At 41.3% G+C, this 72,089-nt stretch overlaps 2 protein-coding genes and 1 pseudogene across 2 annotated transcripts; all 3 read right to left on the bottom strand.

Annotated features, from left to right (window-relative positions):
- Positions 1 to 30,497: 30,497 nt before the first annotated feature.
- LOC133748714 (vomeronasal type-1 receptor 4-like) lies at positions 30,498 to 31,424 on the bottom strand. Its single transcript, XM_062177646.1, has one exon. It carries the CDS (start codon positions 31,422 to 31,424, stop codon positions 30,498 to 30,500), a length of 927 nt encoding a protein of 308 aa, XP_062033630.1.
- A 17,438-nt stretch (positions 31,425 to 48,862) lies between these two features.
- LOC133748713 (vomeronasal type-1 receptor 4-like) lies at positions 48,863 to 49,795 on the bottom strand (annotated as a pseudogene).
- A 9,632-nt stretch (positions 49,796 to 59,427) lies between these two features.
- LOC133748712 (vomeronasal type-1 receptor 4-like) lies at positions 59,428 to 60,342 on the bottom strand. Its single transcript, XM_062177645.1, has one exon. The coding sequence runs from the start codon at positions 60,340 to 60,342 to the stop codon at positions 59,428 to 59,430; it is 915 nt and encodes a 304-aa protein (XP_062033629.1).
- Between the last annotated feature and the right edge of the window lie 11,747 nt (positions 60,343 to 72,089).

Raw genomic sequence — 72,089 nt, 5'->3', positions numbered from 1 at the left:
CATTCTTTATCCCTGTTTACCTTTCTTATCTCCAATAGATACAGGAAGCTGAAGAGAATAATATCCATAGACATACAGAAGTTAATGTGGGCTGGCGCTGTAGCTCAGTATGTTAAGCCTCCGCCTATGACACTGACGTGCTCTATGGCTGCTGGTTCATGTCCCGGCTACTCCTCTTCCAATCCAGCTCCCTGCTAATATGCCTGGGAAAGCAACAGAAGATGGCCCAAATGATTGGGCCCCTGTACTCATGTGGGAGATCCAGAAGAAGCTCCTGACTTCATATCAGCCCAGCTCTGCCTTTATGGCCATTTCGGTAATGAACCAATGGGTGGAAGGTCTCCCTCTCTCTTTCTCTTCCACACTCTGTTACTGTGCCTCTCAAATAAGTAATTCTTAAAAAATAATTTAATGAGCCCTCATAAGTGAAACCTTGATTTAACGAGCAGATTTTTAAATTCCCTTACCAGATAAGCCATATTGCCTCCTCAATTCAACAAACTTGAATGGTTACCATGGTTTTATATCTCTATATTTTCCTTTTTAATTTTTTTTTCTTTTTAATTTTTAGTCGTGTTGGTTGATTTTGTAATTAATGAGAAAATGCCACATAAATTCAAATTTTTCCTTTAGTTTTTAGTGGAAAGAAATCCATGATTTTCCCCAGGTCTACTGCCTAATTACCCCCAACTTCCAAGTCATTATTTGAAGACATGGTTTCGGGAGGCTACGAGCTGTTGGTTGGGACCCTTTGCTCAGTGATGGACAGAGGTGCCAGGGTTCCCCGCCTGTTTTATGTCTTGAGATTTTTTAATGCCCAAATCTGGCATGATAACATTCCTATTTTACAAATATTAAATAACAGCAAACATCCAATATTTAATAAAATCATAATACTTTATATAAACATATTTACAAATCTGTTAATACACTAATATCATGAACTACAGTATATGTTATTTCTTAGGTATCATACTTGTCTTATTAAGAAAGAATTAAAAATAGCATTATGAAATTTAAAATTTCAGTCGTCTTTTGCTTTTCCCTTATCATCAACCTTAACAGAAATTAATGGAGGCAGCATTTTATGGGTATATCAACAATTTCATTTAAAACTTTTAATTTTCACTTATAATTCAGTAATATATATGAATTTCTTTCATTGGACATTACTATGTGGCTATACTACATTTTCACTTAGCCAGAGGGACATTCCAGCTGTAACTAGGTTGGCATCTATTTTTTTATACATCACTTTCCTGAGGTATGTTTCACATGAAGAATGCTTTTTAAACTTTGATAATTTTGAACTTTTTAAATGGACTCATATCGAATTTTACATATCACTAGAATGCTGTATATATATAGTATATACAGTTTAATGAGATTGGCCTAGATGTGCACCTGTGAAGCCATCAACCTATCCTTCACCCCCAAAGTTCCTTCCAGTCTCTTTATTTGTTGTTATTATCCCTGTATTTGTGCAAGGGCAGCTCACAGAAGTTCTACCCACTTATTAATGACTTTAGTGTGGAATACCACATTGTTGGCCACGGTCACTGTGTTGGATGGCAGAATACCAGGTCTTCTTCATCTTGCATATTAAATGTCTAGACATTTAATAATGTGATGGATCCCTGCCATTTTCCTCACTCCACAGATCCTGACAACCACCACTGTACTCGCCACTTTTTGAATTTATTATTTAGGTTCTTCTCGTAAGTAAGTGGGATCATGTAGGATTGTCCATGCATTTCTGGCTATTTTATTTTCACAGAGTCTTTCATATCCATTCACATTGTAAATTCCAAGATTTCCCTCTTTTTAAAGTAAAAATAATATTCTACTGTGTTATACATCTCACTCTATCAATTCACTTGAAAATGGGTATTCTGTGTCTTGGATATTGTGAAAATGCAGTCATGAGCATGAGTGCTGATTAAGGCTTCAAATCCTCATTTCATTTCCTTTTCCTGTGTACCCAGAAGTGGGATTACTGGCTCATCTGATAATTCCTTTTTTCTAATTTTTAAGGAGCTACTGTGCTTTTTCCATAATGTTTCATCCAGTTAACATTCCCACAACTATGTACAGTAATTCATTTTTTTCAAATTCTCCCTAGTAATTATCTTTGCTTTCTTCTTTCTCTCTCTCTTGCTCTCTTGTTCTCACTCAGTAACAGCTGTCCTGTAAAATCTGTGGTCATGTCTCAATTGTGGTTTCAATTTCCATGTCCCTGATGATTATTAATATTGAGCACCTTTTCATAAACATGTTGGTCATTTGAATATCGTCTTGAAAAAATGTTCAGGTTCTTTGCTCATTTTTGAAGCAAGATATTTGTTATTTTACCATTGAGTTGTAGATATTTTTTATATGTTTTGGACTTTAAAATATAATCCTAAAATTTGCATATATTTCCTTCAATTCCATAGTTCATATTATTTTTTGTTGTGCTGAAACTTTCTAATTGATATTTTGTTATTGCAATTTTCATTTATTTTCTGTGCTTATGATATCAAATCCACACACAAAAAATAATCATTGGCTAGACCAGTGTCACAGCTTTTCTCAAGTTTTCATCTAAGAATTTTAGGTTTTGTTGTGAGGTAGCAGATCTAAGTTCTTGTCTCTGACACTAGAAGGAATTCTAACTTAAGACTTAAGTGTTTATCAAGAGAGGCAATATTTTGTTTGAACTTTGGAGAAGTCATGCATCAGGTATGCAATGGGAGTAGGAGGGTCAGCCGTGGGAACTGTATGACAGTGAGCATGTAAAGAGCTAGGGGGCGCCACAGGCTGCAGCCTGCAGTCATGTTCATTAGTTTAAGCTGCCTCCTGTTCTCTGCAGTGATTCTGCATGAGCTTCGCTTTTCCACTACATGGAAAGGGGTGAGAGCTGAACAGTACAGGAGCGGCTACAGGGAGGGGCTGGTGACCTCAGCTCCTCCTCATTAGCTGCCTCTCTGCCAACATTAATTTGAGGTGTTAAATTTAAGTCTCTAATTCACTTTGAGCTGGTGTAGTTATAGTGTGTTACGGGTACAGTTCATCATTTTACATGCACATCTTTAGTTTTCTCAGCACCCTTTATTGAAGGGACTCTCTTTACCCAATTGTGCACGCTTGGTACTGTTGTTGAAATGAATGGATCACAAATGATGGGTTTCTTTCAGATTCCTGATTAAGTTCCTACAAAGTGTGTATGTGTGACTTTCCCAGTACCCTACTGTTTGCATACCCTGGCTTTCTATTACATGTTAATTCAAGGAGTGTAGGACTTCTAGGTTTGTTCTTTCTCAATATTGTTTTGGCTCTTCATGATTTTTGTTGTCCTAATAAATGTTAGGATTTTTGTTTGCTTCTGTAAAACATATCATTGGGATTTGAACATGGATTGAATTGAGTCTATAGATTATGTGGTGATATGTTCATTTAAAAGCATTAGTTTTTCAAATCCTGGAATTTTAGAGTATCTTTCCATTTATGTATGTCTGCTTTAATTCTTTTCGTTAGTGTTTTCTGGTTTTCTGTGGAAGTGTGGAGATTGTCTTACTCCAGTTCTTTAAACCCTTCTCCTCACCATGTGATCCACTGACTCCCAGGAGCCCCTGGGAAGTTAAAAAATACATGGGTCAGCTCAATAGACTAATCTTCCACCTGCGACGCTGGCACACCAGGTTCTAGTTCCGGTCGGGGTGCAGGATTATGTCCCAGTTGCTCCTCTTCCAGTCCAGCTCTTTGCTGTGGCCCAAGAGTGCAGTGGAGGATGGCCCAAGTCCTTGGGCCCTGCACCTGCATGGAAGACCAGGAGAAGCACCTGGCTCCTGGCTTCGGATCAGCTTGGTATGCTGGCTGCAGCTTGCTGGCCATAGTGGCCATTTGGGGGGTGAACCAATGGAAAAAAGGAAGACCTTTCTCTTTGTCTCTCTCTCTCTTTCTCTCACTGTCCACTGTGCCTGTCAAAAAATACAGAAATTCAGGCTCTACCTCCACCAGGAAAGATCATATTCTACATATCACAAAATTCCCTGGTCAGTTCTTTACACACTGGAATTTCACAAACACTTGCTTAGAACATTAGTAAAGAAGTATCTTTCAAATGTTGTCACTGCAAAAATAAAAAGCATGTGAGGTGATGGGTTTGTTCATTACTTGGATGTAATCATTTCACAACATAAGCGTTTAGTCAAATATCACATTGTACCCAATAAATTTATAACATACACAAGTATTGTTTGTCAATAAGTAGTTAAAATTGAAATATATACAAATTATATCATTTTCACTAATGTCAATTTTGTTGCTACTAATTTATTTTCATATCTTTCTATGTATAAAATAATTTTTCAATATCAAAACACAAGTTATCAGTTTAATGTTGAATTTATAGCCTGAGATATTTCTTTCCATTAAAATAAGGATATTTATAAACATATACATGGAGATTTTCCTAATTCCAATGGGATAACACTAAATTTCTTAATATACACAAATGATTAAAGTGAACCAAATATATTTCTGGGAAATCTTTTGAAATGCCAGGCTGTGAAATTAGTTATCAGAGCAGAGGTTTCTAAGTGGTGGCTTAGTTCAATGAGTTGCCATGATAGAATACCATTCACTGTGTGACTTAAATAGAAGACATATATTTCTCACAGTTCTGGCTGGAGGAAGCTCTAAGACCAAGTGCTGACATGGTCGCTTTTGTCAGAAGTCACTTTTCCTGGCTTGTAAATGGTCACCGTCTTGCTGTGTGCTCACCTGACCTCCTCTCTATGTAGTCACAGAGGTGAGAGTAGGGAGAGAACGCTCTTGTCCTTGTCCCACAAGGATGTTGATCCTAAGACCCCTGTTCTTATAACCTCATGTAATCCAAGTAACTGCTCAAACAATCCATTTCCAAAAGCAGTCACAGTGGAGTCAGGGCTTTAGCCTGTATGGAAGGTTTGTCCAGTGGACATGTATGGTATGAGTACGACATGGAGGTTAAAAGTGGAGAGGCCAGAGAACAATGGAGATACTGAGTTGGACCAGATAAGTGGTCATATCATGTGGACCAGATGGCAGAGGCCATGAGTCTCTCTCTCTCTCTCAGATGTCAATTCCTTTTCATTCTAGAATCCTTTTAAAGCATTCCATTGCCCTGTGATGCAGGTCTGGAACCCTGAGCAAGCATCCCCAGTGACTGGCTGCACCTAGCAACAGTGTGATTCAGACAGTGGGGTCGGCCTCCTCTTTTGGAGGGGCTCAGGCAAGGCTGTCACATGGCTGAGTTCCTGATTCCATGCAGCATTGACTCCAATTTCTATTTCCTGTGGTGTGTGGGGCCCATCTCCCTGCAGTTTTCCATCTATGAGGAAGTGATTTTTAACACTATTTGAGCAAACATAATTCTGGTCCAAGAACTGTGGATCCAGGTCACAGCATATGCTGACCTGAAATAGGTTTGATCAACTATATAGTCAGAGGGTAGGGTCTCCACACAGGCTACCTTCACTGTAAACAGCATCCTCAAGTTTAATGAACCCCTACACCACACTCACTTAAATCAGCTGGGGATCCCCATGAAAACCTCATATTTGCTCATTGGCAAGGACTCAAAAAGCTTGTGGAAATCTATCATGGTCATGGTTTATTATGGACAAAGAATACAGAACACATAGAACAGAGTCTGGGAGGCATCCAAGCAAGGCAATTTTAGATGTTCTCTTCCTTTTGGGTTATGGACACTCTCACTGCCTCCTAGCTGTGATGTGTGACAATACACATAGAAATTTGGCAACCAGGGAAGCTCACCTGAACTTCAGGTATTGTCCTATTGATGGACATTTAGTCTCTTTCCCTCCTGGGGATTCAGAGTACACTTTTAGACTACAGAGGACAGAACTGATATGACATGCCCCCAAATCCCCATCTCAAGCCACATTGTTAAATTATCTAGTGTTTTAAATCTCCAGAAACTGAGAATGAGATTAGGCAGACATTCTGGGTAAAATTAGCTAAGTTAGTGAACCACTGCCCCATGGCTACATAAGCTTCTGTTTGTATTAGGATTGTCAAAGATCCTACTGGATCAGGTACAAGCCCATACCCAATACTGGGTCCCTGCATTGAATGAGGCTTGTCCCACAAGGCATAGACTTGTATCTTTCTCCCCAACCACATTTCTGATTTTCAATCCCTGTTGCTTAATCCATCTTTCATGTTGTTGTCTTCATGTACTACTGCACTGATTGTGCTTTGGATACATATTAAATGCTCATACTGAGTGATAACCATGGAGCTGTTGGCCCAGAGAAGGAGCTCTAAACAAAACAATGACAGAAGAATATGATTGCTGCCTACAGTGGTTGTGTGAAGTAAGCATGATAGTAGACATAACCAATGTTACTTGTGATATTTTGTTACTCAACTTGCCAGTCACATACACAGATGTCAAACACAGGCATCACATTATGGACCTGGCAGATGGCATTCGTGGTACCCATGTATGTGGGAGTTTTCATGTTCTCATCACCTGGAGTTGCTTGGACTGATTGTGATGGCCTAGAAGATGATCAGCAGGCAGGAGATGCCAGTGAACAACCCCCCAACACTCTGTGTTCCAAAGTTCTTAACCTACAAGTAGCCACTGTTGGGGGACTCCTCCAGGGGCAATGACTAAGCACCTGGCTACAGTCAGATTCTTGAGAATCGAGTTCTGTAGACCTAAGCTTATACCCTGTGATATAGAAATATGGATAATGGCAAAGAAGAGAGAAATTCCCCAGAATCTCTATGAGATTTTGTGAGAAGTAGGTTATCCCCATGGACACATCCCTGGTGACCATCTTGCCAGCTGCTGATGCATGATGCTTGTTTTCTGAGCCCAGGAACCTTGCAGAGAGACGTGGCCTGAGCTGCATGGGCCACATGAACTGAAACACAGCATCTTCCCCTTAGTCTCCACTTAGAAACATTTACTGCAAAGCTTCTCTGGTTCCCAGGTATCCCAAAGTAGACTGTGGCCCTTCAATGAGCAGTTACAGAACAGGAATTACTGACATGAAAGCACAACATGCCTACGTCTTATGTCTTTTAAAACTGTGAGAGGGGCTGGTGCTGTGGTATAGTGGGAAAAGCCTCCACCTATGGTGCCATGTTCCCATATGGGTGCATGTTCATGTCCCAGCTACCCCACTTCCATTACAGCTCTCTGCTATGGCCTGGGAAATGGTGGAAGTTGGCCCAAGTGCTTGGGTCCGTACACACATGTGGGAGATCCAGAAGAAGTTCCTGGCTCCTGGCTTCAAATTGGTGCAGCTCAGGCAGATGTGGTCATTTGGGAAGTGAACCAGCAGATGGAAGACCCCTGTATCCATTTCTCCCTCTCTCTGTAACTCTGACTCTCAAATAAATAAATAAAATCTTTAAAAAAAACCTCTGTGAGATATGCAGCACTATTTTCACTGTAAAGGAAGGGGTCCCTTGGGTATACTAAGGTGTTGAGTTGATTTTTCTAAGTTTCACCCTTTCTTGAGTAAAGTGGGGAATTGAATCTCTCAGCACTGGTCAGATTAAGCTACAGAGTATTCTTAAAATGATGCTGGAGTTATTTGAGAGGTAGAGTTATAGACAGTGAGAGGGAGAGACAGAGAAAGGTCTTCCATCTGTTGGTTCACTCCCCAAATGGCCACAACAGCCAGAGCAGGGCTAATCTGAATCCAGGAGCCAGGTGCTTCTTCTGAGTCTCCCAGGCTGGTGTAGGGGCCCAAGGACTTGGGCCATTTTCTCCTGCCTTTCCCATCATAGCATAGAGCTGTATTGAAGGGGAGCAGCTGGGATTTGAACTGGCACCCACATGGGATGTTTGAGCCACAGGCAGAGGATTAACTTAATGTACCACAATGCCAGCCCCCCAAGTTGTTTTAAACAACAGAGAAATGCCTTTGCACTGAACAGCAACAGACCAGGATCTGCTTTTATACCCATATTGAAATTGCATCTATGATGAGAATCACTGAACATTATACTGTGCCCTAAAATACAGAACTCTAAGCAGTATGTGACAAAACGTTGTAGGAAAGAATCTCAATGTTATGTCTTTTAAATCATATACTTAGATTTGATTAATACTTGACTCAAGTAGAAATACTGCAGTTAAGGCAAGATTTGTAAATAAGTAATATATAAGGCATAAGGAAAAGATAGTATGTAAGGTGTTCAATTTTGTGTGTTTTAAAAGTGATTTGAAGAGTTTGGGATTGATAAGAAAATATGTTTATACCAGAGAATATATCACAAGAAGCTCTTTGCCTGACAGCTGCTGTCTGAAGCTCAATGTTTAATGTTACCACTTCTTCATATGCTATGTCCCCACCTTTTACATAGAAAACAGTCTCCGTGACATCAGGAGACCCTGGATGTTTTCCTAATAATTAAGCAGTTCCAGTATTGCAGGACGCATTTCCACACAGTAAGTGCCTTCTGGACACTCAATCTCTGCGCAGCATCACATCAGGTCATTCTCTGGATTCACCTGTCCCTGGCTAGCATTGTGATGTCACAGTGTGCCTCCAGTCACCCTGAGAATGTTCTGTGATTCTCACAGGAGACTGAGGACAGAGCAACTTTGGTACTAATGTCCTAAGCACATCGCACATGGGGTTTCATTATCACTTGAATGAAACACCCACAATCAGTGTCACTTGGTTCACCCTGCAATACATAACGGCCATTAGTGACTCTACAGGGTTATGACCTTTTCTCTCTAGTGGCTCAGCTCATGCCTCATAATTATTCTTTCTTTAAAAAAAATATTCATTAGAAAAGCAGAGTGATAGAGACTGGGTGAGAGACAAAGAGATCCAGAGAGATAGAGATAGAGAAAGAATCTTCCATCTACTGGTTCCCGCCCCAAATGTCTACCACAGCCAGAGCTGGGCCAAGTAAAAGCCAGGACCCAGGAACTCCATCCAGGTACCCTGTGAGAGTGGTAGGGACCCAAGAAACTTTGCCATCCTCAGGTAACTCAGCTGTATTGGAAATAGAGGAGATGGACCTCAAACTGGCACTCTCACATGGGATGTGGGAGACCCAAGTGATGGCCCAACCCACTGCACCAAAATGCCCTTCCCAGTATTTTCTGTTTTGAGGTAAAATACAATACACATTTGATGGAGCTGAGTAATAAGTAACATAATTCCCATAATTCCTGTTGCACAGGATCAACCTTTCTTTCTTTTTTTTTTTTTTTTGACAGGCAGAGTGGACAGTGAGAGAGAGACAGAGAGAAAGGTCTTCCTTTGCCGTTGGTTCACCCTCCAATGGCCACCATGGCTGGCATGCTGTGGCCAGCACACCACGCTGATCCGAGGGCAGGAGCCAGGTGCTTCTCCTGGTCTCCCATGCGGGTGCAGGGCCCAAGCACTGGGGCCATCCTCCACTGCACTCCCTGGCCACAGCAGAGAGCTGGCCTGGAAGAGGGGCAACCGGGACAGAATCTGGTGCCCCGACCGGGACTAGAACCCAGTGTGCTGGCGCTGCAAGGCAGAGGATTAGCCTGTTGAGCCACGGCGCCAGCTCAACCTCTCTTTCTAAGAATAAGTACTCACACTGGTCTCGAGAGTTTCTTCTAATGTGGAGGAAGGCACGTATACATATCTAGTTAAAATTGTCCATTTATTTTGCATAGGAATTCTATTTTTATGGCTCCTCTGTGGTACTTTAACCAGTTGACCCCTACATATTATGAAAAGCTTCTAATCTTAGACATAATGATTTAGTACAAGCTTTTAGTACAGATTTAAAACCCTGATGTAAGAATTCTGTTGATGATATATTGGTTATTTTCAAAATCTCATTTCTATTCACAATGATGCACTGATTGTCTTCAACCAAGCCAGTGGGCAGGAGAATGTGATGTGTGACTGCTCACTGCAGGGACTGCATTTACCCTTAGGGCAGATACTGGCACAGGGCCATCCCCAGTCCTCCATTACATAGAGGCTGCAGCAAGGTTACACTGTGCCCCGGGCAGGGGTGTGGAGAATGCGAGGGTGCAGCAGGGGTGAGCTAGGAAACAATGGATATGTTTATGTCAATGACTGTGGTGCTGTGTTCATGGGTGTGTGTTTCTCTCCAAATTTGTCTAGTCCTATTGCTGAGTGTGTGCAACATTCTTTGTGTTTGTTCAATTTTAATGTATAAACTTAAGAAGTTAAAAAGAGTAAAAATTGAAAAGCTTTCATTATGTCAAACATTCCTTCAGCATGATTGTTTTGCATAACAAGTAAAACTGCCTGCAGTGCCAGCATCCCATATGGACTCTGGTACAAATCCTCCCTGTTCCAATTCAGATCTAGCTCCAGGCCATCACCTGGGAAAACAATGGAAGAAGGCCCGAGTATTTGGGGACCTGAAACCATGTGGAAGAATCAGAAGCAGCTCCTGGCTCCTGGCTTTGGTCTGGTCCAGCTCTGGCTATGGCAGCCATTTGGGGAGTGCATATGCAGACAAAAGATCTTGCTCTGTCTCTCCCTCCTTCTCTGTAGCTCTGACTTTCAAATAAATAAATCTTTTTTTTTTTTTTAAAAAGGCCAAAGCAGAAAGCTGGATTGGAATCGGAGCAGCCGGGACTCAAATTGGCACCCACATGGGATGCCAGCAATGCAGGAGGTGGCTTTATCTGCTACTCCATAGCACCAGCCCCAATAAATAAATCTTTCAAAAAATTTTAGAAAAAGGAAATAGATGTCACCATAATTACATCAGTAATGTTCCCTTTGCTGGGTAATGTTATATATGATAGAAGTAACACCCATGGGAAACTATGCAGAGTTCTAGAAAACTAGGTATTTTATCTAAGAAAAAAAAAATTTATTTAAAATTTTCTCTCTCCATAAACTATTATCACCTTTATTTTTTGTAGGATTGCTAATTAGGAAAAAGATAATTAAAATTTTAAATTCTATGATGCTATGCTTGATTCTGTTCATAAAGAAATTATTGTTTACTTAATATCAAAATCTGGTGTTTTTATCATGTCAGATTTGGGGCAGAAAAAAAAACTGGTCATTTGTACTGAAAATGCTTGATGTAACTGATCTCCTTCATAATATCTGATTTCAAAGTACTCTGTCCCCTTGCAGATCTGGTCACAGAACTCCTCTCCTGCAGGTTTTCGAGGCTTCTACTCTGGAAGCTGAGTTTCCCCTCCACCAAATGCCATGCTATTTGTTGCCCCAGGTGGGATTTCTTCATGCTTTTCTATATTTGGGTGCCCACCTGAAGTGTTGCCCCTGCTTTATGGGCCTTCTGTTACATTCCCCTAACTTTCTAATCTGAGAAATCCATTATGTTCAGGTGACACCCATGACTTCTCCATAATCTCCACATATTCTTGGTGGATCCAGGAATGTTAATAGCTTTTCCATAATACTTGAATTGCTGTGTCATTACACAGTGATTCATTTTAATTGTTAATCAATTTACTGCTTATGTTGGAGTAGAAATCCAGGCTGTGTTGTTTACCACACTCTGGTACTGAGGATGCTTCAGAAATGTGCTTCCACTCCCAGAGGGCTTAAGGAATAAAGAACTCAGCACTGTTAGGGCAGGTGTATGGTCTATTGGCTAAGGGCCAGGTAAGAAGCAATATTCAGATGCTTAAATAAATGGGTTGGATACTCAACTCTGCCCCAGTCTCAGCTGATACTGATGCAGATCTTGGAGGCAGTGTGAAGGCTGAAGTGATTGGGTTCTGCCACCCACACGAGAGACCTCCGTTAAGTCTCTGGCTCCCAGCTTTGAGCACTGATGAGGGTTGATGACAGCCATTAGGGGAGTGAATCATAGGTTGACAAGCTCCCTCTATGTCTTCTAATCAAGTTATAAAATAATTAATTTCAAAAAGTAGTGTGAATCTATCATTGTAAACATACATACACTTTATACACTCATGAAAGCAGAGGATTGTATATTCCTGGTGCAGGCACAGGGCAGCCTGGGCACTCTGGAGTCATGAAAATGTAGGGGCTCACAACTGGGAAACTCCCAGAAATGAATGCAGAGACATTCAATATCCACAAACCAGGATTGTTTAAGACAGTCAAGCAACTGTGAAAGATGGAGGAGAGAGTCCACAAAGACACAAAGGTGCTCACCAGGACGAGGATGCTGTGGGTGGCTCTGGACACTGGAGAGGACCTGGAGGTGATGTTGGTCCCATGGATGTATTGGACCTGCTGCTTGAGCGTGCACAGGGTGATAACCATGGAGCTGCTGGCCCACAGCATGAGTGCCACAAAGAGAGTATTTTGGAAAATGCTAGTGCTGCCTAAAGGAACTCTGTGAATTTGCTGTGACTCACAGAATAGCAGTAGGCATAATCAGTGTTCTTTGTGATGTTTTTGTCACTCCTACTGCCTGTCACATACACAGGCACCATGACATTTAGTATCAGGTTCAGCATCCAGCAGAGGATATTGCAGGACCCAATGTACTTGGGAGCTTTTGCTTTGAGCTTGGCTCACCTGGAGTTCCCGGGACTGATGGTGATGGCCTGGGAGATACTCAAGAAGCAGGTGGTGCCATTGGACACATCAGTGCCCACTCTATGCACATAGGACACAAGCTTGCACCCAATATCACTGAGGAAATGCTTCATGCCCAAAGCTGCCATGGTTTGGAGGGGGACTCCTTTTGAGAGAATGGCTAAGCAGTTGACTACAGTCAGGTATTTGATAATGAAGTCTGTGGACCTAAACTTCCATCCTGTGAAATAGAGACAGAGATAATGGGAAAGAAGAGACAGATTCCCCAGGATTCCAGTGGAGGTTTGTGCTAAGTAGATGATCCCCATTGTCAAATCTCTGGTGACCATTGTGTCAGCTCCTAATGACTGATTGATTACTGTGTCTGTGAGCCTGAGATTCCCATATGGGACCATGATACACAAACCATGTGTATTAATGTCAGCTGAAGTCCAGCATTCTCTGTGCACATTATTCTCTTCTTGCATCAGTTCACACTTAGAGATAACTGCTTAATATTTTTGTGAACATGTTTCCAAAGAATTTAATATATAATCTTTATGGTTACATACACAATGCTAGTTACAGGCATGAAAAGACATGCTGTAATACCTGTATTCTTCATAATTCCATGAGAAGGCAGCAGGATTCAGAACCCGATTATAGCATAATTTTCTAGGATCTTTCTCCTTGAAAAGTTCTACTTACATAGTTCAAAATTAGTTGTATATTGGAAAGACAATAGAAACACTATTTGGCATTTATGCCAGGAAAAATGACACTGAACTACTGAAAATATATTGTACTCTATATCATGGGATATTAACACCAGTCTGTCATGAAATCAAGGAGAAACTAAATATTACTTTTTTCATGTAATATACTTGTGACTTTTAAAAGTAAAGGAAGGTATTTTTCATAAGTCAAAATTTTTGAAAGTTATTGAAGTATAAGTAATGTGTGCCACAAGCAAGCAATCTCTAGTACTAAATCTTGCATACTTTATAGCTTGAAATTGTAGAAGTGACAGTTTAGAAGAGAATATTTTCAACCCAGAGCAAATGTCAGTAGGTATAATGTAACCTGAAAGTTGGCATTTGAAACTCATCACTATAGTATAACATTGCTTTTTCCTTAAAAAAAAAGTCTGCCCTTATGTGAATAAAAAAAAAAAAAAACTCACTATAGTCTGGGAGCAAAGGTGTTTTCCATAGGAAATAATCACTGTTTCCATTGAGCAATTCATACAACAGAGTTAGAAAAAGCATGTCTATTGCAGCAGCTGCCACTTAGGCCCACTTTGTCGGCCCAGAATTGAAAGAATCATGTAGGTTTCACTTATCTAGGTCACAGGTATTTGCAGTTCTACAGGTGCATCACTAGGAATTATGAAATTCTAGTCTGTGACTCCCACGGTGGGCTGAACACCAGATTTATTTTGGAACTGCTGTCCCTAAGTCCATTTGGACAGAAGATTTCAGGACTTTTGATTAAACACCAAGAATCAATACCATTGTGGATGTCACCGAATTACTTTAGGAGCCATCAGGGATCAGAGTAGGATGTAGGAGCCATGTCCCTGTCCTAGCTCAGTACACGTCTCAGAATCCTTCCTGCTTCCTGTGAGGCTGGGGCACCGGGCCAGGTGCAAATGCAGGGGAATCTGCGTTGTCATCTGATCACTCACCCAGACTCCTGATATGCCTCCTTACCTGAAGCCTCGCTGTCTCACTGACATAGAAAACCTCCAGTTTCTCTCCACTGCCTGGAGAGTCCTCGGCCTGAAGGTCACCACAGTCAGCATTGGTTGGCTGGAGGCAGCTGGAGCCCTAGAAATGGTGGCGCCTGTGACCTCACCTCCCTGCAGAGCTGCAATTATCTTTTCACCTGCAGCTGCACTGAAAGTAAAGTTAGGACTGAGGAGACTTCTGAGAACATTTTCCCTCTTGCTAATTATCAAATACGGTTACAACCTGTAGTTATTGCCTCCACAGAGGCTGCTGAAGTCTTTTTTAAAGTGGCTCTTCCTGTGCTCAGCTCCCTGGAGCAGACAGGGTCTGTCCTGGAGGGAGCAGGAGATCCTGAGTCTGACATGGGAGGGACTGACAGCAAAGCTCCTGTGTCTCCCTGGATTCATGAAGATTTCTTTCTACTCCAGTTTGAGTTCTTCCCCAGACTTCAGACCCCTAAGCACAGCAATGGGGAGAATGCTCCTGAGAAAGGTTCTCAGATACACAGGTGCAGTGGAGAAGTGATGAGCGTAGCTTACATGAGAAGACACTGGGTTTGTCTGACACCCACAGACAGTCTGTTTGGAACCACAGTAGTTACCAGTATTTTCCTTTCTTTCTAGTCTCCAGTAAATACAGGAATCTGAAGAGAATAACATCCATAGACATTCACAAGTACCTGAGCACCCACCAGAGAAGCTATGATGTAGCAGGCATGTTTCATGTTTCCCTTAACTACCACATCATCCATGTTACCTCCTCCATTCAGCACATTGGAATGTGTATCACAGTTTCCTCTCCCCATGTTTTTCTTGTGCATAATTGTTGACAGTCTTGGCTGATTGTGTGGTTAATAACAAAAGGTAACATATAAGTTCTAATTTATGTGTTTGTTTTTAGAAGAAAATACCCACTCTTTTTTTCCTATGCTGTTATCTAATAGCTCACAATTCCCAAGTGAGACATTGGATCCGTGACCCCGTGTTTTTCTATGTGGTAACTGTGTCTAGGTCCTTACCTCTGACATAGGAATGAATTTAAAGATGATATATAGGTACAGGTCAGCAGAAAAGCAAGATTAATGGGCATGAGGAGTGAGAGAACACACTCCAGCATACTCTAGAGTGGCCTGCACTCCTCAGGGTTGAGGTCCAGTCCTTGACAGGTGGCAGTGTCTGTGGCCATGTGTAACTGAATAGTCACTAGGGCTGGAGTCTCAGGGCAGGGCTTCAGGACTCCCCAGTTGCTTGCCCTGGAATTGCCCTGGCTTAGCCGAGGATTGCAGTAGCATTGTTACCCGTGTAATTTATGATAACAACTGTATAAAGAGCTAAGAGTCATCACAGGTTGGATGCTGCAGGCATGCTGGTGCCAGTGCCTGTTCTGAGACTTGGTTTAGCAGGAGCTGTGCTTTACCATGGCCAGGGCTGGGGAGGAGCTGGGCATTGCATGCAGGACTGCAGGGAGGGCCTGATGACCCCAGCTCCTCCTTGCTTGCTGCCTCCCTGCCTGTATGGGTTTCAGGTTTTATATTTATACCTTTAATTCATTTTCACTTGGTTTTGCTGTAGTGTATCTTATGAGTACAGCTGCATTATTTTACATGTGGATCTACAGTTTTCTCAGCACCACTTATTGATGGGATTCCTTTTTCCACTTTGTATTCTCAGGACCCTTGTTGAAAATTAATGGATCATTACTTCTCAGCCTTTTGTCTAAGATTAAGAGAAAATTAATGGATCATGTATGATGGATTTCTCTCAGGGCCCCTATTCTGTGTCTGTGTCTGCTTTTCCCAGTACCCTACTGTTTGAATACTGTTACTTTGTAATATAATTCAAAACCAGAGAGTATGAGACTTTCAGATTTATGTCTTTCTCAATATCATTTTGTCTCTGCAGGCTCTTTTGTTGTCATACATTAATTTTAGAATTTATATTTTATGGTAATAAGTACCACTGGATTATGATTGAGGTAGAAGTGACTCTGTAGATCACATGCTAGCATGTTCATTTAAAAATATCAGTTCTGGAAAACAGGATACACTTTCATTTATGTGTGTCTGCTTTCATTTTACGGTCAGTGTTTTCTTGCTCTCAGCATTATAGTGGATTTTTATTACTCTGATTCTTTGAGCCTTGCTGCATCCTGTGTGGTCAGCTGACCTGCAGAAGCCCTTGAAAACTGAATGAATTAGAAATCAGCCTCCACTCCCACCCTGCCAGGTCATAGTCTACAGGTAACAAGATCCCTAGATCACTCCTTCATACATTGAGGATTCCTGAACACTGCTCTGAAGCAATAGTAATGGAGTAGCTTTTAAATGCTTACATTGCAATATACAGTGAGGATGCCAGGTGATATGTTTGTTAATTGGATGATATGCTAATTCCACAGTGTCAGCATATATGAAAATGCTGTGCTGGGGGCTGACATTGTGAGGCAGTGGATTAAGCCACCACTTGGAATGACAGCAGCCCATTTCAGAACATCTATTCCAGTTCTAGGTGTTCTGCTTTTGATCCAGATTCCTGCTAATGCACCTGAGAAGGCAGTGGGCAATGGTCCAGATACTTGGGCCCCTGCAACCCATGTGAGAAGCCATATGAGAGTTTCTGGCTCCTGGCTTTATCCTGGCTCAGACCTGGCAGTGTGGCCATTTGGTGAGTGGACCAGGAATGAGGAACTCAACTTCCTTTAGTTTTCTCCCTCACTCTGTTGCTCTGCTTTTGAAGTAACCAACTGAAAAAGTAATTTTAAAAAATCATATTATGGCCGGCGCCGTGGCTTAACAGGCTAATCCTCTGCCTAGTGGCGCCGGCACACCGGGTTCTAGTCCCGGTTGGGGCGCCGGATTCTATCCCTGTTGCCCCTCTTCCAGGCCAGCTCTCTGATATGGCCCGGGAGTGCAGTGGAGGATGGCCCAAGTGCTTGGGCCCTGCACCCGCATGGGAGACCAGGAGAAGCACCTGGATCCTGGCTTCGGATCAGCGAGATGCGCGGGCCGCAGCAGCCATTGGAGGCAAAAAGGAAGACCTTTGTCTCTGTCTCTCTCTCTCTCACTATCCACTCTGCCTGTCAAAAAAAAATCATATTATACTCCATAAAGATAATTCCTTTAATAAGTATTTGTCAAAAACTTAAATTTGATGTACATACATTAAATTTTATCCTTTTTTCTCTAATGTCAATTCTCTTACTTACTTGTTTTCATCTCTATGTATACAATAGATTTTTATCATCAGAACTCAATTTATTATCTAATAATTTAATGTATATCCTAGAATATTTCTTTAATATAAATATATATATAATTAATAATATTTCTCTGATTCCAACTGAGATGACGTTAAAATTCATAACATACACAAATGAATAAAGCCATTCTCACATATATCTGAGATTGTTTTGAGAAGTAGATTGTGGAATTCAAATTATCAGAGCAGAGGTTTCTAAAAGGTTGTCTTAATGTCACAGAGCTGCCATGACACAATACCATTTACAGGAGACATAAATAGACACCGACACATTTTCATTGTTCTGGATGCTGAGAGATTGGAGACCAATGTGCCTGCATGGCAGGTTATATCAGGAGTGTCTTGTGTTGATTTGTGAATGATTCCATCCTGCTGGGTGCTCTCCTGATCTTTGTGTATTGCACATACAGGTGGGAGTGGGGGAGACGCCTCTCTTAGGGTCTCACAGGGGGTTAATCCTGAGAGCCCCATTCTCATCACCTCATGTAACTTAAATTACCTCTCAGAGGACCCCCACCTCCAAACACAATCAGAATGGAGTTAGGGCTTCAGCATGTGTGGAATGTTTGTCCAATGGACTTGCATGGTCTGAGGAGTATGTGAGGGTTGGAGACAGGGAGGTCAGAGGATGGAGGAGAGGCCATGGAGGGCCTGATGGGATGACTTATCAGGTAGAACAGATGGTGGAGCCTCTAGTGGCTGGCACCATGCTATAGTGGGTTAAGCCTATGCCTGCCACACCAGCATGCTTGTGTGTGGTGGTTCAGTTCCCTGCTGCTCCTTTTCCAATACAACTCCCTGCTAATGCTCATGGGAAAGCTGTAGAACATGGCTCAAGTGCTTGGGCCCCTGCATGCATGTGGAAGACCTAGAAGAAGCTCCTGACTCCTGGCTTCAGATCAACCCAGCCTCACCTATTGTGGCCATTTCAGGAGTGAACATGCAGATGGAAGAACTTACTGTCTCTGTCTCTCCCTCTCTCTGTAACTCAGCCTCTCAAATAAATAAAATATTTTTAAAATTGGTAAAACAAAATAGTATGAAAAAGAATAGTGTTAATGGAATCTGACTTAAAAATACCTGAACTAAATTGATTTTTTCACACAGTGGTCCTTGGCCCATCTCTTAAGTGGGTTTGTTTTGTTGTTGTGGAGTTCTTGATCTCCTTGTAGATTCTGGTTATTAATCCTTTATCGGTTGCAAAGTTTGCAAATATTTTTCCCATTCTGTCATTTGCCTCTTCACTTTCCTGACTGTTTCTTTTGCAGTACAGAAACTTCTCAATTTGATGCAATCCCAAGTGTTAATTTTGGCTTTGACTGCCTGTGCCTCTGGGGTCTTTTCCAAGAAGTTTTTGTCTGTGCCTATAACTTGAAGAATTTCTCCAATGTTCTCTAATAATTTGATGGTGTCGGATCATAGATTTAGGTCTTTAATCCATGTTGAGTGGATTTTTGTGTAAACTGTAAGGTAGGGGTGTTACTTCTTCCTTCTGCATATGGAAATCCAGTTTTCCCAGCACCATTTATTGAATAGACTGTCCTTACTCCAGGAATTGATTTTAGATCCTTGATCAAATATAAGTTGGCTGTAGATGTTTGGATTGATTTCTGGTGTTTCTATTCTGTTCCATTGGTCTAGCCATCTGTTTCTGTACCAGTGCCATGCTGTTTTGAATTTTTAAAAAGCAATGGCTGTCAACACGACTCAATATGCTAATCCTCCTCCTGCAGCACCGGCACCCCAGGTTCTAGTCCCAGTCAGGGTGCCGGATTCTGTCCCGGTTGCACCTCTTCCAGTCCACATGGGAGACCAGGAGAAGCAGCTGCCTCCTGGCTTTGGATCAGCGTGGTGCACTGGCTGCAGCGGCCAATGGGGGGTGAGCCAATGGAAAAGAAAGACCTTTCTCTCTGTCTCTCTCACTGTCTACTCTGCCTGTCAAAAAAAAAAGAAAGAAAGAAAAGAAAAGCAAGTTGTAGAGGATGTTTTCTATAGTATATGGTTTGTGTGAACTTTAAAAACCAGTGAAAGGGTAATCCTTCAGGCTACTTAAACTATATAATAATTCCTGTATTCCTAATAATTCCACTTGAAGGCAACAGTGTTCATTTCATTGGAAATAATAGGATGATCCAGGCTTGTGATCTGTCCAAAATCTAACTCTTCTAGTCTGCAAAGAGAAGAGTTGAACCGGTTAGGCTTGTTCACAAGCAGCTAAGTTAATCACAGTGTTATTCCAACACCACTACTTAGCTTAGCTTTTTAAAATGACATGCATGTACATGTACTTATGTTCATGTATTGCCAATTTATAACAGACAAGCGGTTCTTTGATCATGTTGCTTTAAATGCTTACTTTTATGCATAAATAATTACTCCATAAGGCAACATGAGCAATGTAGAAACACTTAGGTGTTTTATTAAGCTGTAGCTATCCTTATTGGAGTATAATTTGTAGGGTCTTTCTACTGAAAAAGTTGTACTTAAGTAATTCAAAATTGGCTGTACTGTGTCTAGTTCAGATCTCACAGTTTGAGTTTCCCACTTCTAAAAATATCCCAAGAATGTTCATGTTCTTCTTTATTGCTGCTGAAATCAAGTATAGACAGAAATAGGAATTGTGGACCCTGGCCGATTCTGCATGAGCAGCCGAGGCATCCTGGGCACACTTCCTTCTGTGCATGGCTGCAGCTCGACCAGTTGACCTTATAATGTTCTCAACTCTGCTAAGCTCTATGTGATTTGGGAGTGCTTGACCCTTCCTGCATCTGCTGGCTAGAGAATGAACAATGATGCACGTGCAATCAGGTTCTTTCCATTGCACTTTCACCTTTGAACCCCTTTCTCAGGATGGCAGTGGAAGACTCTTACCCTTGCCATCATTTCATGAGAACATTTACTGTATGTCCTAGTCTTTTGTTATCCTTCTACAGGCTCACAAAGCATCTTTCTTTCCTCTTCCAGTCATGCATCTCTCAGCATTTCACAATCAGAAAAAGCGTCTGAACTGGGAGAAGTCTAAAACTGAACATTATCTGCCAGTTGGATAAATGTATCCCTATATAAAGACAATATTACCATATACCAAAGATGTTTGTTTAAGAAAGATCTGTGAAAAAGAGAGTTTGGAACAGAAGCTCATAAAAGATGCAGGGTCCATAGATATGCACGAGGAGCTGTCTCTCAACTGGATAAACCCCCTCACACATGAAACATGTAGGAATGATTGAGCCTCTGAGCAAAAGGGCCCTTTCCAGATTCCAGACACCAGGTCCTCATTTCATGGAGCTGCGGGATTGCTGCAGTCTGCAGTCTGCAGTCAGCAGAATGGATGCACGGATGATTCCAAGTAGTTGTGGAAAAGCCAGCTCCAAGGATGATGTGTGGTAACCAGCGTGCAGTAATGAGAGGTGGGAGTAAAAGAAAGCATAAGACATTTCCTGAATAAAACATAATTTATTGGAACACTTCAATATGTTGTTAACCACAACATGGCAAAATGCATCTGAATAGATCCCTGACATTTTAAAGGTGAGTAATGGGATTTGTAGACATGGTTAGAGGAGAATATCTCTGAGGTCTTAGCTTAGGAAAAGATTTCTGACATTGAAGAAAAACATTCAGTGTACAGGTGGCAATGAAAGGTCATTCCATTGAAATGAAGACAGGATCTTGTTCAGAACAGAGGAAAACAACCAGGAAAGTCCCTGATCCAGGATGTAGAAAATCCTCCTGCAAATATGCAAGGACCCAGACAATTCAGTGACAAAAACAACCTAAAAGACTCTTTGAACAAAAGGCTAAACATGTGCCAATATATTGGGACTTCCTTAATAATTAAGGAAACACATGGAAATGACTGAAACCAGTAAGAAAATAAAAATGAAAATTGGCGATTACTAATTTTGAGTAGTATGTGGACAAACCAAGAAGCTCATATGTGGCTAATGAGTGTGAAAATCATGGAAATTATGAAAGGAATTGATAAAATAAACTTTTGGGAAATTATTTAATTGGTTCTAATAAAGCATAATATATATTAATCTATGGTATAAGAGTCCCATTATAATGTATGTACACAAAAGATATTTGAACCTGTTCACCAATGTGAACATGTCTTCATTTGCACATTTCCATCTGAACAGTGATCCTGACAGCCCCACCCTGAAAACCACTCACACAGCATTGACGAAATTTTTGCTTGGTATTAACACAATGGAATTCCTACAGCAATGTTAACATATAACCCACAATGACATGCAGCAATACTGATAAATTCCAAAACAACATAGAAATGAAAAATCCTTATAAAGAATAAATTCTGTATTACATCTTTTATATAAAGAAAAAAGAAAAACAGCCAAACACACAGAATTTCATCCACGCTCTTAGACATCAGAATAACGTGTGAAATAAGGCTTCGGGGGTTGAGACACTGATTGAATTCTGTGTTGTAGTGAGTATTGTGGGTAGAGATGGGCTCACTCCATGAAATTTCACATGTCACCTGTGCATGTGATGGTAAAATAATTTTAGTACATTTCAAAAGTAGAAATGGGAGCAAACTAATGAATTAGTGTTGAATTGCCATTCTGTTATCCAGGAGGAGCAATATGCATTAGTATGTGTACCGCTATTAGTTTTAAAATGCTTGATTAAATACATAGGCTAAAAACTAAGAAATATTGAAAATACAATGTCAAAACTAAAAGAGGTGCAATGTACAATTATTTAAATATTAACATAATTTATATATTTAATACAGAAAATTAAGGACATAGATGATGTGCAATGAACAGCACTTTATGAATTGGAAAACTCAATCCAAATTGCATCCATTTTCATATTAAGGATAAATAGAAGTAATTACTCTTGTTCAAACTAGACCAAATTTACAGATATACTGAACTGCGTATTATTTGAAAAGATCTATATGAAACATATCGATCATATTGAAAACAGAAAAAAACCACATTGTATGTAAATTTTAAAAGAATATACAACCACCAAGAGAAAGGAGCAAAATAGAGTTATTATTAAAAGAAATCCAGACAGATTTTATTACATTCAGTAGTTAATAGTTTTTTTTATATATATAGCAATCCTATTTCTCAAACCTTATGAAGAGGAGAATGGAGGGTGTTTTATCCTCCTCGTCTGCATGTGGCAAACAAATTTACCCCCTCAACATGGAGCCTTCTCTCATCCTCTAACTCATCCCACAAAGGGTCCATGTTCTTCCATTTCCAGAATGCTGTGTCTTCTCACCATTGCATCTTTAGCAAAACTGTGGGAAATGTATTTGGCCTTAAAGTGGGAAGGGTTACATTTCTTATGTTGGTCTTGTGTACAGTCTTTCTTTACTCCCCGTTATGAATCTGCTGACAGCTTTCAACATGATTTGTTACACAAATTCTTGAAAAAATATTAGGAACAGAATCTGATAAATTGTGGAAAGAACATGACTACATGAGGGAAATTACTCCTCACATGGTAGATTTCTGTCAAAACACAAAATCAGCAGAGAATAAAGACCCATCAAAATTCTGGACACCAGTACCTTGGCTTATTAAAGGTTTTATTTATTTATTTATTTGAAATATAGAACAACAAAGAGAGAAAGAGGGAGAAACATCAAGTGAGTTATCTTCCATCCAATGGCTCATTCCCCCTGTGACTGCAAGGCCCTCTTTGGGGCAGGTTGAAACCAGGAGCCAGAAATTTCATCTGGATTTTCCATGTAGGTGGCAGGCACCCAAGTGCTTGGTCCATCTTCTGCTGCTTTCCTAGGCACATTAGAAGGAAGATGACTTAAAAGAGGAGCAGCTAAGACTTGAACAGGTTCTTTGATATGGGGCACAAGCATTACAGGCTGCAGCTTAACACACCTCGCCACAACACCAGCCCCAGCACTTTCTTTGATGTCACTTCTTCGGAGTGATTGGTACAGTGTTTGTCAGTAAGGAGGAAATAGAGAGAATGAACTGAAGCCATCATGCACAAGTCAGCCCCTAGGATGTTGTGATGTTTACTAGGAATTCAGTAGCAAGTCAGAGTGTGACATTTTCTTTTTTTTTCCCCAGAAAGCTTTTATTTAAGTATTACAAACTACATGCATTTTATAATTACAACTTGAGGGACATGGCAATTCTCCCCACCATACCTGCCCTCCCACCCACACTCCCACCTCTCCTTCTCCTCTCTCTCCTATTCCCATTCTTGTTTTTTTACCAAGATATATTTCAATTGAATTTATACACATTATTAACTCTATACTAAGTAAAGAGTTCATTAAATTGTATGGAAAAAAAAAACCTTGATCCTCAACAGTCGAGACAAGGGCTGTTCAAAGTCATCACATCTCGAAGTGTTAATTTCACTTCTATAGACACACTTTTAGGTGCTCTTTTAGTATTACAAATCAGGGAGAACATATGGTATTTGTCCTTTGGGGACTAGCTTATTTCACTAAATGTGTTTTCCAGGTTCATCCATTTTGTTGCAAATGACAGAATTTCATATTTTTACCACTGTGTAGTAATTCATGGTGTACATATCCCATAATTTCTTTATCCAGTCTTCAGTTAAATGAGCATTTGGATTGATTTTATATCTTAAATATTGTGAATTGAGCTGCAGTAAACATCGGGGTATAGATAACACAAAATAGGCTGATTTCATTTCCCTTGAGTAAATTCTCAAGAATCGTATGGTAGGTCTGTATTCAGATTTCTGAGTTATCTCCGTGCTGTCTTCCACAATGGCTGAACCAGGTTACATTCCCACCAACAGTAGATTAGGATACCTTTTTGTCTGCATTCTCCTCTGCATTTGTTGTTTGTCCATTTCTGTATGAAAGCAATTCTAACAAAGGTGAGGTGAAACCCCATTGTCGTTTTGATTTGCATTTCCCTGATGTCTAGTTATCCTGAGCATTTTTTCATGTGTCTGTTGGCAATTTGGATCCCCGTTTTTGAAAAATTCCTGTTTAACTTCTTTGCCCATTTCTTAACTGAGTTAAGTTTGTTTTGTTATTGTTGAGTTTCTTGATCTTTATATATTCTAGTTATTAATCATTTATCACTTACTTGCATAGTTTACAAATAATCTCTCCCATCCTGTCGGCTGCCTCTTCACTATGCTGAGTGTTTCCTTTGCAGTGCAGTGGCTTCTCAATTTGATGTAATCCCATTTGTCAATATTGGCTGTGATTTCCTATGCCTCTGGGGTTGTTCTAAAAACTCTTGCCAATGCCAGCGTCTTGCATGATTTTCCAATTGTTCTCTAATAAGTTGATGGTAGCAGGTCCTAGATTCAGATCTTTAATCCAATTTCAGTGGGTTTTGTGTTAGGTGTTAGGTAGGGGCCTTGCTTTTACATGTGGCAGTCCTGTTTTCCAGCACCATTTGTTGAACAGACTGTCCTTGTTTCAGGGATTGAATTAACTCTTTTGTCAAATATAAGTTGGTTGTAGATGTGTGGGTTGATTTCTGGCATTTCTGTGCTATTCCATTGGTCTGTCCATCTGGCTTTGTACCAGTATCAAGCTGTTTTGATTATAACTGCCCTGTAGTATGTCTTGAAATCTGGTATAGTGTTGTTTCCAGCTTTGTTTTGGTTGTATAAGATTGCTTTAGCTATTTGGGTTCTCCTGGGTTTCCACATGAAATTCAGCATCATACTTTCTCTGAGAAGAAATTGCTTGGTATTTTGAGTGGTATCACATTGAATCTGTAAATTGCTTCTGGTACTGTGGAAATTTTGATGGTATTGATTCATGAAATCCATCACCATGGCAGATTTTCGGGTATTTTCTATTTCTTTCTATAATATTCTTTAATTCTCACTGTAGAGATCTTTGACATCCTTGTGTGTTGATTTTATATCCTGCCACTTTGCCAAACTTATTTTCCATGAGTTTCAATACTCCCTTAGTGGAATCTTTTGGTTTTCCTATATGCGGAATCATATTACCTGCCAACAGGAACAATTTGACTTCCTCTTTCCCATTTGTATCCTTTTGATTTGTTTTTCTTGCCTAATGGCTGGCTAAAACTTCCAGGACTATATTGAATAGAAATTCTGAGAGTGGGCATCCTTGTCCAATTTTGGATCTCTGTAAGAATGCTTCCAGCTTGTCCTCATTCAATAGGACACTGGCTGTGTGTTTGTCATAAATTGCCTTGATTGTGTTGAGAAATGTTCCTTCTATACTTAATTTGCTTAGAGTTTTCATCATGAAAGGGTGTTGTAATTTTATCAAATGCTTTCTCTGCATCTCTTGAGATAATCATATGCTTTTTGTTCTTCAATTTGCTAATGTGATGTGTCACATTGATTTGCAGATGTCGAACCACCCCGGCATACCACGGATAAATCCCACTTGGTCCAGGTGATTGATATTTCTGATGTGTTGTTGGATTCGAATGACTAGCATTTTGTTGATGATTTTTGCATCTATGCCCATCAAGGAAATTGGTCCATAGTTCTCTTTCTCTGTTGTATTATTTTCAGGTTTAGCAATAAAGATGACGATGCTTGCTCTATAGAAGGGAGTTTGGGAGGAGGACTCCTTCCATTTCAATTGTTTTGATTAACTTTAGAATTCTTAGAGTTAGTTCTTCTGTAAATGTCTGGTTGAACTGACCAGTGAAGCCATTTGGTCCTGGGCTTTTCTTTGCTGGGAGGATCTTTATTACTGATTCAATTTCTGACTCAGTTATGGATCTATTTATGTTTTCATAGCTCAATTTAGATAGGGTATATGTGTCTAGGAATCTATCTATTTCTTCTAGGTTTCCCAGTTTTTTGGCACACAGCTCTTTGTAGTAATTTCTGAGATTATTTTATTTTTTGTGGTGTGTGTTGTTACATTTTCTTTTTGATCTCTAATATTTTTTTATTTGGGTCCTCTCTCTTTTTGGTTAATTGGGCCATGGTGTGACAACTTTATTTATTTTTTCAAAAAACCATCTTTTCATTTTGCTGATCTTTTATATTGTTTTTTTTTTTGTTGTTTCAATTTTGTCTATTTCTTCTCTAATTAGACTTCTTTTTGCCTACTAATTTTGGTTTGGTTTCCTGTTGTTTTTCTAGGTTCTTGAGATGCATTGAGAATTCATTTATTTGGTGCCTTTCCAATTTCTTTTTTTTTTTTTTTGACAGGCAGAGTTAGACAGAGAGAGAGAGAGAGAGAGAGAAAGGTCTTCCTTTTTCCGTATGTTCACCCCCCCAAGTGGCTGCTATGGCCAGTGCATTGCGGCTGGCGCTCTGTGCCGATCCGAAGCCAGGAGCCAGGTGCTTCCTCCTGGTCTCCCATGCAGGTGCATGGCCCAAGGACCTTGGCCATCCTCCACTGCACTCCAGGCCACAGCAGAGAGCTGGACTTGAAGAGCAGCAACCAGGACAGAATCTGGCACCCCAACCTGGACTAGAACCCAGGGTGCCAGTGCCACAGGCGGATGATTAGCCCAGTGAGCCATGGTGCCGGCCCCAATTTCTTGATGTAGGCATCAATTGCTATAAACTTTACTTCTTCACACTGCTTTTGCTGTAATCTATAAGTTTTGATATGTTGGATTGTCATCTTCATTCATTTCCAGAAATTTTTTATTTCTCTTTTGATATCCTCAATGACTCACTGTTCATTCAGGAGTATGCTGTTCAGTCTTCATGTGTTGAGATTCTAGAGATTCTTGAGTTGTTGATTTTCAGCTTCATTCCACTGTGGTTAGAGAAAATGCATGGTATGATTTCAATTTATTGAATTTGCTGACTTGCTTTATGCTCTAGTGGGTGGTCTATCCTAGAGAAAGTTCCATGCACTAGTGAGAAGAATGTGTATTCTGCATCTGAAGGATTTAAAATTCTGTAGATATCTGTTAGGTCCATTTGGTCTATTGTATCTATTAACTCTGTTGTTTACTTCACCTTCATTCATAAATGAAAGCTCTGCATGGTATAGTATTCTGATGTGGCAGTATTTTCTCTTAAAACTTGAAATACATGTCACCATTCTCTCCCAGCCTGTAGGGTTTCTGATGAGAAGTCAGCTGTGGGTGTAATTGGATATCCTCTGAAAGAAATCTGGTATTTCTCTCCTACACATTTTAGAATCTTTTCTTTATGTTTTACTGTTGAGAGTTTGTTTACAATGTGTCATGGTTAGAATCTTTATTGTTCATGTCTATTATGAGTTCTGAGTGCTTCTTGTACTTAGGTATCCCTTTCTTTCTCCAAATTAGGGAAGTTTTCTGTAATTATTTCATTAAAAAAGGCCTTCTAATCCATTCTCTTTCCATGCCTTCAGGGACTCCTAAAATCCATTTGTTGGATTGCTTGATAGTACACCATAAATCTCCAATGCTGTTTTTTGTTTTCTAATTTGTTCTTTTTTTTTGGTCTAAAATTTCTAACTCAGATATTCTTTCTTCTGCCTCACTGAGTCTGTTCTTAAGGCTTTCCACCATATTTTTAATTTATTCTTTTGAATTCTTCATTTCAAATATTCATTTTGAATTCTTTTTAAAATCTCAGTTTCTTGGGAAAAATTCAAGTCATGTACAGATTTCTTTAGCTCATGAATTTGCTTCTGATTACTTCTAAGTAATCCTACCAAATATTTTTTTTTTGAATTCCAATTCTGGCATTTCAGCAATCTCTTCATCTTCACATTCTAGGATTGAAATGTTGTCTTCTTTTTGATGAATCATGTTGTCTTCCTTATTCTTGTTTTTTGAATTGCTGTGTTCATTATTAGACATTTGTGGTAGTACTTGTTGGTTTTTTACCCTTATGATGGCTTTTATCTTTGAACCATGCATCTGTGTTTTAACCTATCTTCCCCTAGACTAGAGCAGGAAACTCCCTCCCTATAGTGCCATCTTGGAATCTCCCCTGACATTTTCTAAATGGACTGAAATTGCACAGTCACATTGAAAAGTTGTATCAATTGTTATATAGGATATAACCAGTTGGTTCAGAATGTAGAGTTGGTTAAAATTTTCAAGGTGAACAGTATAATTTCTAGAAGGAATTAGAGGAATCTGTGTGGTCTTAGAATAAGAATAGACCCTTAATAAAGAATACAATAAAGGAAATTATAGTAGACAGAATGAAAATGAGAGAGGTTTAATGAAAACAAGACAAGAAGATGAATCAAAGATGAGTCTTAGGCACCAACAGATGCTCAACAGCTTATTCTAGAAGGATGCCACTAGCCAGGTACTGGGAGCATATCAATAGCCTGGACAAGAATCATTCATGGGATGGCCGTAATGGGCTCCATCCAAAGACCTCTCTCAGAGTCTGTGTGAATCTGCCCCTTCCTTATATCTGTATTGATCCTAGATTGGGTACTTGGAGTTTCTGTCCTAAAGGGAGTTTGAGGTGAGCTTGCAGGGGAAACTTTGCTTTAGGTGAGTGAGAGCTGCCTGTATGTTGGGGTGGTCTTGTCTTCTGGGCTTCCCTGGGCCAGAACTGGAAATATTCAGGCTGTGTTGTGTTCTAAGCTGAGGGATAGGGAGCGTCAGCCCTGCCAGACCTCCAGGGGGCCTGTAGCTTTCATTGACCTTACAGCCAGGGTTTGCCTCCTGTAGTGTCCTACACACAGGGACATGCACATTAAATGAAATAGACTGTGAAGTTAACACACTTTGTTTTATTCTTTTAGCATTGCTTTGGATTTCCTAGTTTATACTTTTCCAATCTATTACTTAGTAGAAGACAAATATAATTTGAGTTTATATCTATGTGTGTGCATACACAAACACATTGAAACACAAATATATAATGTCTATACACATGGAAATACACACACACATACACACACAGAGTGAAGGCGAGAGCAAGAGCGAGAGCAAGAGCGAGAGAGAGAAGAATATCTCTCAGTGCCTATTCCTTCACATCTTCAAGGTTAATGGAAGGCTTTGAAATAGAATTAATTTCTCACCTATGAGATGAGGGAGTACACCATGGGACCTTTCTCTTATGCACACGCCCAACCTACCTCTTCACTAAATTGCTCCCTCAACAGATCTCACCTCCATGCCATGATATCCTAGACCATGTGCTCTGTTCATAGGCAATACTGACTTGATGTTTTTTATAAGCAACAGAACATACATCTGTTCTCTGCGGTGTCCACTCAAAGTCAAACTGGTCATTGGTACATGAAGATGTTTTCAGTAACTGACCTCCGTCATAGTATCTGATTTCAAAGGACTCCGTCCCCTTGGAAGTGATTCACAGGAATCCCTTATGGTTCTCAAGGCTGCTGCTCCAGGAAACTGAGTTTTCCCACCACTAAATTCCATGCTATTCATTGCACCACGGGGTCTTTCTTCATTTCTGTGTTTTGGGGCACAGATGAAATGTTGCCCCTGATTTGTGTATCTTGTGCTACATTCCCATAATTTGATAATTACTGACAAATTCAGTTGACACTTATGAATTCTCCATAATTGCCACATTTCTTTGTGAATCTGGAAACATGAATAACATTTCCATAATATAGAAATTAATGTGATAATTACACAATAATTAATTTACAATAAATTTATCAGTTTATTTCTTATTTTAGAGCAGAAATTAAGGCAGTTTTCTTGACCACATTCTCGTACAGGGACTGCTTGCAGAAACACATTTGAAATCTCAGGGTCACTGAGGAATAAAAACTCACACTGTGGGGCACGCATTTGTTCCAACAGTTAAGTTGCCAGGCAGGACGATCACATCCAAATCACGGTCCCTGGGTTTGATACAAAGTTCTGATCCTGATTTAACATCCTGTAATCCAAAGACTTGGAGGCTGAAGTAATTGATTTCCTGGCTCCCAGTATTTTCCCAGATACAGAGCCAAAATAAATATTTGGAGAGAGAATCACATTATGGGTTAGCGCTGTCTCTGCTTCTCACGTCTATGCATGAATAAATAGGTTTTAATAACCATCGAAGAACTATCCATTCTGAATATCCATACAATATACATCTTCCTGCTAAGTAGGGCATTCTCTATTCCTTGTGTGGGCACAGCAGAGCCTGGGCACTCTGGAGTCGTGGCTCATGAGAATGTAGGGGCTCACAGTTGAGAAACCCCCAGTGATTAGTGCAGAGATGTTCACCAGCCACAGACTGTGATTGTTCAAAATGCTCAAGCAAATGTGAAGGATGGAGGAGAAAATGCAAAATAACACAAAGAAGCTCACCAGGATAAGGATGCTGTGTGTTGCTCTGGACTCTGGGGAAGACCTGGAGGAGATGTTGGTCCTATGGATGTACTGGACCTGCTGCTTGTGCCTGTACAGGATGAAAACCATGTAGCCGCTGGACCACAGCATGAAGCCCACAAAAAGAACATTTTGGAAAAATACTAGAGTTGCATACATAGACTCTATGAATTTTCCAGGATGCAAAGAAACACAGTACACATGATCAACTTTCTCTGTGATATTTTTGTCAGTTATTCTCTCAGTCACATACAGAGGTACCAGGATATTTAGTATGGAGTTCAGTATCCAGAAAAGTATAATAAAAGGGCCAATGTATTTGGGAGCTTTTGCTTTAAATTCTGCCCACCTGGGTTTCTTGGGACTGATGGTGATGGCCTGGGAGATGCTCAGGAGGCAGGTGCTGCCTGTGGACACATCCCTGCTCACTCTGTACACATAGAACACAAGCTTGCACCCAGCATCACTGAGGAAATCCTTCATCCCCAAAGCTGCCATAGTTTGGGGAACTCCTTTAATGAGAATGACTAAGCAGTTGGCTACAGTCAGGTGTTTGATGATCAAATCTGTGGGCCTGAACTTGTGCCCTGTGAGGTAGAGATAGAGATAATGGGAAAGAAGAGAGAGATTCCCCAGGATTCCTGTAATAGTTCGTGATAAGAAGATCATCCCCATTATCAAATCTCTGGTGGCCATCCCATCGGCTCCTCATATCTGATTATTGTCGCTGAGCCCGAGATTCCTGTATGGGAAATGAGGCATGAGCTTGTTGTGTTAATATAAACTAAAAATCAGCTTCCTCTATTTACATTATTTCCACTCACATCAGTTCACACTTAACATTTGAATTGAATGGGTCATCTTTAAAGCTACTTAACTAATTATTGGTTTAGAGACACAAGTAGTGATTCCTGTATTCATCATGTCTCAATGAGAAGGTAGCCAGGTTTATTACATTGGTTATAAAATTATTCAGGATGATATGGGCCAGTGATTCATCTAGATGTAAACTTTATATTTTATGTGCCAGTTGGATGTTGAGCCAACTGGCTTGTAAAAAAGAGCTGCATTAACCACAGTGTTATTGTAACATAGCTACTTAGCTGTGTTCTCCAAATAGCACATGTTTATACTCGTTTTTTTGTGTGTGTCTTGCCAATTTTTCTTAGACTACTGGTACCTTGTTTTGTCATTTTGTTTGGACAAGTTTACCTTCTTGCATAAAAATTGACTACATAATACAACATCAGTAATGTCTAAACATCAGTTGTTCTATTAACATGCAGATAACCTTATTGTAGTATAATTTCTAGGGCCTTTCTATTTGAAAAATTGTGTGTATTTCAAAGTTGAGTGTAGAAGGCAATAGAAACACTATTTTATACCAGGAAAAAAAGTAACACATGAGTACTGAATATATATTGTTCCCTACACTACAGGACTCAATACCAGTACACAGTGAAATTGTGTATTGTAGAAACTGAGTATTACTATGTTGGTGTAATGTATTTATATCTTTACTAATACATACATGAAAGCTTTATCCATAAAGGAAGAACTTTGAAAGTTGTAAAAGTATAAAGCATCTATCACACAGATCCCTAAGGTCAGATTGTGTGCATTTTATCATTTGCAATTGTGGAGCTTCCGGTTGAGATGAAAATATTTTCACTCCAGAGAAATTCAGGAGACACATTTGCACCTTAAAGCTGCCGTATGCAACCAATCATGCCAGGATAACACTGCCTTTCCTTAAACAGGCTCCCATTACTAAACAAGGAAGGGCCCAGCTATGGCATAGGGGCACAGCAGCTGCCCACCATGCCAGCATCCCATATGGGTGATGGCTCTATTCTCAGCTGCTTCTCTTCCAATCCAGCTCTCTGCTATGGCCTGGGAAAGCAGTGGAAGATGGCTCAAGTGTTTGGGCCTCTACAGCAATGAGGAAAACCTGAAAGAAGCTCCTGATTCTTGTCTGCAGATCGACCCATCTCTGGCCATTGTGGCATTTGGGATATGAACAAGTGGCTGGAAGGCCTGTCTCTCTCTTATGCTCTTGCTCTCTGCCTCTACTTCTCTGTAACTCTGCCTTTGAATCTTACCATAATTAAGTAATGACGGGTGTTTTCAGTAGGCATCAATTAGTATCTCTGTTTAGTATTTAATACAGCAGACTAGAGAAGATCTTTCTATTCAAAGAATAGCCACTGGGATTCCCTTTTTAAGTCGAGGCTCTGACTTTTTGTAGGACTTTCCTATTCCACATCGTTACAGTGCTTCTCTGCTAAATGACTTCTATATAATAGACTGCACAGCAGATGTCATGATTATTTTCATTAAACACCAAGAACCAATATATTTTGCACAACACCAAATTCCAGGGAGTGCTGTAGGGTATATGACCCACCTCCCTGTGCTAGCTCAGCACACATCGCAGAATCCTTCCTCCTTCCTCTGAGGCTGGGACACAGGTGAAAACACAGGAGAATCCTCTTTCTCACTTACCCAGACTCCAGATACGCCTCCTTGCTTGAAGCATCTCTCTTTCATGCTGACATAGAAATTGTCCAATTTCTTTAAGTGCTGGGATAAGCACCTGCCTGAAGGTCACCACAGGCAGAACTGAGTGGCATGGAGGCAGCAGGGCCACTACAAAGGGTGTGTGCCTGTGACCTCACCTCCCTGCAGAGCAGCAATTATCTGTTCACCTGCAGCTGCAATGAAAGTGCAAATTGGGGTAGTGAGCGTAATTGTGAAAACTTTTCCCTTCTCGCTCATTACCCAAAACAGTCAGAACTTTACAGTTATTATCTCCAAGGAGGCTGGGAAAGCCTTGTAAAGTGGCCCCTTCTTTCCTTTGAGCCATGAGGCAGAGAGTCTGACCCTAAGGGAACAGGTCCTGAGTCTGACATGGGAGGGCTGGCAGTGAAAATGTTGTGTCCCCCTGGATTCATACAAGATTTCTTTCTACCCCAGAGTGATTTCTTTCCTAAACTTCAGACCACTAAGTTCAGCCTCACTGATGTGATGAGCAGAGCAGTGGGGAGAATGCTCCTGAGAAAGGTTTTCAGAGATACAGGTGCAGTGGAGAACGTGATGACCATAGTTTACATGAAAAGTCACTGCACTTGTCTGACACGCAATGACAACTTATGTGGAATTTAAAAGGATATGGCAGATTTAAGATTCTTCTTTACCAGTGTTCTCTCTTATTTGTCATCTCCAGTAGCTACAGAAAGCTAATGAATAGTATCTGTAGAGACACGGAAGTTTCTGATTCCTCATACTCGAAACCATGATGAAATAGGCAGAGCTCTAAGTCCTTCAATTCTTATGTACTCAATTCAACAGAATTGAATGTTTATCATTGCATTTCCCTATTTTTTTTCTGATTAATTTTCAGTGCCCTTCATTGATTTTTTTATTGATTAGAAATACAAAATATGAGTTGAAAGTTCTTTGTTGCCTGTTTCTTTTAACAAATCCACTATTTTTCCCAAGTCCACTTTATCACTCCCAAATTTCCAAACTAGGGCTTGTAATGACAGACATCACTTAGGCTTTTTGTTGGGTCCTTGTGCTCAGTGGTAGACAGTGGAGTCAAGATTGCCTACCTGGCATTTGTATGTCTTGGACCATTCTGTATCCTGATACAAATACCTTTCCTGTAATATTCATGAAATAGAATATGTGGTTTTTAAGAGAATTAAACATAGCATTGCAAATTTTAAGTTTTATTACTCTTTTGCTTTTCCCTTACCAATTCTTACAGAATGTAAAGGTGGTAATATGGATATATTGACAGTTTTATTAAAATTAATTTCATTGAAATAATTCACTGAATTCATAATGTCTGTGTTGCTATTCCACAATGCTGAATCATGATCTTTTTATAAATTCATTTGACAGTGTCTAAAGGTCGTATCCATGTCTTGGGTACTGTGAACAACATACAGTCATGAACTTGAGTGTGGATCATCTCTGCAAGATTCTGAATTCATTTGCCTTGGATATAGACACTTAAGCAGGTTTCCCAGGTCATATGATAGTTTAATTTTTTTTTTTTTTGAGGAACTGCCCTGCTATTTACAATAATGACTGTTTCCAGTTTACTTTCCCATTAATGGAGCCCAGGAATTCACTTTTCTCCACATTCTCCCCAACACCTGTATACTCTTTTTTCTTTCTTTGCTTTCTTCCCCCTCCCCACTCTTTATTTAACAGTTGTCTCACAAAGTGTGAGGTGATGTTTCACTTGTGGTGTTTATCTGCATAGACCTAGGAATTAGTGAAGTTGAGCACCTATTCATAAACCTGTTGGTCACTGGAAATTCTGGTTTGGAAAAATACTCATTAAGGTTCTTTGTCGTTTTAAGTAGATACTTGGATTTTGACATTGATTTACAGGCACTTGTATGTTTTTAGATATTAATAAATACTTAGATATGTAGTTTGCAAAAATTCCCTCAATTCCAAAGTTACCTTTATATTTTACTGATTATTTTCTTTGTTGGCAGAAACTATTTAGTTTGGTTGTATCTCTATTTTTACATTGTTTCCTGGGTCTTTTGTGTCTTATCTAAATATTCATTGCCAAGGTCAGTGTCAAGTAGATTTTTCCCACCTAGGAATTTTATTTTTTCAGACCTTAGATTTAAGCTTTTAATTAGTTTTGAGATAATTTACTTTATTGTGAATGACAGGATACAATTAAATTCTTTTCTCCAAGTGGATCTCCAGTGTTTTAGCACCATTTATCGAAGGGGCTTTCCTTATCCCATTATATATTCTACAGAACTTGATGATGCTCAGGGATCTCCATTCTGTTCATATAAAGGCCATATGTTTGATTTTTAGAACAGTACAATAATGTTGGAATAATGCTGGAATACAGTATATTACTTTGTAATATATTTCATCACCAAAGATGAAAACCAGTTTTGTTCATCTTTCTTAATATCATTTTGATTTTCAAGGTATTTTGTTGTCCATATGAACTTGAACATTTTTTTTTACTTCTATAAAAAATACCATTGTGACTTTTAGGGATTCAATTGAATTGAATATCTAGATCATGTGATAGTATGGACACTGAAAAATATTCTTCCACTCCTGGGACACAACATATCTGTTTATGTTTGTGTCTGCTTTAATTTTATCCATCAGTGTTTTATGGTTTTCTGCATACATGTCTTTCATCTTATTGTTTAGGTTTATTCCGAAGTATTTTATTCTGTGTGATGATATTGTAAATGGGATTACTTTCCTGATTTTGGTTTCTGATCACTTGTTGTCAGGAATTATAAATAAAACTTATTTTTTCATAACAATTTTTTACCCCACATCTTTACTGAATTAAATATTAGTAAAATATTTTAGTGGAATCTTTAGATTTTTTTGTTTTGTTTTCTTTTCTTTTCTTTAAACTTTTATTTAATGAATATAAATTTCCAAAGTACAGCTTATGGATTACAATGGCTTCCCCCCCGAACTTCGCTCCCACCCACAACCCTCCCCTTTCCCGCTCCCTCTCCCCTTCCATTCACTTCAAGATTCATTTTCAATTCTCTTTATATACAGAAGATCAGCTTAGTCTATATTAAGTAAAGATTTCAACAGTTTGCACCCACATAGCAACACAAAGTGAAAAAAATACTGTTGGAGTACTAGTTATAGCATTAAATCACAATTTACAGCACAATAAGGACAGAGATACTACATGATATTTTTAAAAAATTGATTAATTTTCTATGCAATGTCCAATTTAAAAACCAAGGTTTTTTTTTTTCATTTTCAATTACTTTTATATACCAAGATCGATTCAGTATATACTAAGTAAAGATTTCATCAGTTTGCACCCACACAGACACACAAAGTGTAAAAATACTGTTTTAGTACTAGTTATAGCATCACTTCACGTTGGACAACACATTAAGGACAGATCCCACATGAGACATGAGTACACAGTGACTCCTGTTGTTGATTTAACAAATTGACACGCTTATTTATGACATCAGTAATCTCCCTAGGCTCTAGTCATGAGTTCCCAAGGCTATGGAAGCCTTTAGGGTTCACCGACTTCGATCTTATTCCGACAGGGTCATAGTCAAAGTGGAAGTTCTCTCCTCCCTTCAGAGAAAGGTACCTCCTTCTTTGATGGCCCCGTTCTTTCCACTGGTATCTCACTCACAGAGATCTTTCATTTAGGTCTTCTTTTTTTTTTTCAGAGTGCCTTGGCTTTCCATGCCTAAAATACTCTCATGGGCTTTTCAGTCAGATCCGAATGCCTTAAGGGCTGATTCTGAGGCCAGAGTGCTATTTAGGACATCTGTGATTCTATGTGTCTGCTGTGTATCCCGCTTCCCATGTTGGATCATTCTCTCCCTTTTTGATTCTATCAGTTAGTATTAGTAGATACTTGTCTTGTTTGTGTGATCCCTTTGACTCTTAGACCTATCAGAGTGATCAATTGTGAACTGAAGTTGATCATTTGGACTAGTGAGATGGCATTGGTACATGCCACCTAGATGGGATTGTATTGGAATCCCCTGGCACATTTCTAACTCCATCATTTGGGGCAAGTCTGATTGAGCATGTGTCAAATTGTACATCTCCTCCCTCTCTTTTTCCCACTCTTATATTTAACAGGGATCATTTTCAGTTAAAATTTAAACACCTAAGAATAATTGTGCGTTAATTACAGAGTTCAAACAAGAGTACTACAACAAAAAATACTAAAATGGATAAAGTATTACATTGTACATCTAGAGTCAGGACAAGAGCTGATCAGGTCATTGTTTCTTATAGTGTCCAATTCACTTCAACAGGTTTCCCCTTAGGTGCTCAGTTAGTTGTCACCGATCAGGGAGAACATACGATATTTGTCCATTTGGGACTGCCTTATTTCACTCAGCATAATGTTTTCCAGATTCCTCCATCTTGTTGCAAATGACCAGGTTTCATTGTTTTTGACTGCTGTATAGTATTCTATAGAGTACATGTCCCATAATTTCTTTATCCAGTCTACTGTTGATGGGCATTTGGGTTGGTTCCAGGTCTTAGCTATTGTGAATTGAGCTGCAATAAACATTAATGTGCAGATGGCTTTTTTGTTTGCCAAATTAATTTCCTTTGGGTAAATTCCAAGGAGTGGGATGGCTGGGTTGTATGGTAGGGTTATATTCAGGTTTCTGAGGAATCTCCAGACTGACTTCCATAGTGGCTTAACTAGTTTGCATTCCCACCAACAGTGGGTTAGTGTCTCTTTTTCCCCACATCCTCTCCAGCGTCTATTGTGGGTAGATTTCTGAATGTGAGCCATTCTCACCGGGGTGAGGTGAAACCTCATTGTGGTTTTGATTTGCATTTCCGTGATTGCTAGTGATCTTGAACATTTTTTCAAGTGTCTGTTGGCCATTTGGATTTCCTCTTTTGAAAAATGTCTTTTGAGGTCCTTGGCCCATCTCCTAAGTGGGTTGTTTGTTTTGTTGTTGTGGAGTTTCTTGATTTCTTTGTAGATTCTGGTTATCAACCCATTATCTGTTGCATAATTTGCAAATATTTTTCCCATTCTGTCAGTTGCCTCTACATTTTCCTAACTGTTTCTTTTGAAGTACAGAAACTTCTCAATTTGATGCAATCCCAAATGTTAATTTTTGGTTTGACTGCCTGTTCTTCTGGGGTCTTTTCCAAGAAGTCATTGCCAGTATCTCTATCTTGCAGGGTTTCTCCAAGGCTCTCTAATAATTTGATGGTGTTGGGTCGTAGATTTAAGTCTTTAATCCATGTTGAGTGAATTTTTTGTGTAAGGTGAAAGGTAAGGGTCTTGCTTCATGGTTCTACGCATGGAAATCCAATTTCCCTAGCACTTTTTATTAAATAGACTGTCCTTACTCCAGGGATTGGTTTTGGATCCTTGATCAAATATAAGTTGGCTGTAGATGTTTGGATTGATTTCTGGTGTTTCTATTCTGTTCCATTGGTCTAGCCATCTGTTTCTGTACCAGTACCATGCTGTTTTGATAACAACTGCCCTGTAGTATGTTCTGAAATCTGGTATTGGGATAGCTCCAGCTTTGTTTTTGTTGTACAAGATTGCTTTAGCTATTCGAGGTCTCCTGTGTCTCCATATGAATCTCAGCATCATTTTTTTCCAGATCTGCGAAGAATGACTTGGGTATTTTGATTGTTATTGCATTGAATGTATAAATTGCTTTTGGAAGAATGGACATTTTGATGATATTGATTCTTACAATCCATGAGCATGGAAGATTTTTCCATTTTTTGGTATCCTCTTCTATTTCTTTCTTTAAGGTTTTGTAATTTTCATCGTAGAGATCTTTAACGACCTTGGTTAAGTTTATTCCAAGGTATTTGATTGTTTTTGTGGCTATTGTGAATGGGATTGATCTTAGAAGTTCTTACTCAGCCATGACATTGCCTGTGTATACAAAAGCTGTTGATTTTTGTGCATTGATTTTATATCCTGCTACTTTGCCAAACTCTTCTATCAGTTCCAATAGTTTCTTAGTAGAGCTCTTTGGATCCCCTAAATAAAGAATCTTATATTCTGCAAAGAGGGATAGTTTGAGTTCTTCCTTCCCAATTTGTATCCCTTTAATTTCTTTTTCTTGCCTAATAGCTCTGGATAAAACTTCCAGAACTATACTGAATAGCGGTGGTGAGAGTGGGCATCCCTGTCTGGTACCAGATCTCAGTGGAAATGCTTCCAACTTTTCCCCATTCAATTGAATGTTGGCTGAGGGTTTTTCATAAATTGCCTTTATTGTATTGAGGAATGTTCCTTCTATACCCAGTTTGCTTAGGGTTTTCATCATGAAGGGTGTTGATTTTATCGAATGTTTTCTCTGCATCTATTGAGATAATCATATGGTTTTTCTTCTGCAGCCTGTTAATGTGGTGTATCACATTGATTGTTTTGTCAACATTGAACCATCCCTGCATACCAGGGATAAATCCCACTTGGTCTGGGTGGATGATCTTTCTGATGTATTGTTGCATTATAGTGATCAGAATTTTATTTAGGATTTTTCCATCTATGTTCATCAGGGATATTGGTCTGTAATTCTCTTTCAATGCTGCATCTTTTTCCAGTTTAGGGATTAATGTGATGCTGGCATCATAGAAAGAATTTGGGAGGATTCCCTCTTTTTCGATTGTTCTGAATAGTTTGAGAAGAATTAGAGTTAGTTCTTCTTTAAATGTCTGGTAGAATTCAGCAGTGAATCCATCTGGTCCTGGGCTTTTCTTTGTTGGGAGGGCCTTTATTACTGTTTCAATTTCTGTCTCAGTTATGGGTCTGTTTAGGTTTTCTATGTCTTCCTGGCTCAATTTAGGTAGGTTGCATGTGTCCAGGAATCTATCCATTTCTGATAAGTTTCCCTGTTTGCTGGCATACAAGTCCTTGTAGTAATTTCTGATGATTCTTTTTATTTCTGTGGTGTCTGTTGTTACGTTTCCTTTTTCATCTCTGATTTTATTGATTTGGGTCTTTTTTTTTAGTTAGTTGGGCCAATGGGGTGTCAATTTTGTTTATTTTTTCAAAAAACCAGCTCCTCATTAGGCTGATTTTTTGTAATTTTTTTTGGATTCATTCCTGTTGATTTCTTCTATATGAGATAATCCTGAAAGCTGTGAACATTCTTTTTTTAAGAGAGTTTTTTTTTTAAGATTTATGTATTTATTTGAAAGGCAGAGTTAAAGAGAGAAGTAAGAGACATTCTCTATCCAATGGCTCACTCCTCAAATGGCCACAACAACTTGGCTAGGCCAGGCTGAATCCAGAAGCCAAGAACTTCCTCCAGGTCTCCCATGTGTGTTCAGGGGCCCAAGGACTTGGGCCATCATTGCTACTTTCCCAGGTGCATTAGAGGGAGATGGAATTGAAGTGGAGCAGCCTGGACTCAAACTGGTACTCATATGGGATGGCGGCACTGCAGGTCATGGCTTTAACCCACTGCACACAGTGCTGGCCACAGTTCATTTTCTTTTCTTTTTTTTTTCTTCTAAAGATTTATGTATTTATTTCAGAGGCATAGTTACAAAATAAAGAGAGAGTAAGAGAGAGTGAGAGTGAAAGATACATACTGCGATATGAAACATCTTCCATTTGCTGGTTCACTCCCCAGTTGGCTACAATAACCATGACTGAGCCAAATTGAAACCAGGAATCAGGAAATCCATCCTGATCTCCCATGTGGGTAGCAGGAATCCAATATTTTGGCCATAATCTGTTGTGTTCCCAGGCACATTAGCAAGAATCTGGGTCAGAATAGAGCCACTGGGACCCAAACTTGCACCCTATTTTGGCATGCAGGCATAATAAGTGGTAGTTTAACCAGCTGCACCACAACACCAACTTGAACATGCCCAACTTTTGCCTCAGAGACTTTGTTTGATTGCTTAACTAATTAATCTACTCCAAATAAAGACATTATCACCATACTCCAAAGGTATTTGCTCAAAAAAATCTTTGAAAAGATACCTTAGAACAAAAGCTTATAAAAGGAGTAGGATCGAGGGCCAGTGATGTGGTGTAGTAGGCTAAGCCTCTGCCTTGGTGCAGTCATCAGTTACAGGTGCAGGGTAATGTCTGCTCTGCTCTTCTTCCTATCCAGCTATATGCTTGTGGCCTGGGAAAGGCAGTAGAGGATGGGCCAGGAGCTTGGGTCACTGTACTTGTGTGGGAGACCCAGAAGGAACTCCTTTCTCCTGGCTTCAGATCACCTCACCACCAGCCTCTGCACCATTTGGGGAGTGAACGAGTGGATGGAAGACCTCTCTGTCTCTGTCTCTGTTACTATAGTATTCTTTTTTGTGATTTTTAAATATTTATTTGAAAGACAAAGTGACAGGGAAAGAGATCTAGAGACACATATTTCATCTGTGGGTTTATTCACCAAATAGCCACAACAGGCAGGCCAAAGCCAGGAACCAGGAACTCCATCCGAATCCCCCACCTTGGTAGCAGGAGCCCCAGCACTGGGTTAACTATTGCTGCTTTCCCAGGCACATTAGCAGGACCTGGATTGGAAGCAGAGAAGCTGGGACTCAACCTCGCCCTGGGATATGAGATGCCGTTGGCAGCCCAACCCACTGAACAACATTGCCAGCTCCTGCTACAGTCTTCAATGCGTAGGAAAGGGTGGGTAGAATAACTCCAAATGGTCATAGGAAAGTCAGCTCCAAAGATAGCATGTGTGGACCAGGATGAGGCAGTGAGACATGGGAGTAAAAGCAGACAAACCATAGCATGACATTTTGTAAAGGAACTGGATCCTTTGGTCTTATTGGAATACTACAGTGTACTGTTAACCAAAACACAGCAAAGTTCATCTGAAAGGACATCTGATTTCCATTCCAAAGAGGAATAATGAGATTTATATAAGTGGTCAGAGTAGGACCTCTCTGAGAAGAGAACCCTGCGATCTTGGCCTAGAAAAATACTTGAGACCAGAAGAATAACACTCAGGTTGCATGTGGAAATGATGCATAGATTCTTTGAAAATCAACAGAGAACCTTATTCAGAACAGAGCGGTAAAGTGGGTGGAGGAAACACAACCAGGAATGTCCCTGCATCCAGGTCATGGATAGTCCTCCTACAAATTTGCCAGAACAAGACAGCTGAAAGGAAAACACAGCCTAAAAGATAAGAAAAAGGTTGAACATGTGCAAAGGTATTGGACTTTCTTAGTCATCAAGAAAACAGAATTAAAAACACTAACTGGAACCATTACACATCAATAAGGAAATGGACATTGGGAGGCAAGTGCTGTCTGGACACATCCATGCTCATTGTGTACACATAGAACACAAGTTTGTACCCTGTATCACTGAGGAAACGCTTGATCCTCAAAGCTGCATTGTCTGGGGACTCCTTTAGAAGAATGACTAAGCAGTTGGCCACAATCAAGTGTTTGATGATCAAATCTGTGGGTACTAAACTTGCATCTGAGAAGCAGAGAGAGAGATATTGAGCAAGAAGACAGAAATCCCCCAGGATTCCAGCAATAGTCTGTAATGAGATTATCCTCATTGCCAAATCCTGGATGGCCATTCTGACAGTTCCCAGTGCCTCCTATCTGTCTTCTGAGCCAGAGATTCCTGCATGAGAACATGAGGCAGGAGCCAAATGTGTCACATCAACTACAACTCCATATTGTCCACTTATCATTACTTCCCACCGAGAAATCATGAAGTATCTTTAAGCACTAACAACAAAGGACCAAGTCTATGATGGCTAAACATGAAGATAATCTTACAGTGTTACAATTCCATTAGGTGGTAAGTACTATTTTTTTTCCATTGGAAAGATGAGGAAAAATTTAAGGAGGCTAAGGTTAATGATTTGCCTAAATTCAAACTTTTTTATGGGAAAACGAAACCTAGAGCCTGGCTGGGGTGTTAAAAATCCAGGGCATGCAAACCCTATGCTAACTGCACAGTGTGAGTACCCGTGCTTTTCTAATTACACTGATGCATATTTAGTAACATGCATGCCTTATTTTAGCTTAGATTGATGGCAGTGTATAATTCTGGCTGCAACAAGTTGACATCTATGTGTCAGGATGTATTGTGTAAGTCAGTATCAATAATGAGTAAAGCTTTATATATCTTAAAAAATAGAGATGCCCTGATGGTAGTACACAAAATTCTATATGGATCTGCTCTAAAACAAATTGTATTATAAAATACAACATTGCCTCTATATTCAGATAACAACAGGAATGCAAATTTACTTCTATACGAGCAATAAAATGTTGCCTATATTGGGAATCATTGAACACTAACTAGGTCTTGCCCTGAAGTTTGGGAGTGGAGACACCAATGTGTGATGAAACAGTATAAGGTAATGACTCAGTGTTACTGATTTCAAGCCATATGCTTGTCTATTCATCAATACCTGTCTAAAGAACAATCTTAGCAAATGAGGTAAGATTAGTATCACATCAAAATATAAGCACCTATGCAAAAGAGCATCTGTAAATCGTGACACATTGCATATTCAATAAATGGATTTACAGAATTTGGGGTTGATAAGAGAATACTTTAAAATTAGAGAATATATCAAGAGATTTATTTGTGCTCAACATTGCTATCTAAAACTCACTATCAAAATGTTATTTTTTGAATGCTGCTTCTCTAACTTGAAGATAAATAACCATATCATCAAAATGAATAAGGCAGACACAGAAAGAGAAATATTACATTTCCTTTTATATGGGGAAGTCACTTTATAGAATATAAAAATTGTATGAATGTCATATTATTTTGGAACATGGAACTAACCGATCCTCTGAGAAGAAGTGTCCACCAGAGATTCTGCCATAGCAAGATCTTGTTCTGTGACATGGAATCATTGACATCCTTGACAGATACTTAGGCATGGAAATGATGTCCACTGACTTCACAGAAAGGTCAGATCAAGGACTGTAATATTACCATGCTGAGGCAATGCTGAGAGCAAAAGAAAGGAAAATATAATATGCCATTTTCTAAATAACTGAAAATTTATTCGTCTTATTGGAAAACAATACGAGCTGCTACTCATATGACTACAGATTGATTTTGAGTAGATCTGTTCTAAATTTAAGGATGATTAATAGATTGATGTAAATTAAAGGAGAGCATGTCTGTAGTCTTAAAATAGCAAAAGTTCTCTGGCAAAGAACAAAAATTGTTAAATATAAAAGAATAAAGGATAAATTATCATGTAAAATTCAGCCACTGCTTGGGATGTCCACATCCCATATGAATGCCTGGGATTGAATCCTGAGCCTGCGTCCCTTTCAGCTTCTTGCTGATGCCCCAGGGAGGCAACAGATGGTGGCCCACATGCTTCAGTTCCTGCCACCTTCTTGGGAGACTCAGATGGAGTTTCTGGCTCCTGGCTGCAAGCCTAGACCAGTTGTTGTAGTTGTGAGCATTTGGGGATTGGATGGAAATTCAATCTCTCTCTCTCTCTCTCTCTCTCTCTCTCTCTCTCTCTCCCTGTGTGTGTGTGTGTATCTTCTCTCTCTGCCTCTCAAATATAAACAAATCATTTAAAAGCAAATACATAGTATTATTAGAAATAACATTTAAAAAGTTAATGGGACCAGCACCTTGCTCACTTGGTTAATCCTCTGCCTGCAGTGCCAGCATTCCATATGAGCACTGGGTTCTGGTCCCACTTGCTTCTCTTCCAGTCCAACTCTCTGCTGTGGCCCAGGAAGGCAATGGAGGATGACCCTAGTACTTGGGTGCCTGCACCCATGTGGGAGACCAGGAAGAAGCACCTGGCTCCTGGCTTCAGATCGGTGCAGCGCCAGCTGTGGCAGCCATTTGGGGGGTGAACTAATGGAAGGAAGGCTTCTCTCTCTCTCTCTCTCTCTCTCTCTCTCTCTAGCTGTCTATAACTCTACCTGTCAAAAAATTTTGAAGAATATAATAGAATAAATACTTGAAAAATTAATCAAGGTGCTTCAAACGAAAGGCCTTCTAACATTTATTAAACATGTGAAATCCCTTAGTAATCAAGCAAATGCAAATAAAACCAGTACATGAAACCAACACATAATAACATATACAAATAAAATTTACAAAAATTACCAAGTGTTGACAACATGTGGATAAACCAGAAAACACATAGACATCTGGGGGAATGGGTGGGTTAGAACAGGTTTTGTGAAGTATTTTGCCATATCCAATAATGTAGAAGCATTGTAGAGCAATTTCCTACAATTTCCTCAGCATGTGTGTCAGTATACTCAACATATATTCATACATGTGTACCCAAAGAAGTGTTCCATATTTGCATCCCAGTGCTATTCCCTAGTAGCCCCTATTTCAGTTGTGTTATGATGAAATTGTTTGATGCTCACACAATGGAATCTTCTGCAACAATGATCTTGAAAAATCCATAACACATGAAACATTAGAGGTAGAAATCATCATAAGGAATGAAAGATAAATAAGTGTATGCTATGTAATTGTATGTGTATAAAATTTTAAGACAAGATGAAGGTTACTTATCTTTTTAGATGTCAGAACAGTGGTTACCCCCTGGCAGTAGTCACTGATGGAGGAGAAATTTGCTTCACAAGGGAGGCGGCAGATATTATATTGATTTTTAGGATCCAGATGTTGTTATAGAGGTGTGATCTGCACATGAACTTTTAGAATCCCTGCATTTATGACATTAAATTTTGAAAAAAAGAGGCCAACATTAAAAATGAGTTGGCAGAATGTTAATATGTAAATGTTGGGTTGGAATTGTATCATTTAGGTTGAGATTAAAATTATTAAGTAACCATGTCATGATTAGTTTAAAATATTTTGCAATTCTGTGTTGAAACTAAGAGGCAGGGGCCAGCTCTGTGGTGCAGCGGGTTAACACCCTGGCCTGCGGTGCTAGCATCCCATATGGGTGCTGGTTCTAGTCCCAGCTGCTCTGCTTCCAATCCAGCTCTCTGCTATGACCTGGGAAAGCTAGCCCAAGTCCTTGGGACCCTGCATCCATGTGGGAGACCTGGAAGAAGCTCCTGACTCCTGGCTTTGGATAGGCACAGTTCCGGCCATTGCGGCCAATTGGGGAGTGAACCATCGAATGGAAGACCTCTCTCTCTCTCTCTCTCTCTGCCTCTCCTCTCTCTGTGTAACTCTGACTCTCAAGTAAAAAATAAATAAATCTTTAAAAAAAAAACTAAGAGGCAATAAATAACCTCCAAATAAAAGGAATAAACTATAGAATTATTTAAACATTAATACAGATGAAGTTGAGGTATAAAAATCAAGAACTTACACCAGGCATAATGCAGAGAATACTATAAATCACTAAATCTAATAATCAATATAGACATTATGATATTAAGTGTAAATAGATTAATTACTCCTGTGAAAGTCAGACTTTTTTATTATATTTAATGAGAAATATTTTCAAAATATATAGTTGAAAACCCTGGTCCAGTACCAGACATCATAGCCATCTGTGGGGTGAAACAGAAGTTCTCACTCTGTCTTTCTTTCTTTAACTATGTAACTCTGACTTTCATATAAATAAATATTTTTTTAAAATAAAGGTTAAGATAGAAAAAAAGAAAAATATATACCATGTAACTTACCATCATATGATACAATCTATAAATAAAAAAGCATAACATACTAAAAGTATTTAAGAAATTGACTTGGAATAAGCTAAGGTAGAGTTAGGAAATCGACCATGTGCAATCCACAAGTCTACAAGGAATGGATGACTCCAATCTCAAATGTATATACTTTTATATCAACCATGAAGAACTAATTAATCCTAATAGTCTTTCAAGTAGATATATTTTCCAGGTATGTGGATTAAATACAAGTAATAAAAAGGGAAGATATATCACATGTAAATTAAACCAATTAATACTTGTCATGATGAGATACATATCAGAGGAAATAGACCTTAAAGTTAAAGCAATTTGTTATTATTTTAATTAGTATTATTTTTCATTCTTTATTTATAATTTTCTAATAGCATTGATTGGAAAACAAGGATGTGACTGATTATACATGTATACACACATGTTAATATAAAGTCATATATGTATATGCAAACATGTACACATATACACATAGTGCTTGTATATCTAATATGTGACAGGTGTTTCTAAGGTTTTCATGTGAGCTAACACCATGAGGTTTTTATTTTTGTTGCACAAGATTATACACACATGCATTAGGCCAAATTAATTTTACTTTTTTTTTAAAGATTTTATTTATTTGAGAGATAGAGTTAAAGACAGTGAGAGGCAGAGACAGAGAGAAAGGTCTTCCATCCGATGGTTCACTCCCCAGGTGGCCGCAATGGCCAGAGCTGTGTCCAGTGCTGAGCCAGGCGCCAGGTGGCTCCTCCCGGTCTCCCATGCAAGAGCTTAGACCCAAACTTAGGCCATCTTCTACTGCTTTCCCAGATCACAGCAGAAAGCTGGATTGGAAGAGGGGGAGCAGCCAGACTAGAATCAGCACCCATATGGGATGCCGGCTCCGCAGGTGGAGGATTAACCTACTACACCACAGCATCGGCCACTAATTTTACTTTAAAATTATTTGAATCTTTAATATCTTGTACAAGCCTTATAATGTAAATACAGAGAAAGTGTTAGTAAAATATCTCAAATATTGAAAAAACTATTCACATTATTATTCTGAAAATATTCAGGCCAAAAATGCTACAGGAACCAAATGGATTCACGTCTTACCCCTTCCAAAGGCTCCCCGTCTTACTCCCTCCACCAAAGAGTTATTTCCTGACTTGAGAGACAGGAGAGGGCACCGTAGGACCTGCTTCCTGCCACTCTGCCCAACTGGCATCCTCACATCACAGAAACAATGGACGTACAGATCCCCAGCCCGTGTCATTTACACTCAGCAGCATGTCTGTTTTCAACAGGCAACAGTCCCTTGAACTCTGGAAACTCAGTGAAAACATCCACTTAAATGAGCAACTCCAGTTCAGTTTGAATTCATCTACATGCAAATGACTACTATTTCTCCAGGAATATCAACTCACTAATACTCTGAAACTGAACTACCCTCCAGTTAAACTCCATGCTATTCAGGATTCCATGGCAGAGTTTTTGTTTCTTCAGTATCTTGAATGATGTCTCAAATTATGTCCATATTTGATGGAAACATCTCTGCCCTTCCACAGCCACTTAATGGCTGCACATTTGACTGTGCCAGATGAAAGTTACACTCCCAGGAACTTCATGTCACTGAGGGATCTATTGTTTTAGCCCTACATAACCTCTTAGCTCCTCCGTTGTCACCATTAATAAAATTTAAGTTATGTAGGTATTTCTTTGATATCTCACACTTTTCTTTAAAAATACTATTCAATAGAAGAGAGAGGAGGAAGAAGAGTGGGAATGTGGATGGGAGGGTGGGAAGGGTGGGAAGAATCACTATTTTAAAAATGAATAAAATGTGACTTGCAAAAAATAAAATTACTATTCAATTAAGTTTATTTTCAAGCAGAGCTCAACTGTCTCATAGGCCAGGTTCTTGTAAAATGCCTGCTTCTGAAATGTATTTCCTGTCTGAGGAGGGTTACAAAGTAAATGGCCAGCCACTGTGAATATCCAGAGTTTACTTCTCAGAGCACAGAGGACTTTGCTGTTAGGATCCAGGGAAGGCACTGTGTGGGTACCCTGGAGTCATAACTCATGAGAACGTAGGGGCTGACAGCTGGGAAACACCCAACAATCAGTGTGCAGGATTTCACCAGCCACATTTTGTGAATATTGGAAAAGACTAAACAAAAGTGAAGAATGGAGGAGAGGCTGCACAGCAATACAAAGGTGCTCACCAGTACAAGGATGCTTTGTGTGGCTCTGGACCCTGTGGAAGATTTTTGGGAGAGAGTGTGTATGTATTGCACCTGCTGCTTGTGCCTGTACAGGATGAAAACCATGAAGCTGCTGGCCCAGAGCATGAGCCCTACAAAGACAACATCACGGAATAACATCAGTGCTATGTGCAGTGAGACTGTGATTTTCCCACGAGGCATAACAGAACAGTAGTCATAATCCATTTTACTTGTGATATTATTGTTTTGCCATTTGCCAGTGACATGCATAGGTACCATGACATTAAGTATCATGTTCAGGATCCAGCAGAGAATAGTGGAGATAGTGGAGGGGCCAACATACTTGGGGGTTTTTACTTTAAGCCCCATCCACCTGCAACAGGTAGGACAGATGATGATGGCCTGGAAGACACTCAGGAGGCAGGTGCTGCCAATGGACACATCCCTGCTCACTCAGTGCACATAGAACACAAGTTTGCACCCAGTATCATCGAGGAAATGCATCATCCCCAAAGCTGCCATGGTTTGGGGGACTCCTTTTGAGAGAATGACCAAGGCATTGGCTACAGTCGGGTGTTTGAGAATAAGATCTGTGAGCCTAAACTTGCATCCTGTGAAATAAAGGATGAGATAATGGAGAAGAAGAGAGGAATTCCCCAGAATCCCAGCCAGTGTCTGTACTAGAAAGACCATTCCTAGGGCCAGGTCCCTCGAGGCCATGCTGTCAGTTCCCAGCCTCTGCTGCTCATCTTCTGAGTGAGAATCCTGCAAGTGAATATGAAGCAGTGACCACACAGTATTCTTGTTTTCCTCGAAAAGATACGGAGAAGCTAAGTAGGGAGTTAGTGATGTGTCTAATCTGAACAACATGTGTGGCTCAAGAGGGGGCTTGGAATTGGCTGGCTGATCAAAGCAGTGCACTTGAAGGTGATGCTGCAGACCGGTTGGCTGTGTTCCTCACATAATGCAGTGTCTATTTAGTCATTCTCATACCTGGTGATTTTATCTTAGACAGCTGATTTTATTACTTTGTCTGTAAGTCTACATGACTGTATAAGGACTGAAGCTGTAAGTTAATACCAGCTATGAATGAGATTTATATATTTTAACAACATTCAGATTTAGAATTATGAATTAATTCTGTAGGGAGTTATTCCATATCTAAATGTATTTAAAGAATAAAAAAATTCCCTGTTTATTGAGAAGGCCTTCAACAAGCATTTCTTTGTTTCTAAGACTTATTTACTTACTTATTTGAAAGTAAGAATTACAGAGAGAGAGGGGGAGAGAGAGAGATTCCATCCACTGGTTTACCCTCTGGATGGCTTTAATGGCTGAGGCTAGACCAGGGCAAAGCCAGGACCCAGGAGATTCTTCTGGGTCTCCCACATGGCTGCAGGGGCCCAAGGACTTGGGCCATCCTCTGCTGCTTTCCCAGGTGTATTAGCAGGGAGCTGGACTGGAGTGAAACAAACAGGACTCCAACCAGCACCCATGTGAGATGCCAGTGCAGCAGAGGGCAGCTTAACCCACCACACCACAGTGCCAGTGACAAGGATTTCTTCTATGCCCAATAGAATTGGCACCTGTCGCAGGAATCACAGAACACTTTGCTGCACCCTAAACTCTGCGACATGAAGTACCAGTATATGATAAAAGAGTGTAGAGTATAAACTAAAAGTTACTAATTTCAGATCATGTACTTACATGGATTCATACGTTCACAAGTAAAATCAGTAGAAATGAGGTGAGATTTCCAAAACATACTAAATTATAAGCTATCCAGTAAAGAGAATATGTAAGCTGTTAAGCTTTGTATATTTTATAAGTTGAAATTGTAGATTTGGGTTTTGATGTGAAATATATTAAAATCAGAGACTTCAGCACAGGAAACTTTTGTGCCTAAGAGCCGCTAGCTGGAATCCTGTGTGTAGTGTACCTCTTCCTTATGTGCTCACTGCCTAAGCTGAAAATGGAGAACACTCTCTCCTTTATCAGGAGACCATGGATGTCCTCAGAAGGAAACAACTGTCTCTTTAAATAATTCCAGTACCCGGCATCACAGGGTTCATCTCCTCCCAGCAGGTGCCATCTGGACACACCAGGTCTGCACAGCACCAGGTGGTTCCTGTTGGTTCACAACTCTGCTGCCAGCTTGGTGCTGTGGGTGCACTTTCGAGGGGCTGGTTTCATGGTGCAGCAGGTTAACCACCTCCTGCGATGCCAGCTTCCCGTATGAGCACCAGTTCAAGTCCTGGCTGCTCCACCTCTGATTCCTTGCTACTGTGCCTGGGAAAACAGGAAAATGGCCTAAGTGCTTGGGCTCCTGCCACCCACATGGGAGCCCTGGAAGGAGTTCCAGGCTCCTAGCTTAGGCCTGGCCCAGTTGTTGTGGGCATTTGGAGAGTGAACCAATGGATGGAAGATCTCTGTCTTACATTCGCTGTCTCTCATTCTCTTTCTGTGCCACTCTCTCAAATAAATAAATCAATCTTTAAAGAAAACAGAGTGCATATTCAGTCATCTTGAAAACACTGTGTGAATATGATAGGGTGGGTGGATTGAAAGGCAATTTAATGTGGAACTGAAATCTGTAAGCATATTAAAAATTGAACTTTGATATTAATTTGATTAAATTTCGCCCATCAGTATCATTTTGATAGCCTTTTTTACAGTAAGAAACCAACTTTGTTGTTACAACCAATTTTATTTGAATAATGTATATTTCCTCAAAAGGATACCTTACCCCGTTTTGTTGATGGTAAAAGGCATTGTTAACCAGAAAGAAAGCCTAAACATCACCTGTGTCTTAGCAGAGATGGGTTTCATGAAAAGTTAGGACCATCTTCTCACTGGATGGCTGGACACAGCCCTTGCCCACTTTCCTGCTGGACTGTGTCCTTTGCATTTCTCATTTGCTGAACTCTGTGTGGTGGAGCATTATGCCTTGTACTGTAATGTAAGTTAAAAATGTTATCTCAAAAACAATGAAGAAAATATTAACTTGAAAAAAAAAAGTTTATGAACCAATGACAGAATGTGCTTTACAGGAGTGAGGCTGTCTTCCTTAAAATCCCACTCTAACCATAGAACAAATTTTGTTTAAGTTTTCAGTATTAAACATGTAAAAATTAAAATTTAAACATGAAAACATGCAGCACAACACAGGTGGTTTTGGTTTATAGTAGATGGCAAAACTGCCTTTGGGGGCTGCTGTCAGGTTCGGCCCTCATCTCTCTACAAGCTCTGCTCAGGCCTCAGAATGATCTCTGCTTCCTGGGTGGCTGTGCCAGCAGGCTGGGTTCCCAATGCAAACCCATTCTAACAGGACCCCTTATCTGGCTGCAGACTGGCGAACCTTGGCCTCAGACTCTGCCTCAGGCTGCATTGGCAAACACCTGTCTCCTCTGATAAGGAGACCAAATGCTCAGGCTGAGGTTCACAGCACCAGCACTTGTATTGGGATGGAGACCTTGGAAAATGGTGTGTTATAATGTGTGATGTCACCTCCCCTCAGAGCAGCCATTATCTTATCACCTGTCCCTACAAGTGGAGGACAGGCCTGGGGCAGTGTGGATATTTGTGAAAAATGTTCCCCAGTTCCTTGTGACCAAAAACCAATTAGAGGTTTGTAGTTACCACCTGCCAAAAGACAATGGCAGTGGCTGAGAGCCTCCTCCATTTCCCTGATGCCTGGAGACAGGTCACACAGGGAGGCAGCAGCTCTTTCTGGGGTCTGAGACAAGAGGGGCTGCCTCATGCTCATGTGCCCTCCTGGGTTTTGTGATGCCTGAGAAGTTTTCCTACTCCAAAGTGTGTTTCTCCCCCAAATCCCAGGCCACTGAGCTGATGAATCATTTCAGTTAGCAGACAATTATAACAGCACATCCTCTGAGGAGGATATTCCCTGGGATACAAGCAAAAGAAGAAGATGAAATTTCTCTTGGAAAGCATCGGAATTGGCTCACAGCTCAGTTCTACTCAGTGTGGAAATGCAGGGGTGTGGCAGAGAGTGTCTATGACAGAGCAGGGAAATGTGAGGGCCCAGGGAGGGTCCAGTGGTGCACAGGAATATAGCGTGGGGGTGTGAGAAGATAGAATGCAGAGGGAGAGATGAGAAAGTGGATCCAAGGAATGGGAGTGTTGAATTCACAGAGCGGTCAAAGTGTGGGGTTGACGCTCTATGGGCTCCAGGTATGTAAGGGGTGACTTACATACATACCTTACATGTAAGGTGGTATGTGTGAGCCCATGAGGAGTGCAAGGGGTCATGGGAATGAGTGTGTGCATAGGGATGGCTCCCAGTGTAGAATGTGGTTAAGATCAGATGGGTACGGGCTGGCGCTGTGGTGCAGCAGGTTAAAGCCCTGGCCTGAAGTGCCAGCATCCCATATGGGAGCCAGTTCTAATGCTGGCTGCTCATCTTCTGATCTAGCTCTTTGCCATGGCCTGGGAAAGCAGTGGAAGACGGCCCAATTCCTTCAGCACCTGCACCTGGGTGGGAGACCCGGAAGAAGCTCCTGGCTCCTGGCTTTGGGTTGCGCTGCTCTGGCCATTGCAGCCATCTGAGGAGTGAACCATCAGATGGAGGACTTTTCTCTCTCTCTCTCTCTCTCTCTCTCTCTCTCTCTCTCTCTCCTCTCTCTGTGTAGCTCTGACTTTCAAATAAATAAATAAATCTTAAAAAAAAAGATCAGATGGGTAAATGGCACATGAGCCTTAATGAGTATGAGAGGCAAAAGAATAATGACAGAGAGCCTGACAGTGGGCCCTAGGGGCGACCTGTGGCCGAAGGCAGAGTTGGAGGGTGGAGGGGGTGTGGAACCCGGGTGCTGAGCAGGGATCGTGAGCACAGGGAGACAAAATGGGATCAGGCTGTGAGATAGGCAGGGAGGGTGGTGGAGATGGTGGGGTAAGGCAGGGAGGGTGGTGGAGATGGTGGGGTAACAGGAGCAGAATCTATGACTCAACCAACCTCAGCTGTCGCTGCCTTGCACACTTAGTCGTCCCTCCTCCCTTTTGTTCTCTCCCAATTCATTGCAGAAGCACATGCAGTGACCTGCACTCAGAGCCCCCTCTGCCCACCTGCCCTCTGGGCAGCACCAAGGCCCTAGGACTGGCCATCAAGAACCACTGTGCAAGCTGGCAATGCACAGGTTGCCCAAAGAGCCCAGCTCCCTCGTGGGCCCTTGCAGAATGTCCTCAGAGACCTGCTTGTGCTGCTGGCCCTACGTCCTTATCTCCAGTGTCCAGTTTTTCTGAGTCTTCACTGCTGCTGTTCCCTCTGTTCTGAGTCTGGGTGCCAAGTGTGATCAGTGCAGGTGCTCGCTAATGTGCTCAGTTAGGAATTTCCTCCCCTCAGTCTCCATCCCCAGCTCCATCTTCCTTTCTCAGAAGAGCTCAGAGGACGACAGAGACAGGGTGGCTGCTACTCCTGCTCCTGGGGAATCACAGTTTCTTGACACCCAGACACAGTAATAAATAAAGGACAAAAATGACTTAAAATTTCATGAATAAATTTTTCAATAAAATGTTTTCTCCATTCCGTTCTGTATTCTTTGTAGGCTTCTTGGAATCTTCCCATGTTAAGAACAAGTAAAATCCAATGGTCACACGTAAATGAATGATCAAATATGTTGCAGAACTAGAATTCTGCCTTTAAAAATATATATGTTCACCCTTCCCCACCTACATATAAGTGGGACTCATCACACCCAATCCAGGGTTTGACCACAATGAACTCACATAATTCATGTGAGTTGCAAACACAGATCCATGCCTATAGGATTGCTCTTATTTATGGGAGCACAGGTACAAACTCAATTAGAGCAACTTTTTGGATGTTGGCATGGTGGTACAATGGGTTAAACCAATGCCCATGATGCCAGGATCCTACCTTGGAGCAGTAGTTTCAGTTTCAGCTGCTTTGCTTCTGATCCATGTCCCTGCTATTTCATCTGAGAGAGCAGAATATGGCCCAGGTTCTGCGTCCCTACCACACACATGGGAGACCTGGATGGAGTTCCAGGATCTTGGCTTCAGTCTAGCTCAGCCCAGTGTGTTATCCATGAGCTATATTAAATCTGTTCTTTTTCTTTTCTTTTTTTTTTTTTTTTGACAGGCAGAGTGGACAGTGAGAGAGAGAGACAGAGAGAAAGGTCTTCCTTTTCCATTGGTTCACCCCCCAGTGGCTGCTGCAGCCGGTGCGCTGCAGCCAGCACACCACGCTGATCCGAAGCCAGGAGCCAGGTGCTTCTCCTGGTCTCCCATGTGGGTGCAGGGCCCAAGGACTTGGGCCATCCTCCACTGCACTCCTGGGGAACAGCAGAGAGCTGGACAGGAAGGGGAGTGACCGGGACTAGAACCCGGTGTGCTGGTGCCACAGGTGGAGGATTAGCCTATTGAGCCATGGTGCCAGACAAATCTGTTCTTTTTATGTTAATTTTTAAAATGCAAATTAAAAATAAATTTTAAAATTTAATCCTAATAATAATTCTGCAATTATTTTCTTCAGTGAAGCCAACTTAACACAAACTCATTTCAGTGAGCAGGAGATGTGCTGTGTGACAGCTGACTGAAGGGGGTGCATTTGCACTTAGAATAGACAGTGGCACAAGGCCATTGCCAATCCTTGCCATATGGAGGTGGCAGCAAGGTCACACTGTCCCCTGGGCATGGGTGTGGAGAATTCAGGTGTGCAGATGGAGTGAGCTGGGGGTGGCAAGGACCATGGGGAGGTTTTGCATTCCTCTCTCCCCCTAGGTCTGTGCCTCCCTTTTCTTGCACTGTCTGGCATGTGCGGAGAGCCAGGTCCTAAGCTTCACATCCTTGCTGCCCGTGCAAGCACCCATGGGAAGCCCCATAGACCTGGGCTCTTTCAGTCTGTTTTTCACCTATCACCTCCTCTTCCACTGAACCACAGAAGATATGAAGGTGAAAGGGTCACTTGTGTCCAAGAGAGCTATAAGTCAGTTTTTCTCCTTCTGAAAACTCCCATGAATCTGAGTTTCATCTTTAATGCTGCCAAAGTCTGAGAAGAGAGGGAAGTTACCAGGAACACAGTGTGTGAGTACAACTCTGTGCTAGCAAGGATGGCACAAGCCAGGCCCATCCGGTTAGTGTCCAGCAGCTTGCTGGCTGCTTTCAACTCAATCAAAGAATGGTGCCACATTTTCAGATCTCTCAAAGTCTCAGCTCGTGAACATTCTGCTCCAGGAAGAGAATGAACACCAAGCAAAGCATTTTCAGGTTGCTTATTTCAGTCCTATTTCTCATATCTTATGAACTGGAGAGTGGAAGGTAAAATTATTCCTCTTTGTCCCCCACATGGTGAACAAATTTACTCCGTGTGCCATGGAGTATTCTCTCATTCTCTAACCCATCCCATGAAGGGCCCTTGTACTTCCCATGTGAAGATTAAGATGTTGATAGATTACTGCTGAAGTATCATGATGTTGTCCAGAAAGAGTTAAATGTATTAGATAGCTGCACTGTGACTAACTCTGAGAAGTATCCTATATTTTCCAGCTTACAAACTAGTAGCTGCTGAAGATAAAACTGTCAAAGTGAAAATTGTGAAACCCATGCAGGTGAGGGGTTTTCAAAAGCTTTGTGAAAAATGCATATAGCAACAACCATCCTTGGCCTCAAAAGATGTTTTGCACCAAAATAAACTTATCAATTAATTTCATTTTCCCAAGAACCTTTTTGAAGTGCCCTTATTTTAATAGTTAAAATATGTTGACAAAGAGCAAAAACATTCCATGAACTTTTCATCAGCTGATTTAGCAAAATCTTATGAAAATAAGGAAAATATTGACTGTTAAAAAAGAACTAGAATAAATGAAATAGAAAAAGTAAGAATTTTTTTAACTTTTATTTAATGAACATAAATTTCCAGTGTACAGCTTATGGATTACAATGGCTTCCCCCTCCCATAACTTCCCGCCCACCCGCAACCCTCCCCTCTCCTGCTCCCTCTCCCCTTCCATTTGCATCAAGATTCATTTTCAATTCTCTTTATATACAGAAGACCAATTTAGTATAAAGATTTCAACAGTTTGCACCCACATAGAAACACAAAGTGAAACATAATGTTTGAGTACTAGTTATAGCATTAAATCAAAATGTACAGCACATTAAGGACAGAGATCCCACATGAGGAGCAAGTGCACAGTGGCTCCTGTTGTTGACCCAACAAATTGACACTCTAGTTTATGGCGCCAGTAACCTAGGCTGTCGTCATGAGTTGCCAAGGCTATGGAAGCCTTCCAAGTTTGCCGACTCTGATCATATTTAGACAAGGTCATAAAAGACAGGGTGAGGATAGTAACCAATGATCCTAAGAGTGGTGTTTACCAGGTTTGAACAATTATACAGCATTAAGTGGGGAAGAGGACCATCAGTACACACAGGTTGGGAGTAGAGCCATTGGTGGTAGAGTAGAGGTTATGATTACAAAGGAATGAGGCCCAAGTGCGCTAGACAGGGTCTAGGACAAGGGACAGAGTCATTATTAGAGGAGCTAAGAAAGGTGCTGTCTAAGCTACAATTAAGTTTTCTGATTGAGAGGCAAATAGAACCTGACAGAAGGGGCTTGATAATAATCTGGTGGGCTTTAGGCCTTGTAAGTTAAGAGGCCCAGACCTATCTATCTCTTCACATGGGGTATAGTAAGAAAATTGTTTATTCTAGCAGGGCTCCCACAAACCAGATACTGGGAGCAGGCTGGTGGCCTGGTCCAGATACAGGAGCTGGATGACCATTGGCCACAAGGGGCTCCTTCCAAAGACCTGTCTCAGAGTCTGTGTGAGTCAGCCCCCTCCTTATGCCTGTATTCAGCCCAGGTCAGGCACTAGGAGTTTCTGTCCTAAAGGGAGTTGGAGCTGAGCATGCAGGGGAAGCTTTGCTTTAAGTGAGTGAGAGCTGCTTGTTTGCTGGGGTGGCCTTGTCTGCTGGGCTTCCCTGGGCCAGCGCTGGGAACCCCCAGGCTGGGTTGTGTCCTACAGCTGAGGGACAGACCTCCAGGTGTCCTTTAGGTGCCATTGACCTTACAGCCAGGGTTTGTCTCCTGTAGCGTCCTACACATGGGGACATGCACATCAGAGTAAGTAGACAGTGGGATTACACAGCTGGTGTTATTCTTACTGGCACTGCTTTGTAAATTTGACTTTGTATTCTTCCAATATTAATGATTTACAGCATACAGATGTCATTTGACTCATATGTTCATATGTATGATTACATAGACACTTAGAAACACAAAAATATTTGTCAGTGCACTTGGAAATAAGCACCAGGTGAGGGCAGGGAAGGGGACTGGCTCCCAGTGCCTACTTCATCCTGAGTTCAAGGCTAAAGGAAGGTCCCACCATAAACTTATTTCCTCACCTGGGAGACTGGGGAGTGCACATGGAAGCTGTTTCTTGTCCACACACCCAACTGGCCTCTTCACTGAAAGATACAGAAGCTCCCCCAGCAGATCTCACCTCCATCCTGGGGTGTTTGGACAGTGTGCTCTGCCCCTCAGTGTCATTCATAAACAGCAGAACATGCTTCGTGCTACCCCGTGCCCCACTACAGGTCACACCGGCCATTTGTACATGAACATGATTGAAGTAACCGATCTCCTTCATAACATCTGAGTTCAGAGGACGCATCCCCTACATGCACAGAACTGCAGGATCCTCAAGGCTTCCACTCTGGGAAACTTCATTTTCTCTCCACTAACGTCTGTGCTATCCATTGTTCTGTCTTATTTCCATAACTGTTCACTTCTGAAAAATTCATATGTTGATCCAGGTGACTCCTATAACTTCTTAGCAATTTCTACATTTCTTGATGGAGGCAGAAACAATAACACAATATGGGAATTGACATGATAATTACATAGTGATTCATTTATATTTACTAATACATTCATTATTTATTTAGAGCAGAAATTAAGTCTGTTTTGTTTACCAAACTGTTCTTTGTACTGTTTTAAGAAACATGCTTAAACATTCAGAGGGCTTCAAGAATAAAGAACTCACATTGTGTTTGGCAGGCATTCGACCTAGCAGTTAAATGGCCACTGGAGACGAACATATCCAAAATCACATTAGCTGGGTTTGATACCCAGCTCTGACCAGAACTCAGTTACCTGCTAAGGGAGACACTAGGAGGTGGTGTTGATTGCGCAAGTAATTGAGTTCCTGGCTCTGGCTTTGACCTCGATCCAGACTCAAGAGAAATGTTTGGGGAGTGAATCACAGTATGGTGAGCTCTGTGTCTCACAAGTAAATAAATGGATGAATTTTAAAAGCATCAGAGAACTAACCATTGTGAATACACCTAAAATTTACACACTCATGCTATGTATTTCTTTTGTGGGCACAGCAGAGCCTGGGCACTCTGGAGTCATGGCTCATGAGAATGTAGGGGCTCACAGCTGGGAAACTCCCAGCAACTAGTGCAGAGGTGTTCACCAGCCACACGCTGCGATTGCTTAAAACAGTCAAGCAACTGTGAAGGATGGAGGAGAGAGTGCTCAAAGACACAAAGGTGCTCACCAGGACGAGGATGCTGTGGGTGGCTCTGGACTCTGGGGAGGACTTGGAGGTGACGTTGGTCCTATGGATGTATTGGACCTGCTGCTTGTGCCTGTACAGGGTGAAAATCATGAAACTGCTGGCCCACAACATGAAGCCCACAAAGAGAATATTTCGGAAAAATATCAGGGCTACATACAGGGACTCTGTGACTTTGCCAGGATTCACAGAATAGCAATAACCATAATCAGTTTTCTTTGTAGTATTATTGTCATTACTTTTCCCAGTCATATACACAGGCACTGTGGCATTTAGTATCAGGTTCAGCATCCAGCAGAGGATATTGCAGGACCCAATGTACTTGGGAGCTTTTGCTTTAAGCTCTGCCCATCTGGTGTTCCTGGGACTGATGGTGATGGCCTGGGAGATACTCAACAGGCAGGTGGTGCCAGTGGACACATCTGTGCTCACTCTATGCACATAGAACACAAGCTTGCACCCAGTATCACTGAGGAAATGCTTCATGCCCAAAGCTGTCATGGTTTGGGGGACTCCTTTTGAGAGAATGACTAAGCAGTTGGCTACAGTCAGGTGTTTGATGATCAAATCTGTGGACCTAAACTTGCATCCTGTGAGGTAGAGATAGAGATAATGAGAAAGAAGAGAGAGATTCCCCAGGGTTCCAGAGACAGTTTGAAATAAGAAGATCATCCCTGTTGTCAAATCTTCGGTGATCATCCCATCTCCTCCCAGTGTCTGTTTATTGTTTCTGGGCCAGAGATTCCTGTATGGGAACATGATACACAAACCACGTGCATTAATGTCAGGTGAAATTCAGCATTCTATATTCTTATTCTCTACTTACACCAGTTCACCCTTAGAAATAACTGCTTAACGTTTTTATATTGAACATGTTTCCAAATACTTGGATATATAATCTTTAAGGCTACTTACACAACACTGACTACAGACATGAACAGACACATGTATTAATTCCAGTATTTTTAATGACTCCATGAGAAGGTTGCAGGATTCATTTCATTGGAAATAAAATGATCATGCACACAGCATTAGGATAGTTATTTGTCTAAATTTAAACTTTTTTGCGTGCAAAGTGAAATATTGAACCTGGCTGGGCTTGTTCTAAAGTACTGAAATTAACCACCATATTATTCTAACAGAGCTACTTAGCTGTGTTCTTCAAATGACACATATGTATACCTATCTAATTTCATGTATTATCAATCTATCTTAGGCTGCTGGTAATTGGTTTTCATAGTTTGTGTGTATTAGTTTATCTTGATACATAAAGATTTCTTCCTTAAGATAACATCAATAATGGTTATACATTTAGGTTTCTTACCCAGATGCATATAACCTGATTATAGTATCATTTTCTCGACTCTTTCTCTTTGAAAACTGTAATTAAACTAGTCCAAGTTGTCTGTATTGGGGAAGACAATAGAAACATCAGTTGGCTTTTGTACCAAGAAAAATGGCATGAAGTACTGAAAATTGGCTGTGGTCTGTACAAAGTGACATTAATACCAGTCTGGTGAAGTCAAGTATGGTAGAAACTAAATATTTCCATGTTCATGTAATATACTTATGTCTTTACTAGTAGTTAAGTAAAAGTATTTTCCCATAAGTCAAGATTTTTGAAATATATTGTGTGTAAGCCTTGCATAGCAGATGCAATCTCTGTTGTCAGATCTTATTTATTTTATCACATGACAAAGTGGAGCTTGCAGTTAAGATGAAAATATTTTCAGTCCAGAACAAAAGTGAAAAATTACATCTGAAACTCATTACTACGGGTTACCACTACTTTCTTCTTAAATAGGCTTCATGTACTTAAACAAGGAACATAATCTTACCGTAATCATGGGGATTTTCAATGGGAAATAATCACTGCCTCCATTGGGCAATTAATACAATAGGATTGGAGAAAACCTTGCTATTCCAGAAGCTGACACTGGCAGCCACTCTTGCATCCCAAGATTATACGATTCTGAGGTTTGTCTCTGTCTACATTATAAGCATGTGCGGTTCCACAGCAGCCTCTCTGCTAATTCTGAAAGTAGAGTGATGAGTCCTGTGCAGAAAATTGAACAGAAACTTATTTTGGACCTACAGTCCTTAAATACATTAAACACCAGATGGCATGATTATTTTCATTAAGCAAACAAGAATCAATATCATTATGCATGACACCAAAGTGCATCAGGAGCCACGAGGGATTGGAGTAGGGTGTAGGACCCCCGTGTTTCTGTGCTAGCTCAGCACACATCTCAGAATCCTTCCTCCTCCCTGTATGCTGGGGCACAGGACCAGGAGCAAACATGGGAGAATCCCCTTTTCCCACTTGATCTCTTACCCAGACTTATGATATGCCTCTCAATTGAAGACTCTCTCCTTTGGGCTGATGTAGAAAATCCCCAATTTCTCTCAGCTGCCAGGGCAAGCAGTCAGCACTGGGTGGGCTGGAGGCAGCTGGAGCACTATAAGAGCTGTGGCCTGTGACCTCACCTCCCTGCAGAGCTGCAGTCATCTTTGCACCTGCAGGTGCAGTGTATGTCAGGTGGAGTACTGAGAATTTTGTGAACTCTTCCTCTTGCTAATTATGGAAACCAATTATAACCTATAATTACTATCTAAAAAGAGGCTGTTGAAGTCTTTGAAAGTTACTCTGTCCTTCTCAGATCCCCAGAGCAGACAGGGTCTGACCTGGAGGGAGCAGGAGATCCTGAGTCTGGCATGGGAGGGACTGGCAGTGAAGCTCCTGTGTCTCCCTGGATTCACAGAAGATTCTTTCTACCCCAAAGTAACTACTTTGCTAAACTTCATGCCACTAAGCCCAGCATCATGTATATAATGAGCAGAACAATGGGGAGAATGCTCCTGAGAAATGTTTTCAGAAACACAAGTGCAACAGCGAACATGATGATCATGGTTTACCTGAGAAACCACTGGATTTGTCTGACAAAGGAGTATGGGGGTTTCACAGCAAAACATCCTTTACTGTGTACACCTTTCATTCTCATCTCCAGTAGATGTCAGAAGCTAGAGTATAATATCCATAGAGAGTCACAAGTTTATGAGCTTTCAGGCATATTTTATATTTTCCCTGACTATCAGATAAGCCGCGTTACCTCTTCTTGAATGGTTTGTAGTTCATGAGGAAGTGTAAAATGTAATTTAAAATTTATCCTTTTGTAGCTTAGCACCTTTCTTAGGTTCTCTAATAACAACTGTGTCCTCTGTATCTAGCCCACTTAGGCCTCATTCTTTTGTAACCATAGCCTCTACTCTACCACCAGTGGCTCTTCTCCCAACCTGTGTGTACTGATGGTCCTCTTCCCCACTTAATGTTGTATGATTGTTCAGAATTTCTCTACAGACAAACCCCGCTACCTGCAAAAGTTAAGTGGCTTTTCTCCCAGTCTTGGCTGGGACCAGCTTTAAGCCAAATCCATCAAACTGTCCCCACAAGGGTCCAGAGACCCCCCCCCCCATTTCCTCTCCTCTATGAAATGGTTAATGCTACTCTTAGGATCATTGGTTACTATTCTCAACCCTGTCTTTTATACTACAGTGTCTAAGTGTTTACAGCAAGTTATAATGGCACAAACGAAGGCCTTCAACAACCAGGCGTTCAACCAAATGCTGCTATAGGAATATACTCGGCTCCCCACCCAGGAGACAGTGGCCTGAGACATTGCCCCATGCCAGCAGAGTACCTCCTCACCCCATGTCAGCAGGAAGTAGCTCTAAAGACAGATCATCATCCCTCTACCCACCCTGGACTTTTGGGACTAATGTAACCCCATACAAATCCTGCTTTATAAAGAACAAAAGGGGGGAATGTTAGGAAACTGGTGTAGTTTTAGCCAGGTGGCTGCACAGCCCAGCTACCTGAGCCAGGCTCCACCCCCTTCCTCATGGGATTCGCTACTCCTGCTTCCCTGCCCACCCTCAGGCAAAGTTAAAAGGGCCTGTTCCTGAACACGTGCTCTCTTGGCTCTGCTCCCTACTCTCTTGGCCTCTCTTGGCTTCTCTTCCTCTTGTCTCTCTCCTCCCTCCTCTCTCCTCTCTGTCTCTCTCTTGCAGTCTCCTTCTCTTTTTCCCACATCAATGTCAGATGTTAAATGTAAGTCCTTCATGTATGCTGAGTGGTTTTCTTTTTTTTTAACTTTTATTTAATGAATATAAATTTCCAGTGTACAGCTTATGGATTACAATGGCTTCCCCCTCCCACAACTTCCCTCCCACCCACAACCCTCCCCTCTGCCGCTCCCTCTCACCTTCCATTCACATCAAGATTCATTTTCAATTCTCTTTATATACAGATCAATTTAGTATAAAGATTTCAATAGTTTGCACCTACATAGAAACACAAAGTGAAACATACTGTTTGAGTACTAGTTATAGCATTAAATCAAAATGTACAGCACATTAAGGACAGAGATCCTGTTGTTGATCCAACAAATTGACACTCCAGTTTATGGCGCCAGTAACCACCCCAGGCTCTCATCATGAGTTGCCAAGGCGATGGAAGCCTTCAAAGTTCGCTGATTCTGATCATATTTAGACAAGGTCATAAAAGACAGGGTGAGGATAGTAACCAATGATCCTAAGAGTGGCATTTACCAGGTTTGAACAATTATACAGCAGTAAGTGGGGAAGAGGACCATCAGTACACACAGGTTGGGAGTAGAGCCATTGGTGGCAGAGTAGAGGTTATGATTACAAAGGAATGAGGCCCAAGTGTGCTAGACAGGGCCTAGAACAAAGGACAGAGTCATTATTAGAGGAGCTAAGAAAGGTGCTGTCTAAGCTACAATTAAGTTTTCTGATTGAGAGGCAAATAGAACCTGACAGAAGGGGCTAGGTAATAATCTGTTGGGCTTTAGGCCTTGTAAGTTAAGAGGCCCAGACCTATCTATCTCTTCACATGGGGTATATCCTAAGGGAGGTGTGAACCTCCTAGGGGGAGGCACTCTGTTGACTTTCATTACTTGGCTGGCCTGGGAGGAGAGCTGGCCAGGTAAAGGCAGGGGGCATCTCTAACAAGAAATTTACAGTTCTGCCTGCAATGTTGCTGACCCTACTTGGCTGCCCCCTCAGCTGCAGTGGTCACTTTGGAAGTTGGGCTGAGTGAAGGGCTTTTCAGCTTAGAGCCAATAAGATCTGTGGCTCTGACCTGGGCATCCTTCAACTCCAGGGCAGGTCCATTTCCAGTGATCCAACTCTTGGCAGAGCTGCCAGGGCTCTTCACAAGCTGACTTCTGCTGAAGCCCAGGCTTACCACATTGAAAGCCACTGCAGTGGACTGGCCTGTTGGGTCTCCTTGAGGGCAGATCACTGTACAGATCAGCCATTAATAGGCCTGCCACCCATTGCTTCTGATGCCTAGCTTTCTTTTCCTCCTGGTTTGTGTTAAAGCAGACCAGAGGATGCAAGTCAAGGGAGTGCCCAAGTCCCATCTCTCATCTTTGGTGGCCTGAACTACCAGTATATAGTCACAGGCATGTTCTGTAGTAGTTTTTCTAAGGTAGACAATGCCCATGAGGAAAATTATATTCTCACTTAAAATCTTTCTTTCCCTTTGGTCTGAAAGGGAGGTTTTTTCTACTTACTGTATACTTCGCTGATGGCGAAGTAAATCTAGCTATGAGATTATTATTTAAGTTCTTATTTTGGCTATGCTATTACAGAGAAATGTTAGTCATCTCTTTTATAAGGTCTAAAGATTAAATTGTGCATCTTGCAGATTCCTTCATAATAGAATTAGTTTCCTACCTTGAGGAGAATAGAGAAATGAAAGAACAAGTTGGGCTTAGAATAGAGAAATGAAGGAGCAAGTCCTAGATCGCTTGCTGACAATAGCAATATTACATGAATACTTAGCAAACAGTTTCAACCATTAGATAACAACTTAAGAAAACATTTACCAAAAGGTCCAATGCCTTCTATAAATTTTAAGAATCATGCATTTGAAAACACCTCTTAAATATCTAACATGGTGTAGTTTGTTTAACCAGTAAACTTAAGCACAACCATATAAAATGGTTTTAGTTTCTTTCTACCAACAAGTATGAAACATATGATACACAGATTCAGGTCACCCAAATTAAAATGTATCTTTGATTAATTTTAGCAGCTTAAATTTATGGACAATCTTATCTATAAGCCAATTAAAATAAAACTCTTAATAAAATTTTCCCATGTGGACATACAATATGTACACATATATAACATAGCATAATAGACCAATATAGCAATTTTAATAATAGCTCTTAAAATCTTTAACTCTTTTTGTAGATTACCAATTGATTTGAATTGCTATTGTTTTTAGTAACCTCAGTTAACCATACTTTCTCTCAGTTGGTACTGTTAATACATTATTGGCTTCATCTGTTTACAGAGCCATCCCAAAATACTGAATACAATAGAAGTGGCTGGAAAAAGTCCATAGGAACCTATAGGAGGACAGCTAAACACAGAACCAACAACGCTTTAGTTTTATGAGCAGCAAATCATATATAACTGTGGATGACAAAAGACTTTAAGTCGCCATGTTTAAAATTATAAACTCATCAACCAACAAGAGGCACTTGCTTACTTCACAGTATTTTTGAAAGCACCTGTAGGATTTTACAAGTATTTAACCCTTTAGGCCTCTGGGGCTTTCTCATTAAGATAACTATCATGTCCACTAACACAAGATCATTAGACTTTTTAATTCTCAAACATTTGTATTAATAGCATTTTCCATTTTAGAAACTTAAAATTTGGTACCACGTCACATCTTGACAGTACTTCTAATATACTCCAAATAGACTGATTAGTTGGTGTCTCTATAAGATGAGAGACATAGGTCCTTCGAGTGTTTCAGTTGGGCCCAAACTGGAAAAACCAAAGTCCAAGATTCACTGGAAATTTTAGAGTCCAGATTGTTTGAAACTTTGATTTTTTGAATGCCTGTCAAGAATGCCAAGAAGGCTCAAAATCCAAAATATCTGGTTGAAATAAGATTCCTTAAAATCATGACATAACATAGAACAAATTTGATCATGTTACAAGGTGATTATTCAAATCTTTGAAAATAAGCACATATTTAAATAACCCATAGCTCTTAATAAAAATTCAGCTGTTTTTGAACAATTAGAATTTAACAGACATCAAGAGAACATAATAGATTACTTTAACACCTTGCTTTAACAGAGCATCAGAGTTTAATTCTATGTCAAAGAGAAATTGAGCTTCCTGTGATCTTTTGCTGTGAGCTTTCCTTCCTTTACCTTCTTTCATATTGATGACCATGTGTAGGGAACCAGACCGGAGGAACCGTGCCCCTAAGATGGCGCCGACTCCCTGCTTCCGGGTTCTTCCTCATCTCAGGGAGTTCCCGCTCTTGCTCGCTCCTTCCCGCCTTAGATTTCCCGCTCTAGCTCGCTCCTTCCCGCCTTGCCACGAGATTGTCCTATCCCCGCGCTTCTAGCCTATCACCTGATTTGTGACGTGTATTGTGCATATAAACCCTTGCTACGCGGGTGTAAGGGAAGTTCCTGCCCAGAAGAGATCGAAGCTGGATCTCCTGCTTGCCGAGCAATAAAGGAACCCCGTGCAAAGTGTTCGGTCTCTGTCTCTTGCTGGACGAGGACGGCGCCGAGCAGCTGGTGGCCCGTACGGGGAGCTTCCTCTACGTTGCCCGGTAAGTAGAAGGTAAGCGAGGTCAGTCTTACCGTCTGGGCCCCGCGAGTGAGGTATATCTCGTGGTTGGAGGGTGGACGCACCCTAAGATAGCGGACGTGTTTCCCCGCTTTAAACTGAAAGAATAGCAGACTTGTTTCCCCGCTTTAAACTGAAAGAATAGCAGACTTGTTCCCCCGCTTTAAACTGAAAATAAGATAGCGGACGTGTCTTCCCGCTTTAAACTGAAAATGGGAAATTCATCTAGCCATTCAATGTTGCTTAATCCGTTAAAAGCATTATTGCGTAGCAAAGGGATTAAGGTTTCTAAGACCACACTTGTCAGGTTCCTTGGAAGTGTTGATTTCTTTGCGCCGTGGCTCACCCACGAGGGCCAAATAACTCTTGAGTCTTGGGAGAAATTAGGAAAGGATCTCCGGCGCACAGTTAACGATCCCCAGGAACCCGATATCGACCCCGTTGTTCTCCCCTTATGGGAACTACTGCGGGCGTGCCTCCAAGAGGAGAGGTCGGTGGGAGCGGACCGCCCGACTCTTACGGCGGTTCGCGAGGCTCTCGAGGAAGTTCGTTCTCAGAGCTCGGACGGCGCCCGGGACCTCATACAATTTAAGGACACGGGATGCCAGACTTCCTCACTGGCCTCAGGCTCCGAATGTGGCTCCGCCTCCTCTGAGTCTGAGGGGGAAGGGGACGGCGATCCTAAATCCCCGCCTCCTACGTATGCGCAGCTGCGGCAAAAGTTAAAAGATGCCTGTTTACGCCCTCTAGTGCCTACGGCTCCTCCTATCGATGTCGTGCCCGCCCATCAGATTAAAGACGCAGCGCCTCCTACTGGCGGTCATGTAGGCGTGCCTCAGCCCCATCTAACACCCGTGCCGCCATGGCCATTAAACGTCCCAAATGTGCCACCTTTTTCAGGCAGACAGTTTCATCAACAAGCCTGGAAACAGTTGCGAACTGGCGCTCCCGCTGCCCCCGCTCAGGCTTACCCTGTTTTGGCTTTGGGCACGCGAGAGGCCCGGCACGAACCATTGGACATGACAGTATTAAAACAACTTAAGGCTGCGGTCCATGACTATGGACCCACAGCCCCATTCACATTGTCACTCCTTGAATCAGTCGGCCAGTCCATTTTAACACCTAGCGACTGGACCCAATTGGCTCGGGCCTGTTTAAGTCCAGGCGGCTTTCTTTTGTGGCAATCTATGAATACAGAGTGCTGTCATGACCAGGCAGATGAAAATGCTGAGGACGGCCACCCTACGTGGAATGCTGATATGCTTTTAGGGCGTGGACCTTATCAGGCTGACCAGACCCAATTCCCTAGACAAGTATACAGGCAAATTTCCAACTGTGCCCAACGTGCGTGGAGGCAGGCGTCCAATCCAAGTGACTCAGCTAGCCACCTCACCAAGATCGTTCAGGGCACGGCCGAACCCTTCGCTGATTTTGTCGCTCGCATACTTGAGGCTGCGTCGCGTATTTTCCCTTCCGAGGTTGACGTTCAGCCACTGGTCAAACAAATTATTTTTGAGCAGGCTAATAAAGAGTGCAAAAACATTCTTCGACAATATAGACATAAATCTCTGGACTCCTGGTTAAAATACTGCAGAGATACCGGTGGGCCACTTACTAATGCGGGCCTAGCTGCGATGCTGGCAAAAGTCAAAGAAAACAGTCCAAAATCTAAATCGACCCGACCCCCCATATCTTCAGGACTTTGCTTCCAATGTCATCAACCGGGTCACAGAAAACGCGATTGCCCCAATCTCAGCCATGGGTATTCCACGGCACAGCCTTCAGGCATAGAGCCTTGTCGCCGTTGCCGCAAGGGCCCTCATAGGGCAGAGGTATGCCGTTCTGCTTTCGATATCGATGGCAACCCACTTACAGGTAGCGCCCAGGGGCCAAAAAACGGCCAGAGGGGGCTCCCCAACCCAGCGAGGAGCCCCCAAAATCAAATCTACTCTCAGGTTCCACCTCCCGTGTCTGCGCTACACCCAGTGCACCCTCAGCCCGTGCCACTCACGGGTCCGCAGGCCTGGACCTCCGCGCCACCTCCCCTCTCCTCTTAACTCCGGAGATGGGGGTACAATTAGTGGAGAGCGACTGCTCCGGTCCTCTGCCCCCGGATTCGGTTGGATTAGTGTTGGGTCGGTCCTCCGCCGCCCTCCGAGGGCTAGCTGTGATCCCCGGGGTAGTTGACTCTGATTTCACTGGTAAAGTAAAGATCATGGTTCAGGCCCCTCAGGGACCTTTAGTAATCAATCCTGGAGACCGTATCGCACAAATGTTATTACTGCCCAGTCTTCACTCTTTAATCCCAGCTAAAAACCACGTTCGCGGCGCTGGTAACTTTGGGTCCTCTGGCATTAATTTTACCGGCTTACATATGCTTTTAAATGAACGTCCCACTTTAGTGTTGCAGATTAATGGCAAGGACATTAAGGGACTTTTAGACACAGGAGCCGACAAATCCATTATAGCAACAAAGGACTGGCCTAGTACATGGCCTACAAATGTGGCGGAACAAACCTTGCAAGGACTTGGTTTTGCTCATTTCCCAAAAATCAGTGCAGCCTTGTTGTCATGGCAGGATAGCGAGGGTCATAGAGGACAGTTTTCTCCATTCATTTTACCTCTACCCATTTCCCTTTGGGGGAGAGACGTCCTGGCCGAAATGGATGTTGCTTTGGTCACCACTTCCCCTGCAGTACGATCTATGCTACAAAATATGGGTTACGTCCCAGGCAAGGGACTCGGTGTCCAGCTCCAGGGCCACCCTTCCCCCATTGAACCAAAACAAAGACCAAGTAAAGTTGGCCTGGGTTTTTCCTAGGGGTCACTGTTTCGCCTCCTAAACCAGTGGAGCCTTTACCCATCTCGTGGCTAACGGACGTACCCGTCTGGGTTCCACAGTGGCCCCTATCTCAGGAGAAACTGGAGGCAGTCAACACTCTGGTCTTGGAGCAGGTCAACGCTGGTCATTTGATCCCATCCACCTCTCCATGGAATACGCCTATTTTTGCCATCCGCAAAAAATTAGGTCAATGGAGACTCTTACATGATCTTAGGGCAGTCAACGCACAGATGCAGCCTATGGGCCCTGTGCAACGTGGTCTTCCTCTGCTTTCGGCACTTCCCAACCAATGGCCTGTTATTGTAATAGATCTTAAGGATTGTTTCTTTTCCATTCCATTGGACAAAAAGGATACCCCACGTTTTGCTTTTACTGTCCCCACCCAGAACCAGGAACAACCGGACAAGCGTTGGGAGTGGACAGTCTTGCCTCAGGGTATGACTAATAGCCCCACCATGTGTCAAGTCTATGTAGCCCAAGTACTAAAACCTCTTAGAGACCGATATTCCGACTGCAGGTGCCTACATTATATGGACGACCTACTGTGTGCAGCCCCCACAGCAGAGAGGCTCCTGGCCTTATACAGTACACTCCAACAAGTGCTGGAAGGGGCAGGGCTGCATATTGCACCTAATAAGGTGCAATTATCGTCTGTAGTTTCTTATCTTGGGGCTATAGTCGCCCCTACTCAAATTAGACCTCAAAAAATTCAAATAAAAATCAATGCTATCTCCACTCTAAATGACTTACAAAAACTTTTAGGGGATATCAATTGGATTAGGCACTACCTTAACATTCCTAATGCTGCATTGCAGCCCCTCTTTAATATACTTAAAGGAGACCCGGATCTTGCTTCCCCCCGAACCTTCACCTCTGAGGCCAAACAAGCACTGTCAATTGTCAACGATGCCCTTAGTAAAGCTGCCCTAAAACGTTGGGACCCTGCGGGAGACCTTACTCTTTGGGTCCTCGACACCCTTAAACAGCCCACCGCGGTCCTATGGCAGGATGGGCCTCTCCTCTGGATCCATCCCTCAATGTCATCTACTAGATCTATTAGTTACTATCCCGTGGCAGTGGCGGAGATAACTCTCCTAGCCATTCAGAGGGCTATCCAACATTTTGGACGCGAACCATCCACCATTGTTGTCCCCTATTCCATGGAACAGGTACGTGTGCTAATCGCTTGTACTGATGCTTGGGCGGTTTTAGTCTGCTCCACTTCCGCAACTATTACAAACAGAACACCCTCTGATCCTTTGCTAACCTTTGTTCAGTCTCACCCAGTTATTTTTCCAAAGTCCACATCCCAAAAGCCCTTACAGGGAGCCCCAGTAGTGTATACCGACGGTTCTAAAACAGGAGTCGGTGCATATGTTGTTTCAGGATCTGTGCCAAAAACATTCCAATTCGCTACTAACTCCCCCCAGGTAACTGAACTTCTTATAGTTAACCAAGTCTTCTCTGATTTCCCCGGACCTGTCAATATTGTGTCTGATTCACGCTATGTGGTTAATTCTGTGTCTATCCTTGAGGCCGCAGGACTAGTCAATTCTTCATCCTCCGTAGCGACAGTTTTCCTCACCCTGCAAAAATCTATTTGGAATCGGTCTGCTCCTTTCTTTATTACTCATATTAGAGCTCATTCTTCCTTACCTGGACCCATGACCACAGGCAATGCTATAGCTGATCAAGCCACACGCCCCATTTGGATACTCCAATTTTCTTCCCCAGAAGAGCAGGCTATCCAGTTTCATTCAGAGTTCCATGTAAACGCAAAAACCCTTGCCGCCAAATTCGGTCTTTCTCGTGCTGCCGCTCGCGATATTGTTCGCCATTGTGCCGCATGCCCTACTTTAACCCCTGTGCCTTCGGTGGGGGTTAATCCCCGAGGATTACTACCAGGACA

Source organism: Lepus europaeus, chromosome 19, assembly GCF_033115175.1.
Source record: "Lepus europaeus isolate LE1 chromosome 19, mLepTim1.pri, whole genome shotgun sequence".
Classification (NCBI taxonomy): Eukaryota; Metazoa; Chordata; class Mammalia; order Lagomorpha; family Leporidae; genus Lepus; species Lepus europaeus.
The sequence above is the reverse complement of the archived record's forward strand: the minus strand, read 5'-3'. Positions and strand labels throughout refer to the sequence as shown.

Coding starts and splice junctions, on each gene's coding strand:
- LOC133748714 (XM_062177646.1), bottom strand. CDS start 31,424: ATGGCCACCAGAGATTTGATAATGGGGATGATCTTCTTATCACGAACT.
- LOC133748712 (XM_062177645.1), bottom strand. CDS start 60,342: ATGATCACCGAAGATTTGACAACAGGGATGATCTTCTTATTTCAAACT.